General features: G+C 51.2%; 11 protein-coding genes across 11 annotated transcripts; 6 read left to right on the forward strand and 5 right to left on the reverse strand.

Annotated features, from left to right (window-relative positions):
• Positions 1-20837: 20837 nt before the first annotated feature.
• LOC128732035 (probable trafficking protein particle complex subunit 2) lies at positions 20838-21483 on the reverse strand. Its single transcript, XM_053825195.1, has 2 exons — positions 21352-21483; positions 20838-21236 (listed from the first exon to the last, which is right to left on the reverse strand). The coding sequence occupies exons 1-2, from the start codon at positions 21439-21441 to the stop codon at positions 20904-20906; spliced, it is 423 nt and encodes a 140-aa protein (XP_053681170.1). The 5' UTR covers positions 21442-21483; the 3' UTR covers positions 20838-20903.
• Positions 21484-23031: 1548 nt separating this feature from the next.
• LOC128731297 (girdin) lies at positions 23032-28585 on the reverse strand. Its single transcript, XM_053824405.1, has 8 exons — positions 28535-28585; positions 26623-27635; positions 26244-26541; positions 24395-26152; positions 24081-24319; positions 23935-24010; positions 23558-23841; positions 23032-23494 (listed from the first exon to the last, which is right to left on the reverse strand). Exons 1-8 carry the CDS (start codon positions 28583-28585, stop codon positions 23032-23034), a joined length of 4182 nt encoding a protein of 1393 aa, XP_053680380.1.
• A 434-nt stretch (positions 28586-29019) lies between these two features.
• LOC128721573 (small integral membrane protein 8) lies at positions 29020-29775 on the forward strand. The gene is made up of 3 exons (XM_053815342.1): positions 29020-29066; positions 29181-29344; positions 29416-29775. Exons 2-3 carry the CDS (start codon positions 29243-29245, stop codon positions 29569-29571), a joined length of 258 nt encoding a protein of 85 aa, XP_053671317.1. The 5' UTR covers positions 29020-29066; positions 29181-29242; the 3' UTR covers positions 29572-29775.
• On the reverse strand, positions 29618-32168 carry LOC128721572 (eukaryotic translation initiation factor 2A). The gene is made up of 2 exons (XM_053815341.1): positions 32115-32168; positions 29618-31739 (listed from the first exon to the last, which is right to left on the reverse strand). Exons 1-2 carry the CDS (start codon positions 32143-32145, stop codon positions 29902-29904), a joined length of 1869 nt encoding a protein of 622 aa, XP_053671316.1. The 5' UTR covers positions 32146-32168; the 3' UTR covers positions 29618-29901.
• Positions 32169-33022: 854 nt separating this feature from the next.
• LOC128720928 (UPF0687 protein C20orf27 homolog) lies at positions 33023-33701 on the forward strand. The gene is made up of 2 exons (XM_053814630.1): positions 33023-33073; positions 33156-33701. The coding sequence occupies exon 2, from the start codon at positions 33165-33167 to the stop codon at positions 33699-33701; it is 537 nt and encodes a 178-aa protein (XP_053670605.1). The 5' UTR covers positions 33023-33073; positions 33156-33164.
• Positions 33702-34572: 871 nt separating this feature from the next.
• Positions 34573-44798, forward strand: LOC128730932 (mediator of RNA polymerase II transcription subunit 12). The gene is made up of 11 exons (XM_053824060.1): positions 34573-36435; positions 36514-37205; positions 37289-38998; positions 39235-39315; positions 40057-40141; positions 40224-40946; positions 41012-41199; positions 41280-41562; positions 41632-43084; positions 43166-44350; positions 44451-44798. Exons 1-11 carry the CDS (start codon positions 34573-34575, stop codon positions 44609-44611), a joined length of 8424 nt encoding a protein of 2807 aa, XP_053680035.1. The 3' UTR covers positions 44612-44798.
• Positions 44799-45003: 205 nt separating this feature from the next.
• Positions 45004-45852, forward strand: LOC128720955 (uncharacterized). The gene is made up of 4 exons (XM_053814656.1): positions 45004-45171; positions 45291-45462; positions 45541-45641; positions 45711-45852. The coding sequence occupies exons 1-4, from the start codon at positions 45106-45108 to the stop codon at positions 45825-45827; spliced, it is 456 nt and encodes a 151-aa protein (XP_053670631.1). The 5' UTR covers positions 45004-45105; the 3' UTR covers positions 45828-45852.
• Positions 45853-55748: 9896 nt separating this feature from the next.
• LOC128720690 (coiled-coil domain-containing protein 1-like) lies at positions 55749-57282 on the forward strand. Its single transcript, XM_053814379.1, has 3 exons — positions 55749-55827; positions 55906-56145; positions 56246-57282. The coding sequence occupies exons 1-3, from the start codon at positions 55749-55751 to the stop codon at positions 57280-57282; spliced, it is 1356 nt and encodes a 451-aa protein (XP_053670354.1).
• A 1131-nt stretch (positions 57283-58413) lies between these two features.
• Positions 58414-60119, reverse strand: LOC128720472 (cell cycle checkpoint control protein RAD9A). Its single transcript, XM_053814142.1, has 3 exons — positions 60086-60119; positions 59789-60024; positions 58414-59718 (listed from the first exon to the last, which is right to left on the reverse strand). The coding sequence occupies exons 1-3, from the start codon at positions 60117-60119 to the stop codon at positions 58474-58476; spliced, it is 1515 nt and encodes a 504-aa protein (XP_053670117.1). The 3' UTR covers positions 58414-58473.
• A 362-nt stretch (positions 60120-60481) lies between these two features.
• Positions 60482-61600, forward strand: LOC128731476 (3-oxoacyl-[acyl-carrier-protein] reductase FabG-like). The gene is made up of 3 exons (XM_053824599.1): positions 60482-60553; positions 60609-61194; positions 61273-61600. Exons 2-3 carry the CDS (start codon positions 60642-60644, stop codon positions 61488-61490), a joined length of 771 nt encoding a protein of 256 aa, XP_053680574.1. The 5' UTR covers positions 60482-60553; positions 60609-60641; the 3' UTR covers positions 61491-61600.
• LOC128731477 (3-oxoacyl-[acyl-carrier-protein] reductase FabG-like) lies at positions 61556-62480 on the reverse strand. Its single transcript, XM_053824600.1, has one exon. It carries the CDS (start codon positions 62427-62429, stop codon positions 61662-61664), a length of 768 nt encoding a protein of 255 aa, XP_053680575.1. The 5' UTR covers positions 62430-62480; the 3' UTR covers positions 61556-61661.
• Between the last annotated feature and the right edge of the window lie 4918 nt (positions 62481-67398).

Below are 67398 nucleotides of genomic sequence, written 5' to 3' on the forward strand. Positions count from 1 at the left end.
ACACCCACCCACATACACACGTTTGCCATTTTTTTTTTCTATAGAGCGCCAACATCTCGTGCGTCCATTGTGACCCGTTGAGAGGTTTTCCGCTGGCGGGCGCACTAATAATGCTGACGTTACCTGTCCCCAGTGAAGGTCTCCTCCCACGGCTTCAGCGCCACCTTCGCATCCATTCACCTTCCCCCAATTTCCGTGCGGGTTTTCGCTTTTCATGCTCCCCCCACCAGCTCCGGAAAATCGTCCCCAAACCGTACGCACCACGGAACGGAACGGAACGGACGCGCGCGTTTCGCCTGTCACCGGTCACAATCTTACCAGAACACCCGCGCTTCTACCTGATTCCAGACCCACCACCCATCCGTTCTGGACCGTCTCCCTCCCTCCCCTACATCCTCCCCAAACCTTCCCCTTTTTCCGGGAACCACCGGGCACCGGGAACGGGTCACCGCGCGCACGAAACCGAACGATAACGATGGCGATGGTCTGAAAATGAAAACCATCATCCACGGCGTGGGAGCATACACACACACACACCCGCGGGGGTGGGTAAGGTGGCACGCGTTCCAGTTGATAACTTCCTTCGCCGGAAGCGGCTTCCTTCTTCGTATTGCTCGTCTTGGAAGCGCGCGCGCGCGGTCCCAAATCTGCCAGTAATGAAAAGCTTCCGCAAACAAAAACGAAAAACGAAACGAAATGGAAAAGATAAGAAAGGCACACAGACGCGAGGGTGTGAGGCTTTCTTGTCTACGCACACACACACACGCGTACACACGCGCGCGTGCACAGGAGCAGACACAGGAGCAGACACAGAGATACACCGCCCAAACCGATGATTCAATCGGCGGCAGGACCTGCGGATCGCGACGGTGCGCGCGCGTTTTGGAATTGCTTTCGTTTTATTTTATTATTTTTCGGGAGCGGTGCGCCCATTCAACCAAGCGCCCGTTTCAGCGCGGTTTGCTTGGACGGGAAAGGAAAGTTTTGCGTAGCGCCCCCGGGGAAAAACCACCCACCCACCCCTCCCCCCAGGACGCCCAGGGTTGAAAGATGCGATGATAACGGTGGAGGAAAGCAAAAAAGAAACGGTTCGCCCTTGGAAGTGTGTGGGGCGATTACGCAAGGAAGTGTCTTTAAACAGCAACATTTCACGACCAACCAGTCCCTTGTTCCCCTCCCCCCCCCCCACGGGGTGGTGCGGGATAATTGAAATCTTTCCGAAACACCCGCACTGTCGCGTGGGCTTGGCGGGAGGGGGGGGGGAGGGGGCGAGCGATATTTCAACCCACCCACCGATGTCGCACAACAGCGCTCGTCTCTTTTTGTTTGTTGGTTGCGGGCGCACGACACGAAATTTAATCCTATTTTAAACCGAACCCGTTTGCACACCAATCGGCCTGAGGGGGGAAGGTGGGTGGGGGTGGCGATCGGTTCCATAATCTCCACCCACGCGGGAAGCGAAAAGGGAGCCGTTTTTTTTTTTTGCTTGGTCCTTTGGCTTGGCACAGCTTTTTGAGGCTTTTGAGTGGTGGCTAAATTTAACCCGCGCTGGCTTTGAAGCCACCCCCTAGCCGCATGGATGGAAGGGGGTGCGTGGGTGGTTGGGTGGAAGGGAATACAAGGACCCCGAGCAAAGCTGAGAATTACAAAACGCGTGCGCTCGCGGGTTTCGCTTGCGATAAAATCCTCCACTCATCAAAATAAAAAAAAAGAAAAACCCCAACCAAATCAACCGTTAATAATGTAAGCCCCAGCCTCGTGCGTGTGCGCGAATCCGTGGCACCGCAGGGGAGGTGGTGGCTGCGTGGGTGGGCCGAACAGGGGACGTCCTCGGGCCGCCGAAAATTTGTCGCGCGTTGCGCGTCGTGAAAAGCCGTCTCTGGCGCCACGGTTGGCTCCGTGTGGGTGTGTCGCGTGTCGTTCACCCGTGCGTTCATCGGCCAGGAGCGGTTTTTTTTCCCATGGTGGCATATTTTCCCACCCATAGAGGCATGGGTTCCTTTCACCACCCAACCAACCAACCAGTCAGCCAGCAAGCAAGCCAGGCCCCAAAAGGGAGACCCACCGGGTGAGGTTCTAGGCCATGAATAAATAACGCACTCGACCACGGCACGAGAAAAAGCAACGTGCAATCGCCTTCGGTGGCGTGGCTTTTTTTTTCTTTCTTTTAGAGCTTTTCCCCACCCCCAACTGGCAGGGGTCACAGGAACGGGTCACTGGAGAACGATGCCGATGGGGTGATGCCTTTTGGGCCATCCTGTGCGTGTGTGTGTATTTATATGTTACATTTTATATAAATATAAATACGCTCACCGGAGGGGCTCATTTTGGGCTCGCTTCGCCTTTTTTTTTTGTTGCTTTTGTTCATAAACTCCCACCACCCGCGGCCCCATTAGGCTTTTGGGGGGAGGGGGGGGGCGAAAGATAGCGGTCCCGGCTCGTAAAACATACGAGCCCCGCCGGTTAATCGTGCGCCTGGCGGATTAGGGCAGGGCATCAGATTTTTTAGCCATTTTCGCGTCAAGGGTGTCCAATTTTAGTCCGGCTTTTAAGGTCCGCTCTAGGGTCGGGCCCGCAACCGGAACGATGGGTTTCGGGTTATGGTATTAACCTCCGGTAAAACGGTCTCCGTCTGGTCGGTGTGTAGCGGGTTTCGTTTTTGCCGCCGCAAGGACGACAAAACAAAAACAAAAATCTCCAGCACAGATCCGTTCGCATCTCGCCGCAAGGATACGGTGGGCATAATTGGTCAACGCGGGATCGTAAGGACGACGACGAGGACGACGACGACGATGACGTTAACCCGGCGGCTACGGAATTAACCCACCGAAAGGACCCGCCCACCGTGGATGGATGTGGGTGGGCAAGTAATGGCCAGCGAAGCGCGAAATTGGATAATGAAAGCGACAATGGTCATTTGCCGGTGCCGTGTTTGGGTACCGCCGTCGCGTAGTTCTGCTCTGCGAACGCTTGCTCACGGTCACGAGCGAGTGGCCACTAATAACGCCGAGATGGAAGGGGTTAAGAAAGATCGCACCGAGATGAACACATCGCTCTCCGGCCATTTCAAACCCTTTCTTTTCGTGTAATGACACACATCGAAGCGCCCGGAATGGTCTCGCGGACTCATGACGCATACACGCAAGCCGCCCGATGATGTCACCGGGCACGGAGGATGCCTTCCGTTTGCCGATGGTTCGAGTTTTCCCGGTTTCAACCCTCGGGTTGATCGATAATGCCACCCCACCCGCGGGGGTTGGACGTTCGTTCTAAGGACGACGCCACCGTCCCAACCCACACAGTCGGGCTCGGGCACGCCATCATGGGTACGCGTGTGCGCTGCGTGTGTGCGGGAAAACCCCGGGTGGCTCCGATGGCTTATCACGCAATTTCGAAGCAATTACATGTTCGGGTTTCAGCCACACGCACGCACACACACACACACGCATAAGGGCCGCGCTGGCGTGTCGAAAGGCTGCGTGACGTTTATCGGCACTATTATGCGAACCGGGGTGACCGAGATCGGTATTAAAACTCCGCTAAAACCACCCGCCGGCCACTGCTGGGCCGGCCACGGCAGACCGATCGGTGGTCAGCACTTTAAAGATAACCCTTCGGTGTGAGGAGAGCCTAGGCTTTTCCAATGCAGCGAAAGGGTTTTTTTTTGTGTGCCACGGGGAAAAACGACCAACGAAAGCTTGAGCGCTTTTTTTGTTGTTGTTGTTCTGGTGCCACCGAGAACCCAGAACCCACCGATCGCGAGCGTGCTGCACTAAATAATAAATCAATCAACCTTGAGCGCCCGCCACCGTCAAGGGTTAACGCACGCAACGTCCAACGCATCAACAGGCGGCCGCAAAGTTGCGTGCTGGAAATGTAGTTTTTTTCACTCGCTATTAGTTCGCTTTGTTTTTCTTCCCGCCCGGTGTGTTCTCTTTTCTTTACCCTCTCTCTCTCTCTCTCTCCTGTTCGCTCTCTCTCTTTCTTTCTCCTTCACCGATCCTTGGTCCCCTTTTCCGGTCCACTAATAACGATCAAGCCTATGATTTGCACTTGATTGCTCTGTGGACAGCGCCACACGACCGGCAAGCTGTTGCTCGTACCCTCTTTGTCTCTCTCTCTCTCTCTCTCTCTCACTCTCTCACTCTCTCTGTCGAGGCCATCGCTGACCAACCCCACCCACTTTCGTATGAAAAATGTTTCAATCCCAAACCGGGCGACTTTCCGTCGGGCACGAATGGGGAGCAAAAAAGGGATCCCCACCCCCAATCACCCAGACAAGAAAGGCGCAAAGGGTGGTGATGGTTTTACAGAAAACGCACACACACACACACCCTCCCACCACCCCTCCATCCCACCCAATCCTGCCCTTCGAGCGTGTTCAGTAAGCGAGGCAAAAATCCATTCGATGACACGGCCGCATAGAGCGCCCGGTCGCCAATGTCGCTTTTGATAAATGATGGCGACCATGAGCGGGCGGAAAAGCCCCCATCGTGCGCGTGGGTGCGCTGGATGGGAAATCCCAGTCGCCACCGGGCGCCCCCGCCCCGGTCCGGTGGCGTCGACACGGCGGAGTATTTTGTTAACCATATTATAAAATAACGAACGCGCCATCGAGCGCACGCCGATTGCGATCGAGAAGAAGCACACGGATTCGCTGGTGCCTTCTCGACGCGAACGGGATGCATACGGCAAACGAAACGAATAAAAGGACGAAAAGGGCACGGACATGTCATCGCAGCATCAAGAATGTGCAGACGGGCCCGTTCGCATTATTCATGAGCAGCCCTCGCGCCCGGCTTTACGGTCGGCTCTAATGGTTTAAGCTTTTTGATGTTTTCATCTTTTATGACGGTTGAGCCAATTGGCCAACCGGGCCGCCACATGTCGGTACTCCTTTTCCACGGGGTGTGTGTGTGTGTGTGTGTGTGTGTGAGTGGAAAAAGAAAGCTCCAAAAACCCGCTAAAGAAAGCGAGCCGCTAGCGTTGGCCAGTGCCAGTGCGTTGACAAACTGTTGAAATATTTATCGAACCTCGGGGGATGGGAATGACTTTCGCTTTTTTTTTTCTTCGACCAACGCCACCACCCACTACACCCACCGCACGGGTGACGGTTCGATGGGTCCTTGGTTGGTGGTTGGTTCGTGTGAAAATCATATTCAGCGGTTCTGGTGATCGCATCCTGGTTGGGTTTCCTCGGAACGACCGCGAACTCGTTACGGAGCTCAGTTACCGCGTTGGGTTTCGGTTCGGTTGACAAAGCGTGGAATTGGCCCAATCACGGTACAATTACGCGGCCACGGTACAAAAAAGCGCCAGAGCGCGAAGTAAACCGAGAGCGAGCAACAAAAAAAAGAAAAAGGAAGTCCTTGATGGAAGGACTAATTTTTCATCTTTCAAATAAAAAATTTAAAAAAATTGCCTCCCACCGAGCCGTTCTCGAAATGGCCAGATGAGCTTAACTACTTTTATTAGCTCGGGAATGGGGCGCGAGCTTTTTTCGCATTTTTTCCCGAACCTTACCGGCTCGGGCTTCAAAGCGAACCACCACCGGCGGCGACGGTGGATGCCTTTCGCGAACTTGCCGTAAAACTTTCCACTCGGACGAACGAACTGGGACACAAACAGGTGCAAATAGACTGGCGGAGTAGCGCACCGAAAATAAAAATCGATATTCCATCATCATCATCATCATCATCATCGTCATCAGCATCATCGTCATGGCTCCGAGGGCCAGAACCGCGAGATCGGACGAAAAAAAGGAAAAGAAAGAAAAAAAAAGGAACGGAGAGTTTTAATATTTTCCACCGCCCGGTACGTTATGAATTCCGGACCGTGAACCGTGAAACTTTTGCTCGCCGCCATTTCCGCCAAATGATACGAGGCAAATGTGGCAGTTTGTCACAACTGTTACGCCCGCTCGACTCGGCTGGCTCCCCCCCGTTGGTGGCCAATTCCTTTCGCGAACGTGATCTTGCGCTTTGCGAACTCGGACGCGGTTCCTGCGGAGTGGTTCTCGCTTCGGACGCGCGGACATCTCCACTCGACGGCCAAGGTTTTCTTAGCCCTCGAGCTCTCGAGCGAGGGACAAGAAGCATAGAGGCTACGCTTTTGAATGTATTTTTTTTTGTTAAAATATAGCTCACTGCACTGGTCGGTGGCTTGCCGAAACCGAGTGGAAACGTTCCGGGGGCCCACAGGCGCTCACGGGGTTTTCTTTTTTCGTTTCGAGGAAAATCCTCTCCAAGCTCGCGTCACGAGACACACTCGAATCACTTAGCGCTCGCACGGTGGAAGATGGGCGAAGAAGAGAAACAAAAAAAAACACACAGAAAAAATGAAACAAAGCAAGCAGAAGAAAAGCCAACGCGAAAAAGAAAATTGAACCCTTGAACCTCGAGCTTTCTCCTTTCGGCCTCGGAAGGACACGAATAAATGTTTATTTACTTCTTTTGTTATGCGTTGTTTCGATATACTTCTTGGATTGGTGTCGCTGGTTCTTCTGTCTTCCTACTCCGTCACACACCCACCCACCCACACACACACCCACCCACACGGCCACCCGGAAAGGGTCCTTCAATTGTACGAACCACCCAAACCGGTGGTGGCCCGCTCGGAGCCCCGAAACAAAACAAGTCAAATAAAAAAAACCGAAACCCATCTACTTTCGGACGGGGAGACTTGAGGGCTTCGCGTGCTTTCGCGTGACGTAGGGCGATGTCCATTTTCCTGAAAATGAAACCTTCCCTTGCTCCTGCTGGGAGGTGTGAGTGAGACCGGGCAACGGGGGAGTGCTGTTGGCGTTCAAGTTCAATTTTCCACCAATTCCACGACGCAATATTGTCCGATGAAAAGTGAACAAACAGTGCCAAGCGCCAAGGTACCATTCGAAGCATTATGATCGAGCGAGGGCTTGGGGGGTGGTGGGGAGGGGGTGGAAACAATACGCAAGGACGGGGGCATTTGTGGAAAAGTGTGGGGTACGATAGCTAAGTAATTTCTCGTGGCCATCGAGAGTAGAAACGGTCGACCCGGATCGGTCGGAGACCGCACGTCTCCGATTATCGGCGCTCCGGACGGAATGGATGGCGTTTCCGGATGTCGTTTCCTTCTTCGGTTTTGGGGAGCTCGACAAAGCGACACAATGGGTGGTGGAAAACCCTCGCCCCCCTCCCCCCCCCATGTGAGGGGTGGTGAAAATTTAATTATCCCTTTGTCGGTCGCGTTGCACGCTGCTGCCTATTAAGCTGACATTTTATGCCGAACCGAAACTCCCCACAGGGAAAGGGGAATGAAAGTTTTGAGGTTAGACCACTGCACAAGGGCAATTCGTGGAGGGGGGGGGGAGGAAAGGGGGGGTGAATGGGGTGGAAACACTACACAAACACACACACACAGATGCGCGCATGGACACGTGGCAGACGTGGGAAAACCGCACCCACGTTGGACGAAAATTTGAATGTACTACAAATTTGCGAAACCAATTTATGATGCGCCTGGGACGCTGTCGAGTGTGGTTGACGTTAGGGCGTGGTGAAAAAAGGAAAAGAATAACCAGTAAAAAAACGGAAGACAGCAGGGAAACCGAGGGAGACGGGAGGGGGAGTTGCAAAAGAAAAAAAAGTGCCCCAACAACGCACGACCTGCAGGAACCGAGGGTGAGTATAAAGCCAAAATATGGCACATAAAAGTGAGCCATTTTTTGGCGGGCCCCGGGCGCATCCCTTCAATTTCACCCCCGCACTGCTCCCTAAACGCTTCCGCTACGCACCTCCCACACCGCGTCTTTCGTCACCACACCGCGTGCCATCGCGTGTGGCCCCGATTGGTATTCTAAGAAAACAGAAACATTACCCGATCCCTCGCTCATAAAATGTTCAATATTGTATCCAGCCCTTTTTTCTTTTTCTTTTTTTTTGGCAAGCGCCATTTCGCCGGTGCCGGAGTGTCAGGACGAGGGGTTGCGGGGCATTAAAAGTGGTACCGATGTCGGTCGTTTGCCGGCAATAAAACGACCTTTCGGTGGTCACAATTAACGTGAACCCGCCCCCGCCGGGATGGATGCCGGGGGGAAAGGAAAACCAACGCGCACCGAAGGAACGTAGCGAAGGAAATGTAACACGCTCGAGAGAAAGAGAGAGAGAGAGAGAGCCCCGTGAGGAAAAGTGAAACAAAAAACATCACTAAAAGGCCAAAGGATCGGCCAAAGGTAGAGCGAGAGAAAAAGGCGAACGAATTTGCGGAAAAGAAAATTCGCTCGATGGAACAGAAGCACACACACACACTGTCACACAGACACACACACACAGGCATACACAAAAGCCACTCGTACGCTTCGTGTACTCGCGTTTTATCCACGCTAGAGGATGCTGTTTGCGCGAGCGAACAACAAAAAAAAAAGAAAGCCCTCCACCCCACAAAAAAAGGCACCGAAAAGAAATAGGATCAAGCGAACGCAAACGAACGAACGTGGCGCGCGCGAATCGAATTCCCAAATTTTGTGCTGCCGCGTGTGTGCGTTTCTTTTTTTTTTCTATGGTGTTTCAACCGTAACGCATTCGGTAGCATTCGGACGCTAATGCAAAGCGACAGACACGCACCACGAGGCACGAGGCACGCAAATATTGATGTGATATTGATGTAATTTCCCAGCACCGGAGAGCAACCGGCAGACGGCAGATATCGCCGTGGCCCGCCCGCCTGGGGGCCACATCTATCATCCAACCGGGGGGGTGGTTTGGGGGTGGCACAAGGGCTGTACGCAGAGGGGGACTCCATTCCGAGAACGCGCACGCACTCGCTTACGCAAAGCGCGCGCGTACGATAATGGGATGGCTCGGTGCTCGGGTATCGATTTTCCATTCGAGTGTTTTGCGAATTTGCAGCCTTGGCGGGCGCGTTTTCCAGGTCCCACTGGGAGCCCAATGGGGGGAGGTGGGTGGGAACCAGCTTTCCCGACCGCTGCGGCGTTCGCTTTCCCAGCCCGCTCGTGGGGAAAAGGTAGCGCCTTTTAATGATGGTTGAGCACTTTTCGCTTAATGTTGCCTAGCTGGGCTTACCTTTTCCCTACGCTCAGCGCGCGCGGGAAATAGCATGGTGCGAAAAGCGAGAACGAGCAACCCCGAAAAAAAAAGGTTCGAGCGAAAGTTTGCGGCCCTTTTGGCCACCCTCCCGAGGGACCGAAGGTCGGATGGTGTGTTTATGGCGAGTTGCGAAGCACGATAAGGTACGCGCTCGAAGGAAGGTTTCGTGCTTCGCAGGAAGATCGAGAGAAAAAAGGGGTGCCCAGCCCAGGTCGTTCGGCGAAACAAAACTTGCGAGACAAAAAACGAGCCCGACGAGCGGCGGGCATGAGCGTATTTGCATTCAATTTTTGGTGCGAGATGTCAAAATTAAAGCCCGATAAGACGACTCAATTACGGGCGAACAGGCTGTGAGATGCAATCTGGAAGCGGTCGCGCGAAATTGCTCACTACCCGCTACAAAAGACCAGGCGTCTCCATCGATGGGCGGAAATTGTGAACCACCAGGCGCCTCCATCGGCTGGGCTGGTGTTGGGTTGTGCGCGGAAAACTCGCAATGACCTTTACGTACACCCGGTGGCACGGTTCGTTCGTGTGATGGGATGCAGTAACGAGAAAACCAGCTCGACGGAGCGAAATGTAAAACCTAAAACGCTTGCACCGTACGAGCGACCAGGCGTCTCCATCGAGTTCACTATCGAAATCCGTTTGTGGTTCTGAAAGGGGGTTTGAAAAAACTGGACTAAATTCATACCCCAAAAAAAAGTCGAGAATTTTCTCACGCTTCCCTTTCGCTGTATCGTGCATTCGTGAAAAGCGTGCGAAACACGCGAGAGAGAGAGAGAGAGAGCGAGCGAAAGAGAACGCAATAAGGTTCCGGCCATTCTGCCTCCTAACTGGCGGGCGACTATCAAAATCCGCTTACGGACGTTTTCGCGCGTGTATGAATAATATTTGAATGTGGTGCTTCTTTTTTCCCATCCTCTCTTCGCTTTTTTTTTTTCTCTTCCACCCCCACTTCCAGGTCCTCGTGTGCGGCTGGGCGAGTGGCAGACAATCAGCACTACATGAAAATCGTCCCACGTGACAGGCAGAGAGAGAGAGACGGGCGGGAAAACCCATCGGCAGGATTTGGGAAACGCGTACGGCCAAATCCCTCGGGCTCCACCCAGCATCGGCTCGTGTGTCGGCATTTCCATCGGACGAATCTAGCGCAACAACCCAAAACCGGGATGCCTAATGCTCTTGCCGCTTCTGCCGCCAAAGAACCGCCACGCCACGCCACCAGCAAAACGGGGAGCATATTGTACATCCGCCATGCCGCGAAGTGAAATGAAGGCACAAATGAAGAGCAGCGAAGAGGATAACAACAACAACAAAAAAAAGCCACGTGAGAAACGACCCAACATGGTTCCAACACACCGTCCACGTCGTTCTCCATCTGTTCCTTGCGTTTTGTTCTGGCTTTCCATCGCACAGCGAGCTCGGTAAAATGCAACGTCCGGACCATCGAGTTGGATGGCCATGCCCCATGGTCGGGCTCATGCCATGCCAGCTCAGCAACCGGCCGACGGACGATGGATCGCGTTTCGATCGCATCAGACGGGCGCTGCTCGCTCTTACATTATTTTGTACTCGTTTCAGTTTACTTTCCACTGGCACCGCCCGCCCGTCCGCCTGCTCGCAAACCCGGTTCGCGAACATGCCCGGGTCAGCATGTAGCATGTTAGCCCCACCATTGAACGTGCGGCGTTGTGCGTGTGTTTGTGTTTTCGCTGAACCAGGCACAGAACGTTGAAGGGAGTCAAAGACGGGGCGGAAAAAAGAGAAAAAAAAGAAGCGACACGAATATATTCCCTTTGGCCGCCACACAACGGCCCTAAATACGTAAAATAGAGAATCGGGTTGGGGGGGGGATGAAAGGCGAGAAAAAAAACAGGGTGAAGAAAAAAAAAACATTCTCGCCGTATATTTATGCCCCCCCTTTCGAAGCTGGCTATCTGTCCGGCCTGTCTCGTGCGAGGACCGTATTTGCGCTCGCGAGCGTGTGTTTGTGTGGAGGGTGGAGGGTGGGAACGAGTGGACGAAGAGATCCATCCGGTCGAGTGTTATGGAAAAGGTAAACATCCCCCTCAATGCACACACACACAGACAACCCACCCTTCAAAGCACTGGGAATATTTTAATGGATATTAACACTACTCTCGTCTGTTCGTTCGCTCGCCGTGCTATGGCTGTTTGTGTGAGTTCAAAAACGCCACCCTACCACCACCCCCACCCCTTTTTCCACCCACCGGAAGGGTTGTATTTAGCGCACGGACCCCTTTCGTCCCCAGCACCACACAAAGTCCGTTCGTTCGCGTGGTGATGATTGCTGGGAAAGTTTTGGATAATTGGCGAAAAAGAGATCCTCCATCCCCGCTAAACCCCCCGAGGGGGTGGTGGCTCCACTGTCAAAATGGCACGACCACGACGGTGACGCCTGGCTGCAATCGGTTTACGGACAATAAACGGCTACAGTGCCGGAAAAGGGCGAAAGCGAGACCGTGCACCCTTTCGGTGCGTACGTCGCCGATAGCCAGGACGCGCCGTCATTTTGTTTGATGTGTTTGTAGCCCCGGAAGCGGGTGAATGGGTTGCCGTTCCCCTCTTTTTTTCTTTTTGCTTTCTTTCTCTCACCCCTTCATCTTATCTTTCCGCGCACTCACGTGCGGATATATAAATTTTCTACACTACGGCATAGTATCTCCCACGGGGTGTCAACGCACCATATCACACCTGGTGGACAAAATGGTGGACGAACGGGGAGGGGGGAGGGGGGTAGAGGAGTGGGTGGGTGGGGGAAAGTGCACAAATTTCATCTCTCGCCACCCGAGCCCCAATCAGGCGAGAGGGTTTATGCCGAACAGGCGTAGGCAAAGTGTCAAAAGCCCTTCGTGAACCTCGTGCACTTTATCTCGCCCGAAATGTAATGCAATAAAATGAGAAATGGTAAAAATGGCCGTACGTGTGAAGCTGGGTAAACCAGGCGGATGGAATTGGTTTGGCAAGCGCGAAGGGCAGCTATACGGCAGCAGTGTGCAGAGACGAATGACAGCAAGAACAACAAAAAGCCGGCCACCCTTTTTTTAGCCCTCGGATTGAAAGATCATGAACGCGGCTTGCTGGATCTTCTCTGCACTGCTTCTTTTTCATCTTTTTCGTTCACCCTTTTCGATTTCACCTCGATTGGTCGTTCAGCTTTTCGTTAAAGCAGTTTAGGGCCACCTAAGTGAATCCTTCCCCGTAATACTTACCGAGCTTTCGGTGGGCATAGGCAGCTGACGGCAGGCTTACTTCGAAGTGCGCTTTTTACTGTTGCACTTCCTTACCGGCACACACATGCACACACACTAGCGTACGCACACAGCAGAGAGTTAGGGTTTTTTCGTTTTGCGTGTCGTTCGGATTGCGCACTTATCGCAACACTTGGCGTTGGCGCTTCTCGGCGCGCTTTGTAAAAGAAACAACAACAACAGTCAAAACGGACCGAAATTTATAAACACGCGCGGCGTCCGGCAACACTGGCAACAGAGTGACATAGCGAGAGAGAGAGAGAGAACACACTCATAAACGTAAGTAGTACGCGAAAATGGCGCGCTTCCGGTGAGGCGGACACGGAGGTGGCCAAAAAAAAGCACACCAACTCACGCCCAAGGGACGGTTTTGGGTTATTCAAAAACAATTATGCCTTCAACGCTGCGGGCGGACGCTTTTTGCTGTGTGTGCTTCTTCTTTTTTTATTCCTTTCGTCGAGCGCCAAAGCACCAGTGATAATAACGATAATCGAGTGGATAATTCAACCACCCACCGCCCGGCAGGCACACACACAAACACACGCAACAAAGGCAACCTCCAAACAAACGCAAACAAATAAAGCGGATTTTAATCATGAACAGGCGCCCGCAAAGTTGGGTTCCCGCGGCTAAAAGGGGTTTCGCTGGCTCGAGTAGAAGTGACTCCTATCTCGGGCTCGGGCGTAAACCATGGGCAAGCCAGGCGTAAGGACGAACCGAGGACCAACCAGAGGGAAGCCGGCAGTGCCGTGCGATCTCAATTCATCAAAACTTTTCGTTTATCGCCTGCCGTCAGCCAACCGCAGCATCCCTGCTGGCGTAGGAGTTGGCCCTGGCCGCTCTTACAACACTTTTGCCCTCACGCATGCTCTCTCTCTCTCTCTCTCGCTCGCTGGCACTCCTTTGAATGCTTGCGGCCAGACTTCCTTCGCACACCCTTGCACGCATCCCATCATGCGGGAGGACATCAGCTAGAGAGGCCTTCACCCCATTGCGCTTATCTTCGGTATCGCATACCTGCCTTCATAAGCGCTTGGGGGGCGGTGGGTGGGTTGGTAGACGAACGTAGAAGATTCAGAAATACCCCCAATGCACACCCACACACACACACATACGTTTGCACGCACCTGCTCACAGACATCCTCCACCATCCGGTTAACTATTTATGAGCGAGAAGGGAGCAATAGTCGAGGCGTGTGCAAGGCCGCGCAAGCCAGTCTGTGTGTGTGTGCGCGAGAAACAAAAGCGTACGTAGGGCAGTGTATGTGAAAGGGTGGGAAAACTCGATGGGGGTGGAATAGGGAGCCGAGAGAGAGCGAGAGAGAGAGAGAGCAAGTGAAAAAAAGGACGTACAACAACTTTGCCATCTATTATGCATGCAGGTGTACTGGCTTCTGATGATGAAAATTTAATTCTTCCCGTCTCGTTCTGGCACCACCAGAGGGAGAGAGTGGGGCGGGGGCACACATACACACATACACACACACGCGCGCGTGCACACTTACACGGTTTCACACACACACAAAATCACACAACCACACCATCGACGGGGGCATCGCCGTTGATCGAACGAATCAAACACTTTCATCCCCTTCGAGTTCCCTTTCACCCTTCGGGCCCCTTTTTGCCTGGGGGTGATTTTGTTTCACCCGTTGCTAAAACCCACCCACTCGCCCCCCGTTGCTCCCCACGTCATCCCACGGAAGCGGGCAAATTGGAAGGAAATAGACGCGCGCGGCGTTTGGCGTTTGGAAAATTTTGGCCACAAATTCGAGCGCCCGCGCGCGCCTCCTTTCATCCTTTTTCATCCCCCCCGGCCGTTTAGCCGAACCACCTGCACCACCACACAGTAGGCCATGGGAAATGGTTTCCCGGCACGCCTGCTTCGATTCCGATGGCGCGTGTGGTGGATGGGTACCAGAAAAAAAAAAACATAACGGGAGCACAGGAAAACGGAATGTAACCGTTTCTCGTCTTTTCCACCGAACGGGGCGCGCTCGTAGCCGCAAGGATGGCACATTTTTCCCTGGCCTTCTGTGGCAGCAGCGATGGAACCGGAACGAGAACCACAAAAGCAAAGAAAAGAAACAAGTATGGAAGCATAAACCCGAAATCAAGCACGCAGGGAATGCCTCCGGGCGGTGTGCGTTTGGTCGCTCCGATGCGCAAGGGTGGGAGTGACCTCGGGTGCTCCTCGACGATGGAACCCCCCCCCCCCCCTCTCTCTCGCCACCCGAGTTTGGGTGAAAAGTTTCGCCTCGAAATAGTTCGAGTTTTGGCAGGTGGCCACCAGGCAGGTGGCTTTCCTTCAGGACTGGCCCTCCCTCCGTTTGGAGCACGGATTGTTTTTCCAAACCTCTCCACGAAACCGAAGTTCTTTTGCCACCCCCACCCACTCACCCCACGGCGGAAGTTCTTTGCGCTCTGGGCTCGAGTTCTCTTAGCCAACACGGAGTGGTTCCTTCGACGGGTGGGGGTTGATTTTTTTTGTTTTGTTTTGTTTTTCTTTTTACGTACGCACGATTCGTTCACACCAAAGCCTGCCCTACGGCGTGCCTTTTCAGTTTTTAGCGGAATGCAGGGGGATACCTTGCGTCGAGCACACACGGGGGACACGGGGACGACGCGCGATCACGGACCACCCAAAAAAAAAACGACACATACACACCCAGCGCAACCGTGCGAACCGACTGCAAAGAAAGGACTGTGGTGTGTGCGGTGAAAATTCCATGACTCGACCCGAACCACCCTCGGCGCTCGGGTTTTTGCGTCGGGTCGGCTTTTTTCCCCAACTTGGCCGATGCGATCGGAATCCGTATGTGTGTGTGTGGGGGGGGTGGGTGAGTTTTCGGCACCCGTGCGGGTGATCGGAAAATATGAGTTTTCCCGTCTCGATATACACACACACGCGCGCACGCACATCGTAGCGCACGAACCAACACCGACAAGGCGGCGTGGAAAATGGAACCGCACACACACCCCCTCCCCCACACACACACACACAGTGAAGCGCCCGAAAGACCCCAACCGAGGCCGAACCAACCACCGACGGGACACCGAATCTCAACACGGAAACGGGCACGTCATCGGGAAAACGATCGGGTTTTGCTAGCTTTTGGGGTGCGAAAGCGGTGTGGCGGTCTGGGTGGTTGGTTTGTGGGGGTGTGTGGAGGGAGAAGGGCAGACAAACACACCAGCTGGACACTACTCGAGGCCGAACGCGAACGCGACCCGACCAGCACACCTATTTTTTATTAATGAGCACGGGTACAGCCACACACACACACGCACGCACGCACGCACACTTCCATAGCCAGTCTCACTAGAATGGGTGGGGGGGAAGGAAATTGTTCTACACACACACACACACACACACACACAGGCACGCACACAGTGGGTTTGGTTCCGTGCGGAACCGAGAAGGAACCGATTGGCAGGGAAATCTTTTCTGTCCAATGTTGTCCTACTACACCCTGCTGGTCGCTTTTGGGCCGCGGGCCAGAGGGATGGCCCTTTTCCCCACCCCCCCCCCCTCCCACTCCCACTCTCTTCTCCACCAACAGACACCACCCAATTTATCACCGTTTCCTCGTGCTTTTGATTTACCGTTCCGTTTTAGCGCTCGAAACGGTAAAAGAAACCTGTCCTGATGAACCACCGTCGCTGCTGCTGCTGCTGCTGCTGCTGACGAAGACGCGGCACGGTGAGGTCCTCCCACAGCATCCCGGACCGATAAGGGATGCTGCCGGGGGTGGTGGATTAAAGTTTAATCGCGCACACAGCTGAGCTGAACTGAGGGAGTGAGAGCGTTCCTTCTTTTAAGTTTTGTGTGTGCTTTTTTTTTTGCACGCCGTGCGAAAGCCGCTCAGAAATTGCTTTCACCGGGCGCACACCTGGGCACCCACACTCGCCGTTTCCGGTGTCCGTTTCCAACCCCACCACCACCACCACCCCCACGAATGCAAATGGATTTGACAACAAAAGAAGAAGAAAAACCGTCCACACACTTACACTTTGTGCAATTTTTGGGGGCACCTTCCGGAAAAACAAATTCTCTAACGGACCGCTAAATCCGTCCGTCCGTTGTTGGCGTGAAGGGGTGGAAGGGAGTTAGGGGGGGTGTGTTCGGCTCTCCCCTCCCCCGACACTCCCTGCCACCTGGTGCCGGGAAATGCGGTTGCGGTAGAAAAAAAAACCAAAAGCGGCTAGGTTTCGAGTCACCACGCGAGCTCCGTGCTGGGGAGCGAACCGTTCCGTCCGACGGACACGTGTGCAATGCGTCCGAGCCCGCTGGTGTCGGTCACTTTTTCTATCCTTGCCACCCGCACCCCACACCGAACACCCCTAGCCAACCCGGCCACCAGTTTGTTGGGTTGTTTCAGACGCACCTTACCGAGCGTTTGTAAACCCGCTTGAACGGTTTTCCCTCGTGTTTCTGGTTCCCTGTTAACTGCAGTTGTGTTGCGTGCTTTTTTTGTTTGTCTCTCTCTCCTCTCGCGTGATGCGGCCACAACATTACGCGACCCGAGCCCATAGTGCGAAGCATCTGATAAAACAAAGGTGGATCTTTTAGCGCGAGTGTGGAATCGCGACTCGCGCGCCCATCGGCGCATGCTCGCAACGAATGGGTTTTTGTGTGTGTCCCCCCTTTTTTTGCCCACTACTCGGGAAAACGCATCGTGGTGGTGGTGGTGGTGGTCGTGGAAAATCCCACCCCCGTCGAACGATCGAAGACGGTGGTGGGGTCCAAAAATCGCGCGCCACGAGCATGTGTTCGAGTGGTGCGAGTTCAATACCACACACAAATCCACGACATCTTCGCCATTTCGGTTGCCCAGCGCCTGCTTTGACGCGTTCTTTGGCTGGCGTTTTATCTTTTCTTTTCTTTTTTCTCACTCTTCCGTTTTTCGCCTTTTTGTTATTGTTCTGCTCCGCGAGTCGAGAGCGCGACATTCCGACCCAGGGTGGGTGGCACAAGCTTTTCTTCCTTCGTGCCTCTGCCTTTCCGCGCACATTTTGTTTATTTATGTTTGGCTTCGCCTTTTGGCGCTTCTTGCGACGCATTTGCATTTCGATTATTTTTGTTTTCGCCCCCCCCCCCCCCTCCCTCCGAAATGGCCTTCCCCTTCTTGTTTTTGGCCACCAGCTTTCCCGGGGTTTTCCTCCACCACTTGGGGTTCTTTTCCACGAGTTTGTTGCCGGTTGAAGCGAGCACCAGTACGACTCACCGATTCCGGTGGATGTTTTCTTCGGTCTTTATTTCGAATCTACAAACCCCTGGCGGGCTGTTTTGTCGGCTGGCGGGGATGGCTTCATGGTTCCCCGGTACGGTTCCAAATGCCACGAGGATCTTGTTTCCCGTGCCAGGGCACGCTGGAACTGAGCTGCAAATCGATGTCTCGCTTCCACGCCCGCGGGCGGGTCAACAGCCGGGTCGTAGTTCCGAGGGCGAAAATGCGCTCCGGTAATTAAATATTCATTTTCACACGCCACGCTCACGTGCCGTTTGGCTTCAGCGATTACATCCACCGAAGGGTGTTTTTTTTTGGGCGCGGAGCCGGGAAATTAGCAACATCTTCCCGCGAGCGGTCGACGTGCGCGCTCGGTTTTTCCCCGGCTTTCGTGGGTGTAAAATTCGCGCCCACTCGCGTGGGACGATTGTTTGCTTGCTTTCTCTCGCTCTCTCTCTTATTCTCACTCCCCGACAAGGATTAGCCGGTTGTGTGTCGATCTTCAGAGGGCGCCCCAGTGTACGGGGGCCCATTCATACTAATTAAGCTCGACCAGAGGCGTCGATTCCTTGCGCGAACCCGCCATCCCAATTAGCCGTTTTCGATGGTGTTCGATTGCGGCCCCCAACCCGGCATTAGCTTGGCAGGCTTTATCGCGAAGCCCTTAGCTTGTCCGTTTTTCGTCCCGAATCTCTTTTCTTTTTTTGGTGCCTGCTGCTGCTCCTTTGGTCCAGCCGGGTTGGCCGCAGCCTCGTTGGCCGGTGGATTGGGCCATAAAAATAAATAATATATTATCCATCGTTAAATCGCATCGCCTTACGCACCGCTGGGTGTGGGGGTTGCACGCGACCCCCACCACCTTTGGCCGGCCGCCAAAAGGGGTTTGCCCGGATATAGAAAGGTGCGAAAACTCGTACTCGACCCATGGCTGGTGGGTTTTTACCCATTTCCCCTTTTCCGCCGGGTTCGGGATCGATTTCATGGTCAACCGGGCATGTAAAGCCCCGGGCTTCGGTGCGCCTCTGACGCGGTCGGTCGGTCGGTAATTAATCGATAGCAGCAACTAGTTGAGCTCGCAATACACGCTTCTCGCGGGTGAGAATCCCTTCCCCGAGCGACAGGGGCGCGTTTGGACCGAACTCCCTCCCACGCCACGCCAACCCGGAACACTGCCTTTGAACCACCCCCGTACCATTTCCTTGTAAGGGTAGCGTACCCCCGAGGAACGCTCGGGCGTCTGGAAGATCAAAGCGGCGCGCATTTGAAGCACGTGGACCATAAAAACGGCCCCCATCCGGTCGCGAACGGACGAACCCGGGCTGTTGGGTTATAAAAATTGCAGATGCAACGCGTAACCAAGCAATGTCAAGTGGTCGAACGAGGTGGCGGGGGGGGGGAGGAGTCGGTGGTGTTTTCACCCCCCCCTGGAAAAACCTCACCCCCCGGAAAGGAACTCAAAAACGGGGACTGTTTCAATGCAGAGACAAGATGCAGCAAGCCGGTGGCCTGGTGTTCGCAGAAGGACTCAATTTCGCATACCTACCCCCTTGCTCTTGGTGGGGTGGGTGGGTTGATCCGCCCTCCTCCACCCACCCACAAGCAGGGCCGCACTTCAAAAGGACTCAAAATGGGCGCCAGTATTACATTTGTCCCGCTGATTGAAGTAGCTAATTTGATTAAGGTCCTGATGGGCGGGCCTTACGGAAAACTCAACGCCTAATGGGTTGAGCATCCTTGTGGGCATTCGTTCCCCAATACCCCCCACACCCACACTTCCGGGGTGCATCACGCTTCACACCTGAGCGGTCAAATTGTGCGCCGCACCATGGAACCGTTTGATCCATCAACCGGATTGGGTTGCGCTCGTCATGCAGGCGAACCTCTGGCGTAAGGATCCGACGCATCCGCACACCCTCACAACGCCTGGTTGCGTGCCCACCGAGATACACAGGAAAATGCAGCGCCTGCTGAGGGGTGGATGCGATTTTTTCCTCAACTCGACCGCAACCGTGCAGCGGGAAAAGAAAAGCAATAACGTCTCAACCCCTGTTGCATCGTCCTGACTGTGAGGGTGGTGTAAAAGGCTGGGGGGACGAAAAATGGACCACCATCGCGGATGTTGCGTACCTGAGCACGTGAACGCCTCCCCCTTCAGGGACTTGCTCACCCTCCTCCCATCGATTCCACGGCAGGTCCTTTCGTAGGGGGCGTGGGTGTGCATCCGAATCCCACCCACCCACTCAGGGTTGGGGCGTGGGTTTTCATGCCAGAGATATGCTGCCATCGGCAGACACCGGCATGGGTTGGTCTCGGTGGCCTCTCTGTCGCTGCTGCAACGCGATGCACTGCTGGCAAGGGAGCGCTGGAGCCCCGGGAGCTGTTTCATCATAATAAAACGGAGTTTTCCTGTGCCGTGTGCGCCCGGGAGGGAGGCTACCGTCTGCCGTTCATAATCGTTTGATGATTTTAATCGTAGCATAATGAAAATTTATCAAAGCGTTAACACAGCGGGTTACCTGTTGCCCCAGACCGGAGCACGGGGCGTGTACGTACGCGAGCACCCGTTCACTGGGGCCGGCGATCCCGACGGGGAAGAATCGTGGGCGAAGGTAACCACCGCCCGGAATCGCACCCACGGGTTCAGGTGGGGCGATGGGGAGATGAAATATCGGATCGGACGCTGTTGGTCGCTTTTTTCCTCAACCGTATCCGTAACCGGATAAACCAAATTAATACGCTTCGCCGATCGGCAGCAAAGGGACACGTTCGTCGCACACGACAAGCGCGTCCTCCGGTATCCGGAAGGGTTTATTTTTATCGCCCTTTCTGTCACCAGCGCGCCTCTCTTCGATTTCTATGGCGTCCCAGGCTATGGCGATGTGTAGCCGATCGAAACCGGCAACACGAGCGTCTGCATAGCCTTGAAGAGGACCTTTGGGGCGTTTCTTTTTTGTATCGCTTCTTCGTATCGATACGTATAAGTGGCGAATGGTGCCAGTGCGGAACGGAAAGGACGGCTAATGCGTGCGTTTATGTCGCTCATATGCGAAGTACCCGGTGCATTAATTATCGGGCAACATCAAACAAATTTGTACATGAGATCGCTCGGTGGAAAGGCCAACAAGGGAGCTTTTTTTGCCACCAGCTTAACGAGCCAGCGAGGCGAACGAATGTAGCAGATATTTTCGAATGCAAAGAGCCAAGGTAATACGCACGGCAGTTATATTCCATCATTGGTTATTACTCTTAACACCCATATTCATTACCAGCTAATGTCGGATCGGAATGCTTTGCAGCGCGATTCCAACCGGCAGCTACGTCCCGAGAAACTTTTTTCCGTACAGTTGCGCTTTCTTTTCGAACGCTTGCGATTTGATCGGCGTGTTCGGCGAGTAGAACGGGTTCATCAGGTATTTGATGTACGTTTCGTACATCTCGTTGAAGAAGTTCTTGATGCCCTCATCGTTGCGGTTATCGTGCACCATCACGAAGCGCAGGTGGCTCGCCGTGACAAACCCGGACACGAACCATTGGTTGAACTTGTCGATCGATTTCAGATACGTGTTGTTCGTCTTCCACTTGTGCTCGTCGATCAGATCGAGTGCGGCGTGGGCGATGAATTGGTTCAGATGCCGGTGGTCTTCTTTCTGTGGCGGAACAAGCAACGGGACTTGAAAAAGGAAACCCCCAGCAACTTCGTCATGGTGCCACAGCGATTGCAGCAAACACAACCACTACACGTAGCCAGAATCTTTAGCTCACCTTGGCTTCCTTATTTGCTGTGACGAATTCCGTTTCGAATATCGGATTGTCATTGTGTCCAACGATGGCAAAATAATAGCTGCTGCTCATGGTCGCAAACTTTCCGACCAAAATCCAGAGAAAACACAGCCACTGTTTGTTATTATTTCATCCAATCGGCTAGATTGTTTACAGTACGATGCAAACATAGAACCCACCGACCATGGCTCCTAAACGCACCCCCTGACAGCTGGGTATGCTTCTACTTTGCGTGAGTGGAATGAACTGAATGAATGCAGCATAACGTTCATTTGCAGCATAAACTCTAATGAACATCGTTTTACAAAAACCTAACGATCAGCTTGCAAAGAGAGCATAAAATATCCCACCCAACACTTCCATATGTAGGCTACGTTCTTTCGTCGAAAGTAAATGTGAATGATTTACATAGGTATAATTCGTTTACACTTTTATTTCACTTAAAAAACTCTCACTCTACCGTTCAACTATCGCATCATTTTTGTTGGTGTTTGCTTCAGCGATGGATCTAAGTGATTAAATACAAATGCTAGTGTAACGGAATAGCTTTTTTTCTTCTTTATCCTTTCTCGCTTCACATAGGTCCTAGTTGGATATACGCTTCATATTTTATAGCTTTGCGAAAAGGAAGCATATTCTAGAGTACATAATTTTGATTTGTTCTTCTTTTCTTCATCGGTCACTTTTCGTGAAGGTTTGCTTCACAAGGACAAAAAATGAGTATCCAATACTACATTTTCTAGGCAAATGGATGACGAAATGAGCGAAAATGGATGATAGTATAAAGCAAACAAAATATACTGTTAAACGCGAAGTATGTTATCACAAGGCAAACAAAAATGTATGTTAGTGGTATTCGTTGTGGCTGTTTTTGTTGATTCGCTGCCCGCCTAAGCTAGAGGCTGAGCGAAATTCGATATAACGCGGTATATGTCTTACCTCTAGCATAAGAATATAAGAGATGAAAATAAGAGAGAAAATGAAGATAAAACAAAGGTCGATAATACTAACGTAGGTAAAAACGGAGATACTTTCATTAAGAGATTCCTTATGTTGCGAAATACAGTAACAGATTCGTTGTAAGGATCGATTATGTTAAGCACTTGTTGTTACGATCAGCTCGTATCCTCAAAGGATCTTCGCCTGAACATCGACAAGCACACGCGATGCACACGAATACAAATCTGCACACACCGGTCGCGCGCCAAAACCGGCACAAACCACAACGGGTTCGAATGAACAGCATAAACACGTGCCCCGTACGCATAAACACGTGGTGGCATTTAAATCTTATGTAAATTAAGCATTCGACTTTTTCCGCCGATCTGATTCCTTCTCTACACGTCGAACGTCCGTATGGGATATCATATTAAAGCACTTGTTAACTGGGTAAATTAGCTAACGCAGCGGGCGACGATTAAAAAACCGCGGCCAACAACGCGTAGCACGAATAAAGTACATCCGCCATGCTTGCGGATCCTATCCACATCCGTATCTCGTCAGCAAAATGCGCCATCAGTCAAAATGCATTAGGCCACGTTTCATGAGGGCCTCCTCACTACAATACTGCTCGTGCTTGCGGTTAATGCGGCAATGTTTTAACTCCTCTCCAGCATAAATGCGTTCGACGAATACTCATCTGTTCAAACATAGGATACGCGTTTAAACACACCCATACTCGTACCAGATCGCACTGTCGCGATTTTTCGGCTCTCCTTTCTTCTTGCTGTTGTTTCCATTCGAGTCCTTCTTGTTGCTATCTTCCAGCCCTGATGAAGCACCGGCAGGATTGCCACTCACCTCCGTCTGCTGGGAGCCGGGCAGCAGATTCGACGTCGTTTCGGTCTTCAACGTGGTCGTAGTGGTGGAGATACGGTTCAGAAGCACGAATGTCGGTTCTGCGGGAGAATTCGATTGGCTGGTGGTGGACGTGCCATGGTTGGGAACGTTATTTTGATCCGTCCGAGGCGGTGGAGGTGGCGTAGAAACGGATGGAGGAGGAGACGGATTCACGGCCACACCGGTCGGTGTACTAGAGCCGGAGTTGACGATCTTATCGTCAAGGTACACAGTACGGCGGGTGCCGGCCGTACCGAGATTCAGTGTATCCGTTGCCGTATCAAACCTGCGTAAAAGAACCACATTAATATTTGTTCTCGTTCTATCGAATCAGCCTCGTGAACCTTACCCCTGAAAGCTATTACGGTGGGCGGGATTGACCTCGTCCCGCCGGGAAGCCTGTAAGCTGCTGCGAATACCTCCACGTAGCAGCGTTGCATTGAGGGCCTCGTTATTCGGCTTCCTCTGAAGACTCTGTCGGAGCTGGGAACCTCGCTGCAACAGGTTAGTGTCTGAGGCAACAGACTTCGGTTCCTCGATGCTGTTATCCGACTCGTTCCCTCCCGATTCCGAGCCCATCGAAAGGCACTGGCTTTGGGTAAGCCGCTGCTCTTCTACCCAGGAACGGCGATTCTAAAGTACAAGAAAGCCAACGCAGAACAATGCCCACATTTAGTCTTAAGATTGCAAGCGAGAGATGCTATGGAGCATGCCGAATTTACTCACCCTATTCGGAACGCGATTCATCAATTCCGAACCGGCACGGCGCATTTTCTTCACCAGGCTCAAACCAAACGGTTTCCTTACAAAAATAACAACGCGTATAAAACATCAAGAAGTTGATCAAGCAACTAGAATTATAGTAAACTTACTTCTTCGGCGAACAACTGTCCAGCTTTCGATAATGCTCCATAATTTTCTCTTCAAGCTTCTCCTTCTGCCGGTTCAGATTGTTTAGTTTATCGGTGAGGCTTTTCTCCTCGTCATGGTAGTGCTGCTTGTCTTCCAGTGAGTGTGTCAACAGCTCTTGGTACTGAGCTAGAATTTGCGACACGTGGTCCATCAATGTGCGACGATCGATATCCAGGCTGGCGTTCATATTTAACAGCATCTACGAATGGCAAAAATAAACAAAAAAAGCGCTGTTAGAAAACGCCCAACGTAAGTGTAGCAATTCACACCATACCTCGCATCTTTGGTTTATTTTGGTGTACTCAATCTCCAGAATGCTGATCTGTTCTTTTTTGTTCGTCAGCTCCCCGGATAGCTCGGTAGTGCGTAGCTTCAGCAGGCTGTTCTCCGTTCGGTACGCACGGTATTGCCCGTGGCAGTTTTTGTATTCTTGCTTCAACCGCTCACTGGACGCGAACAAACCGCGGAAATCGTCTTTCAGCTTCGAGTGCTCCGCTCGCAGATTGTTCAGATTCGTCAATCCATCCTTTAGCGAATGCAGCTCGGCTTCCAGTTCCTCGATCTTACGTTCCAAAACAACTGTGCGCTCCCGGTGGTCTCGATTGTCCGTCTTCAAATCGCGAATCGTGTTCTTTAGAGACTCCTTCTCGCCGTTCAAGGCGTCATAATCGCTGCTAAGCTGCTCGTGCAAACTTCGCAGTGCAACCAGGTCGTGTTGCTGCGACTCGTACTGTTGCCGCTTTGCTTCGACCTGCTTCACGAGCATATCCTTCTCGACGGCGAGCTGTGAATTGGCCACCTGCAGTGCGAGGTGCTGCGTGTTTAGCGATGAAATTTGCGAACCCAGCGTGGCCACTTTCACCTTCTGGAGGGCGTTTTCTTCCTGTAACGATTCCTGCACCGCCAGAAGGGAAGAATGTTCCTGCTTCAATTGCTCCAACTTTAGCTCCACCTCAGAGGGACCAGTCGTAATTTCCACCGTCGTTTCTTCGCAGTTTGAGAATTCGATGCTTTTCTCCACCGTGTATATCTCCTGCCGATGGCAGAGGACACAAATATCGGCTGATTTGGTACCACCAACGGATCCCTGATCTTTGCCCGCCACGTTTAGCACGATCTCGCGCACGGTTTTAAAGGATTCTGGATTCTTGCACAGCTTCTCGACGAACACTTCCACGTTCATGTCGTTGCGCTCGAGTTCGCTATCGTTCAAACCGAGCCTCTCCAAATTTTGCTTCACCTTCTTCGTCGCCATCGTTCCATCGTACAGATCTTTCTGCAGGGTCGCGATCGTATCGTTATGCATCTTCTGTTGGGACAACAGTTCCTGGTTTTCCTTTTCCAGCTCTTGTAGCTTCGCCACCACACCCGACCCTTCCTCTACCTGCTTCATTAGCTGATCGATTTCCTTCGCCTTCGTCTCCAGCTGCCCACCCACGGTGTCCAGATCGTGCTCGCACTTCTCTAACACCTCTTTGTACTTGATCAGCTCTTTACTCAGGTTTCCGTTATCTCGTTCGACCGTGGCGCACTTGCCTCGCAGATCATACAGTTCTTTGCGTACATCCTCGAGCTCCTTGACCCGTTCGTTCAGCTGAGCGCTCTCCTTGCTCTTACTGTCGATCGAACGCTCCAGGTCGATCGTTCGGCGTTGGATGCTCTCGAACAGGTTCTGTATTCGCTGCTTGTCCTTGGTAAGAGCTTCGATTTGTTTCTCTAAATCGATCTGCCGCATGCGATCGAGCTCACGATCATGCGTTTGTCGGTCGATCATTTGCTGCTTCGAATCGATCGCGTCCTGGAGCTTCTTGTTTTCTTCGAGGGCATTTTTGAACACGTTTTCTAATTCACCGTTCTGTTGCACGAGTCTGTTGCAATTTTCCTGTGTCTGATCTAGACGTAACGACAGTTTCTTCTTGTCCTTCTCAAGCTCAAGAATCTTGTTGGAGTTTTCGTGGAACGATGACTCTTTCAAACTATCCAGCGCGGCAAGTAATCGACGGTTTTCCAGCTCCAACTTCAACGCGCGAGTCTAAAAAATAAAGTCAACGAAGCATTAAAACATGAACGTAAGAAAGGATATTTTTCCATTTCTTTTAATTAATGCCGGTACACTTCATTACCTGAGCATTCGTGGTAAGTTGCTCCGAAAGACTGTTATCGTTGGACGGAAGATCGTCCGTGTCCGTGTCGGATTGAGTTTGGTTCGCGGCATTCGCATCCGGACCCGCCATCAGGTTCTTTGTCGCCAGTTGTAGTTGGACGTTCTCTTCTAGCAGCTCTTGCAGTTTGCTTTTGTCTACGTCCCGCTCCAGCGTCATATCATTCATCATCTGCTTGAATTTGATGATTTCTGCCTCGAGAGTCATCACCTGATCGCTACGTTTTCTCGATCGTGCCAGCTGTTCTTCGAGCATTTCCCTAAAAACATACCAAAAACAATTTAATTATTCGAGTAGAATCCCCGGGTATCCACCACCAGCTTGGATGAGTGCTGCTTACTTCGTTTCTAGCAACATTCGATTATCTTCCCGCAGTTCTTCCACACGCGTCTTGTAGAACTCGGCATCTGACAATTTTTCACGCAATTTTTGTACTTCCATCTCTAGCCGATCGGCTCGTTCCGATCGCTCACGCAGGACATCCACCTCGTCCCGATAGGCCGCAGCTCGACGGGACTCCGAGTACCAGTCCTGGCTTTCCGTGCGCAGCTTCTCGTACTGGTTGCATTTATGATCCAACTCTTCCTTCACCTCCATGAGCAGCTCCGACTTTTCCTCCAGCTCCTGGCGCAGTTTCCGCAGCTTCGACTTGTAGTCGGCCAGCTCGACCGCGAGATGGTTGTTCTCGGACGTGGTCGACGGAGTGTTGGCCGTGCTCGTGGACGCAGACGATGCATTGTGCAGGCTGCTCTTCGAGCTGGAACTATTCACGAGGGCCTGCTGTTCGCTATCGGTGATAAACGAGGACATCCACTTCCCATGGTACTGGTCCCGCTCCTTCGCCAACCGAACGACGTGCTTGCACATTAGCTCCGGCGACAGCTGCTCGAGGGATTCTTGAGTGAGCACCAACGTCTGGCTGTCCGTGACCTGTTTGATCACCTCCACGATCGCATGCTGCGTGTTCACGTCCAGTTCTTTGATGCGAGCGATGAAAATTTCTTTGTTCGGGCACTGGACAGCCGCGCCGAGCAGCAGCGTTATGAGCAGCTTCATCTGCTCCAAGCCGGCACGCGTTTCCGGCGAGTGCCCCAACACGGAGCAATCCGGAAGCGTGAGAATAGTCTGGCCCAACTCTTCATCGTAGAGGTTGCGCAAGTTCTTCACGATCGCATCGAAGTTTCGCGTCCGAGCCGACGTCAGCGATGTCAGCGCTTCCGTGTTGCCGCGTATCTTCGCCGGATGATGCTGTGGCTCCGGGTCGATCTGCAGGTACACGCTGTGCAGTATCGTGCCATCGAGCAGTGACACGTATCCGGCGATTATTTCATGGCGCGGTAAACACGACTCAATCTACACGAAACCGAAAGCAAAACAGAAACGTTAACAACCTGCCGAAAAGTGCGAATGCGTAGGTGAGCCGTTGCCTCGATTCAGCCGTTGCGAAAGGAAGCTCGCATTTATAATTCTGACGAAAACGTCCATCTCTTGGATGGGGTCCGTCGATGGTCTCATCGACCTAGAAGCGCGATAAACCACAAAATATATTTAACATCATTGTGTTGCGTTTTTTTTTTGCCTTTTTTGCTTGCTTCTCCATTTCCTCTCTTTATTTCGGCATAAGTGCAGTTGTTGGGAAAAGGGTCAAATACCAATCGAAGCAGAGATCGGGTGGCTCGAATCGCACCCCTAAAGAGGGTCCATTCTCCACACACACGCGAAGCATGGTATGCTGTGAAGTGGTTTTGAAAAGCTAGACATTGCCCAGCTGGTGCTGGAGATTCGATTCCCTAGCACAGTTTCCTCCGCCACAACTTCTCGTTCGAATCGTGTGGCTCTATTTTTAATACAGAAAACAGCACGAAAACTACGCGAGGAATGGAGTTGCGAAAAGAAAACAACATTCGTCGGTGGGCGGCCCAAGGGGTGGCATTATGCATTCGGGAGCACCAAGTATCGACACGTTTTGGCCGTGAACGAGCTTTATTGAGGCAATGCAAGCCGAAGGCAGGCAATCATCTAACTCTCCCAAACGGTCTTTCTGGTCCGAAAGGGTATGCAAAATAGGAAATTTAATTTGTCTCACGTATTGTGGAGAGCATTCCCGTGCGAAACGAAGGGATGGAGACGGCTGGCTGTTCGGTCAGCAGCCTGCTGTCTCGATCATGCTCGTCGGGAGTGGGGAAGGCTTGCGGAGTGGCACGCAAAGGTAATGCGCCTACAGCACCCAGCATTCGAGGCGTTTTACTTACCCACGAAACTAGCGCTCCATTTACAAATTCTTCAATCTCGCTGGACGACATTTTGCTCCTCGGTCAGCAAACGCGCACAACACAACGCACATATACAAAACACGATCCGAAACGAAAAACATTCAACACGACTCAGCACAAAAAAACACCCTCTGCACTACATTTAGCACTTCCCTGTTTCAATTGGTATCACGCAGCCTGCAAGGGTAACCATATTTCGCGTGACACGGGGAAAACTGATTGCAAGGGATCAAATGTGCAACATTTTCCGTGCAGCTTGCGTTTTTGTTGTTTTTCCTTTTACTTGTACCCTCTTGCAGCTGCGTTTTTCTTCACGCTGGACGGTGGCTTCTTTTGTCTCTCGCGTCCATCCAACACCTTTCGCTTTCGGGCCACTTGTCAAGGGAGCGCGACCTGTCAAACCAACCATTGCCATCTCTTTCGCTCCCAATGTTGTGACAGCGAACGTCAACTAAGTGGCGCAACAACACCAAACACGAAAACACGGAAAATCAGCATAATCCTCGCACGGGTGAGAAAAATTAGCTTTAAACGGCTGCTTCCATGTACATTTCTAGTTGTTAAGGAATCTAAACACAAACGGCGTATTGTATAAAATTATGGATTCTTCTAATTATTGCTGCAGTTCCCTTTGCGCTGTAAACTTGTTTGGAAATGCTGATTGAGTAATCACGTCGCCACAACAGAATGACCGACAAACCAAAAGAATCTGCGCCCGGTGACGGAATTCGTTCCATGCGATCAACGAACGTATTCCGGGCGATAAATTTCGAACTGTATGCCAAACCTGTAAGTAGTGAAGTTGCCTGAAAACCCACCAAAACCAAACACTCTTATTTACCACTTGCCTTTCTCGCTAGAATGTCGTAGTTATGAGCATTGGAGTCGTTTGTCTCGGCATCACATTTGGATACATCGCCTATATGCGGTCGAAATACGAGGGTTTGGGATATTATACGGCAGTACAAGAGGATGGCAAAGAAGTGTTCGTTAAGCGCAAATCAAAATGGGAATAAATCAGGAGGCGCATTAGGCATGCTGAATTAACTAGTGATCGGGTAATTTTTGCTTTTTTTTGTCGAAAAGTTAGATTTATTTCGCTCAAAAGAAATAATCTCCCCTGCGAACTGTGCCTTGATGTTAACAATGGAAAATTCTATCAAAAATTCTTCTACACGTAGAAGTTCGAAGTAGGTGTAGAAGTCAATCCCTTTTTGTTATCACCCGCCATTGATCGGTGACATAGGCATCGGGAAACAGTACTAGAAAATAAAAGAAGAGAGTTTTTGCATGGAACGTGATTTCACTGTGCGATTTCAACCATTTCACAAAATGCACGGTGCGTTTTAGGCAACCTTCAAAGATTGCAGTTCCTGAATTAACTGGTTTTCCGAGTTCATCTTTACAATCTGTGTCTGTAGAAGCTTCTCACCACGTTCGTTCTTTTCTTTGAGTACTTTAATCTCTTTTAGTTTCTTTTGAATTGTCTTGATTTTTTTATCCTTGACAGGATCACCGGTGGCTGGTGCTTTCTGATCGTCATTATTCGAAGGGGTGGATGGTCCGCTCGTTTTATCAGCGATGCCATTGGCTACATCACCAACGGTGGCAATATTTTTCCCTTTTTTCTTTGTGCCCTGCAATTTGGGTTCAGACTGCGATGCGGGCTCGGTTTTAGTTGCCTCATCAGTGCTAGCGGCAGCTGCCTTGTTAGCTTTTTTGCTTCTCTTGCTATTCTTGATCTGGACCGAAGATTGATAACCAGGAGGAAGTCCCGGAATTGGTGGTCGTTTATCGACCGTTTCGCCACTGGCTGTCACAGCAACGTTATTGCGAGCACCGGGCGGAATGTACTTCTGTTTGCTGGCCACCGGTGTTGTGGACACAATGCCTGCAATTTTTTCGTCCGAAATGGGCGTTTCCTTGAACGTACCTGTCGGGTACTTTTGCCACAGCACCTCAAGCAACTCGCCGTTCCAGTTATACTCGCCTAGCAAAGCGCCAGAATAGTGCCATACCTTGAAACCGTTCGACATGCGAAGACGCGGTGCCGTTGTGGCCGTCATAAACGTGATTCCATTCGGGTTCCACTCGAGCAGCGTTGTGTCCGGAGCTTTGAAGTTAGCCAATTTCTTACGCCGCACCAAATCCCACGTTTCGATGTATCCCGGCAAATTGCCGAATCCTCCAAAAAGGACTAAGTTTCCGAAACCATTATAGTAGATCGAATTCCGATTGCCTGGCTCGAAGTCATACACCACGTCACACTTCAAATTGAACAGCGTGGCCCTAGCCGGCATGTATCCGTAGACAATACAAAATTCCGTCGATTTAGGGCTCCAGGCTACATCATGTATGGGTCCCTCGGCCTTCAGCTGGATGGCACACGAATCGCCCTTTGGAGTCATGTAATGCAGCGCTTGCTTGCCGTAGTAAGACTCTCCCGTCTTGTCGACCTCGGTGCTAGTCAGCAGGATTAATCCGTTTCCCTTGCGGTTCCACATCATGTCTACTTTGTCAGCTTGGAAGAAACTTTTCGATGCGACTGGCTGGGTCATTTCCAGGTTGGGATACTTGAACAACCGGCACATTGACGGTGCTCCCTTCGTGCCTGGAATGTAGACACTGATATGCGGCGGTGACGGGCCGGGCGCCACCGATAGCCCTCCATTTCGAAGGCCACCGAAACGCTTCGCCACCTGCTTGAACCCGGGCCCGGTTGTGCCGTGATCGTAGAAAAGCGCCTCTCCGCCGACCAACAGAGCGGAAATGCTTTCGTCACAGCTCCAGTGCATGTGCCAGTCCTGATGTCGCTTCTGGATGATGGAGAACACCTCCTCGCCTGTTTCCGCCCGATAGATAAACAGGTTCGGCTTCTCCTTGGGCGTCTCCTGCGGGTTCTCCGTGTACACTTCCCACGTCATGAGGAAGTTACCGAGCGGGGAAAACCGCAAGTAGCATGCCTTGGGCCGTGGCAACGAAGCGATCGTTTGCCAATCGGCCGAAGCACGGCACAGCTGCACCGTCGAACCATTGGCCCAGGCCAGAAACCGTCCATCAGGGCTGTAAACAATAGCGCGACAAGATTTGCTTTGGTCGGGAGTAAATCTTGTGTCCGGAAGAAATGTGAGCTGTTGTTTTTGCTGTTCGGGCGTCCACACTTCGACTCCTTTGGCGGATCGCACTGCAATGGAGAAAACAGAAACACGCCCAACAGTTAATTCGTGTCAGTTACAGGAGCACATATTGGAGCATTAGACTGATTACAGGCTAATAAAGGATGCGTAAGTTACATCCCACCCAGTAAGAAATCGAAGATTTATCCGCCATAGCAGGGTCGTAGATCGGTGACGTCAACAAAAAAAAGTGTGCTACGATCACATCTGACATACCGCAGCATGTTCCTTAGTCATGGTGCCCGGTAGAAAGAACATGCCACTTTTTTTACTTATTTATGGCGTTAATTTCATTCATTCTTGAAATACTTCGACTGTGAGAAAACCATGCCACGTTGTATGGTGCTTTTCCATAGAAAAACGTCCATATCGAGTTTACTTACACGCTAATGTAGGAGTTTTTCCGCTCGCCATTGTTCGCGTAGCCCTTTGGTGACGATTTCGATTTTGACTTCTTCTTCTTATTTCTTTTACATGTGGAGCTCGATGGCACGTTCAAACCATAACAAAGCGCTGTCAACATGTTTTTTTGAATTTGAGCAGCAAGCACGTTGTACGTTGAAATTTAAAAAAAATTAATCATAAAGCAATGAAACATACTAGCATTTACAGCAATAATCCAAAATTCAAATATTCATTTACATATTTTGGGTGATAAAAACCTTACGCTATTAAAATTACACATACATTTGTTCATGTATCTTGCACATCCTGGTCAAGAAATGTCAATATGAGACGCGATAGTGCATCTCAGTGTGGCTTAAGGCATATATAAACGTTTGAACATTATCAATTTAAAAAAAAAGGATTCAGACAAGATATTGTATCAATGGTATCAGTATTTCATCAACTAATCAATTAGATATCATTATCTCAATCTGTCTGTCTGTTAATGTTTTATGCATGTTGAAGTATCAGAAAAGGCAAACACTGAAGAATATCACAACAATGTTATTAGCCGAAACCAATTGATAATATCATTTTGATCGTTCAGTTTTAAATAAACATATGAAAAGAGAAAATGTCCGGAAAATTGTGTACATTCGTCCGTTGTATAAGGATTTTCAGTGAAGCATATTTTGCTCTTAGCTCTTTTATCTATTGACAAGTTTTTTTTATTGTAGTCAACAACGAACGTTCGGCAGGTCTGCTAACAGAACCCGCCAATGCGTCGGCGAAGACGGTGAGATGCGATTGCGTGTTCTTAAAATAACCAGGTACAACACGTTACAAGACAAGAGCTCCGATAAAGAGGTCAACAGGAGCACACGGAACGTGGAAACAGTGTGATCTTAAATTGAGTATTTCCTTCAACTTAACTGCAGCATACAGCAGCTAGAAGGTACGATAACGGATAGCATAAATTTGGTATTCTGCTAGTGTTGTCACGTGCCGCCATGCTAACACTGGTATCATGCTTACAGGCTAAAACGATGGGAGACTCTCCACATCACGTTCACTTCGACCAGACGGTGATAAATGATGGACTGCACGATAACAGCATTATCTACCAAGTTGCACCGGACGGAACGTCCCTCACTGTTCACCTTGGATTTTTGCAGATAAATCACCGCTATCGCATAGAGCTAAATGTACCGGCATATGCCATGAAAGATGCAGGTTTCGTTGTTGCTGGCAATAGTGCATTTATCGCGCAGGACATCGCGGTGCCCAATGTGAACTGCAAACTGCTGGATTTTTCCTCCTCCACAGTGGAAGTGAAAGGCGTGGAACATTTTGCGGTGACGCTCGAGTTCTATGCTTACAAAGAGAAGCTTCTCAAGGAGCATTTGCGTTTATGTGGAAAAGAAGAGTCCGATCGTAAGCTGGAATTGGTTCTAGTCGCCCGTGTCTTAGGTAAAGGGAAAGGAACACCCATGCTTCGCAACGGAATACACTGCATAGGTGTGGAGAAAGATGATGAGGAATCGGAGATGTCCGATTGGCAGGGGTTTTCTAAAGATAAATAGATAGCATTCAATCTTTTTACCGATTGTGTATTTTCGACCATTGAAAGCGTAATAAATTTCGTGTTCTTCAAAACAAATGGCTCGCTCTTAATTTTGTTTTACGCATGTAGTAACAACGCCTGTTGAATATATCGGGAAAATTCACGCCGCGCGAAGTGGTTTAAAAAAAGAGTAAAATAACAACAAGGGGCTTGACCTTGTTTATGTTGGATGAGCGGGGGTTTGTTTACAAAAGGCACTCACCTTGTGGGCGCTTTTCATCTCATTTCAGCTAACAGCACGCAAAACGAATAGATGCTATTAAATGAATTAATGTACGATGTTACTAATATTTTTCTCATAAGAATGATGCTCTCTCACATCGAGAGGCTTAATATAAGCATTATCACGTGGCTTAGCAAGCTTAAATTTCATTTTCTTTTCGTCAACACAATAAACACATCAGGGTAACTCACATTTGCCAAAACAAAAAATAAACGGTACATTCGATGACCGTACGTGAGCGTCTGGTCCGTGAGTGGCTAGCTGTCATTTTCCGGCAGCCATATTTTGTTTTCCTGCACAGCCTATAAGTTGGCTTTTAATTTATCATTTTTTTTGCGTGCAATCGGTGCTTTTCGTCGAAATGTGGTGATTTGTTGTGAGGTATTACTTTCCGTTGGTGCATAGCCGCTAAAAGTGCTCCTCGAACAATGCTGCAAAGGCGAGCAAGTGCAAATTGATCGCTCTGTGTGATGCTAGCATGGAATGCTAGTGTCTCCTACACCCTGCGGCATATCGTTCAATCAGTGGAATATTTAGCGCCTTGATCCATCCCTAACTACCTCGTTTACTTGGTGCATTGCCCAGAAACAACAGCGAACGCTTTGGAATGAACATGCGACCGCTGAAGCGGCCCCGTCTGGGGCCACCGGATGTATATCCGCAAGAGGCAAAACAACGGGAAGACGAGCTTACGTCGACGCACGTCAAACATGGTTTCGCGACGGAGCACAAATTGTCCGAAGAATTTGGTACGGCCCGTAACTGCAACGTTTCGGCGAGCAAAGTTGGAGCATACTTCAACGCGATTCTTGCAAAGAAGGAAGAGCTGATGACTTTGCCAGATTCTGGTCGAAAGAAGCAGCAGATTAATCCGAAGGACAACTTCTGGCCGGTGACTGCCCGCAACAAGGCAACATTGGATACCTGGTTCAAGGATTTGGCCGGTACGAAACCTCTGAGCAGTTTGGCAAAGAAAGCTCCCTCGTTCAACAAAAAGGAAGAGATTTTTGCGATGCTGTGCGAGAACCAGGTCACGATGCAGCGAGCTGCTTGGTTCATCAAGCTCAGCTCGGCCTATACCGTTGCAGTATCGGAGGCGAAGATAAAAAAGCGTCAAATGCCCGACCCAGCCACCGAGTGGACCGGCACGATGATCAAGTTTATGAAGGATCTGATCCCGAAGCTGCACGAACATTACCACCAAGGCCCACTGCAGGAAAAACCGTCCTCCGGTGGGTCAGGAAGTTCTAGCAGTATGAGCAGTGGGAACAGTGCTATCGGTCTAAACACTAGCTCTGGGGGATCAAATCCTTCGACGATTCCACCGCCTCTTTCCAGTCCGGCGGGGAGTATGCACAGCCCAGCTGGTGGTAATCCGGTTGCAGGATCTTTGCATGCGCAGCAGCAACAACAACAACAGCAGTTGCAGCCACCGATTTCGCCTCAAGAAGAGCAGCGGATAGCACAGCGGCAATGGAATTACAGTACGCAGCTGTGCAAGTACATGTACGAAGAAGGCCTATTGGACAAGCAGGAGTTTCTCAACTGGATCATCGATTTGCTGGAGAAAATGAAATCCTCCCCAAACGCGGACGACGGCTTGCTGCGCATCTATCTTCCGCTGGCCATGCAGTATCTGTATGATTTTGTACAATCCGAGCGATTCTGTCGCCGTTTAGCCTACGCCGTATCGAAGAAGTTAGCCCAATTGATCAACCAAATGGTAGAGAGTCACAACATCAACTTAAACTCATCGGAACCGGATGCAAATGCAAAATCTGCAACTGATACTGCCGAAGGAAAGGACAAACAGTACGAAAAGCCACCGAAAGAAGGAGTGGCTGGGGCAGGCACTGCACCACAGTGTGTAGAAGTGAAATCTCCTAAGGCGAATCCGTACGAAATGATTTTCACCGAGTACTTGCAATGTTCACACCACCGGGACGTTGTGCTGCAACTGTCCTCCATTCTGCAGGTCATCACTCTGGAGTGTCCCACGGCACTGGTATGGTGTGGTGTTGGGGAAACGCGATCCTCGTCCGCGCTGTCTGGAAGCCCGCTTGACCATCTGCCGGTGGCACCGTCAGGGCTTCCGATGCCGGAACGATACGGAAAGTCAAATGAAGACATACGTCGGCAGCTTTTTGAGGCTGAGGAAAGCATCAAGGTCCGATCACGACACGCTGAATCGCGCTGGTGCATCGACAAGTGGCAGACAGCGGCTGGAAACGCCAGTCTGAAGATACTGGCTACACTGGATGCGCTGGATGGACATAGCTTCAATCGGATGGATACGAACAACTCGCTCGATTCGTTGTATTCGAAGATATTTCAGCCGTTCCAGGTTCAATCGCTTAAACCGACAGAGAACACACCCGGAGCTGGTGTGAATGGTCAGGGGACAAGTGCAACTTCTGGAATTGCAGTTGCTTCTGATGGAAAGGATGCAGCAACTAAGCAGTTTGAATATGTATGTTGTTTAATGTGATGTGAACGATCGACATTGCTAGATCTTTAATTTCTCCTTTTCTCTTCCACATCATTGCAGAATGTTGAACAAGATTCGTCGATCGTGAAAATCTTGTGCGAGTGGGCCGTCTCGTGGCAGCGCTGGGGAGAACATAGGGCAATGGTCGTGGCCTGGTTGCTAGATAAACGACAAAACGAGGTGCTGACCGCACTCGAAAACGACAGCTACAGCAACAATCTCAACAGTTCTGACGACAAAGACTCGGTGCTGTCCGGCAGTGGGTTAAACGGTGGACAACCCGTCTTTCAGCATATCTTGATGAACTTCCTCGACCACGATGCACCGGTACTGGAGGAAAGCGGAGCGTCACAGAATAAATCGCAGTTCACGAATCTCGTGCATCTGTTCAGCGAACTTATCCGGCACGAGGTATTTTCACACGACGCGTACATGTGTTGTTTGATATCGCGGGGCGACCTGCTCACTGGAGCGGGTGGAATGCTTTCGCTCGATAGTCACGGGATTTGCAACGCTGGCTTGGGTACGGGACCGATTTCCAACAAACCGGCGACCGGCTCTTCACCGAACAATGCCAGTGGAATGGATGACGATATGCTGCAGACGGACTTCAAGGCCAAACTTGAGGATCTCGACGACTCGAATGTGGACGATGATTTGGATAAGCTTCTGCAGCACATTAAGGAAGATCAGCAGAATTCCATGGACGCCCCGGATAGCCCCAAGGATCCGGAGCATGCGGCACCGTCTGTGTAAGTAGTAACTTTCGTTTATTCTCGCCAAGATGGCGTCCCGAAATGTTAGTGTCGTTTTCAATGTATGATTTTCCCGCTAGGACCGGATTGGGTAAAGCTGAATCGTCTAGCCGACATTTTCTGTACACCGAACATTTTCCGCTCTGTCAGGACGATCCGATCTCGCAGCACGATTGCAACCAGCGATACATCCTGTTGTATGGTGTTGGCAAAGAGCGTGACGAGAAGAAACACGCTGTCAAGAAAATGTCCAAAGAGATCTGCAAGCTCTTCTCGAAGAAATTCAGCATTGACGTGGCCGAGGGTGGCAAGGTTAAGAAGCATTCGCGCAGCGAATTCAATTTCGAATCCACCTCGAACAAATGCCAAGCGATGTCGTACTTCGATCAACACGTCGTCACTTGGCAATGTGCGGTGCAGGTCCAGGAAATGCTGAACGCGTTTGCGGTTGGTAACAGCAATTACCTGCCGGTGCAGGAGCACGTGGCGTTCCTGTTCGATCTGATGGAATCGGCGTTCAACATCTACGGGCTGATCGATACATGTATACAGATCTTACGTGAACTGCCCGACGTGGAGCTGCAGCTGATTGGAAAGAGCTCGGTGGCGCTCGTTCGAAGCTACACGACCTCGCTAAGCCTGTATGTGGTGGGTGTGTTGCGGCGTTACCATAGCTGCTTGCTGCTCTCTCCGGAACAAACGACGGCCGTCTTCGAGGGACTCTGCCGCATCGTGAAGCACGTAAGCAACCCAAGCGATTGCAGCTCGGCCGAACGGTGCATCCTGGCCTACTTGTACGATCTGTATTCAGTTTGTGCGTCGCTGAAATCACGGTCCCAGCAGGACCCATTTCACAATGCCTATCCGAAGATCAAACAGGCTCTTTACACACCGCTACAGCCGAGCCCGTCGGCACACACGTACAACCCGCAGTTTATGATCGATATCATCACGAACCCTCGCCGAGGAGGAAAAATCGAAAGCGCCTGGGTCCGGCAGCTGAACGAATCCGCCTCGAATCGATACAGCTTCGTGTGCAACGCCGTCGTGGCGGTTACGCGCGACATTGACAATGACTGCTTGAATGATATTGCGGCCATGTGCGCTGAGCTGACGGCATGCTGCAATTCACTCAGCACCGAATGGCTAGGAGTGCTAATTGCCCTTTGTGGATCGAAACGAGATGCAGGGTATTACGTGGACGTGCTCACCCAGATAGATGTGCAGAACACCAACATTCACAATGCACTGTCCGTGTTCATGAGCATCCTGGTTGCGCGGCATTGCTTTTCGCTGGAACACTTCGTGGCGCACGTTGCGTTGCCTTCGCTCGTGCAGGCCTGCAAGGGACGCGGTGAAATAACGCCAGAAATCGAGGCGGCCCGGCAGGGCGCAAGGGTATCGTGTCACTTGTTGCTGCGGCTGTTTAAAACCAACGAGTGCCCACAACCGGGTCTGTACTCGGTCAGTACATCTCCCAATCCGATCACCGTTGGGAACGGACACAACATTAAGCTGAGCTGCGACCGTCATCTCCTAGCTGCGGCGCACAAAAACATTGGCATAGCACCTGTGCTGGCGGTACTGAAGGGGATTCTCTTCGTCGGAGAGGAAACAGCACCCAAGGTGTCGTCGATTTTCGGTACTGGTAAGCGCAGTGGATTGAACACCCCGGTGCATCCTGACAGCACACCGAAGAGTATGGCCGGATCCGGCGACCTGAGCCATATTTTGGGAACGAGCGATCTGTCCATCCTGGGCAACCCGGACGAAGCGATGCTGGATGTCTCGTAAGTACCGATCGACTGCGGTCGAACGTTAATACTGGCAAATTTCTCACACGAAATGTCTGCGCCCTCGTCAGATTGATTTTGAATTAGATTTCAACGTTTTACTACATTCATTACAATTGGCATCAGTTAGAACGCGGTTTGTGTTTGTTTAAGTTCTTTCCCATGATGGGCGATTTGATTTTTTCAATATTTCAAAACATATTCTCTCTTATTTTTCTTGGTTCCTGATTTAGGATGATCGAACTGGGGGAACTCTCTCCAACCACCTCCGCTCGATTATACTCTAGCAGGTGTGCGAATGGTTTGCCGTTTGAGTTCGTTTGTTTGATTTACTACTATTATTATTGAATGTGTACTATTCTATATCCTGTTTGTGTATGTCTCCTATTACACGTCGCATCGCTTACGGTATCAGTTACTCATTTATTCTTTGCTTCGGCCAGCGAAAGCGCAGATTGACTTGCACTTGAGCCAAGCTCTCCACAGCTGCACACCGCTTAGTCGTTAGGACTTTCCTTTTTTCACCAACATTCTTTGTGTGTGGCAATGGTCGCATCGAATGCACATCTTCATCGGTGGTTTGTTTGCTAGTCATGGCTGACGATGCTCGTATGCTAGAATACGCATTGCTCTCAACATCATTATCATCCTGGGCATAATTCTCTTTGTTGGGTGTTTAAAATACTTCAAATCCGTACTGCCTGTGTGAATTTTGCATTTGGGGTGGACCATTCATTCTTACAGACAGGATAACTGATTAAGGATAACACACTATACGCACTCATCGCCCTCGGAATAGCACCTAGTTTGAAGTGTTACGGATCAAACATACAACCCTCAATCTGTGTTAGCATATCGTGTTTCTATTGCGGATGTTGAACCCCTCCATTGGGTCCTGAAATATGCATTACCATTTGTTTTCACATTATGTTTTTGGTTGATTTACGTGTGTTGTTCCTTCATGCTCCTATGTTATGTTCACACGCGCTAGTGAATGTAGGTATACTTCATCGCTCGGTTATTGATGTTTTGCTTTTGTAACTCTTTTTCCGTAGACAACAAAACTCCCACCTGAATCAGGAAAATGCGACCAGTCTTTCTGACTTCGCCCAGCACGTGCTTCGGCAAATCTGTTCACAGGTAAATATCTTCATTTTAACCCTGCGGAAACATCGAAATATTAACCTGCCAATGGGGGGATCATTTTCGTTTGCCATTACAGGAATGGGTTCTCGAACGGTGCCTTCAAAATGCGGAAGCACTCTGCCAGCAGGGAATGCTCATCGACAATCTCCTGACGGCTAAGCAAGCACAGCGACTGTTGCATATGATCTGCTATCCCGAGCATGAATCCAACCAGATCGCAGAGCTGGACCAGAAAGCGATCATTGTGCGTATATTGGAAAACTTGGAGCAGTGGTCGCTGCGCATTTCCTGGCTCGATCTGCAGCTTATGTTCAAGCAAATCTACTTCAACACGCCGGAAATGTCGAACTGGCTGGACACGGTGGCGAGGGCAGCCATCGATGTGTTCCGTGTGAATGAGTTCACGTTGTCCAGCCCGGACGGAAAGCAGGAGAAAGTGAAACCGTCCACCTGGTTAGTGGCTCCCTTGGTTTCGAAGCTACCTAGCGCAGTACAAGGCAGAATCTTGAAAGTTTCTGGCCAGGTGCTGGAAAGCACGAGCATGTTCAGCAAGCACAAGGATGGCAATGGTGGAAACAACAACAGTAATAACAACAGCCACAGTCACGGCGCCAACAGCAACAGTTCGGTCAGCTCGAATGGGAGTACCTTTGGTAGCAAGCAGTCGGCTCAGTTGAACCATCAACCGTTCCTGGGGTTGGTACTGACCTGTCTCAAGGGTCAGGACGAGCAGAAGGAAGGTCTACTTCAGTCGCTCTATTCGCAGTTGTCACAATTCTTGCAGAATCGTGATCAAAGCGTAAGTATGGTGCCGCATTTGGGACGCGGGACGATGGTTGATGGTTGTTTCGTTTTCTCTTTCAGCTCGAAACCATCGGAGGCATTGAAGATCCTTGCGGGTTTGAGAAAATGCTGGACGCCTTGCAGTTACGCTATTCCTTGGTCGGAGGGCTGTTTGATGCGATTATGAAAAATGCTACCTCCACCACGGATTGGGCGATTCTGTTTGCTCAGCTCATCAGCCAGGGTGTGATTGACTTGAGCAACAATTCGTAAGTGGAACCTCGCGTGAAATTGAACTGGTGGGGTTGCTATTTGGTTTGCTTACATCGTATGGTTTTCCTTCCTTTAGGGAACTTTTTACCACAACACTCGACATGCTGGCCACGCTGATACATTCGACGCTGGTCAGCGACAGCCAAACCGAGCGTGACGAGAACAAGAAGCTGTACACCAACCTGATGAAAAAGCTCCGCAAAGAGTTGGGCGATAAAAATGGCCCATCCATCAAGTACGTCCGCCAGTTGCTTCCTTTGGCGAAGCAAACGTGTGAGGTGCTCACATGTGATTCGGCCGGTTCATCCACGGACGCCAAGGGCAACAAGATTGCAATTGATAGCATCGAAAAGAAGAATGTACGTGCTGTGCGCCGGTGAGAATTTGAACAATGACATTAATTGCTTTTCTCCGCTCAACGTTCACAGGGTCTCCGGTTGGGAGATAAGCAACGCGTAAGCGTTTGGGATCTTCTGGAGGGTCACAAAAATCCTGCCCCACTATCGTGGGCTTGGTTTGGAGCGGTCAAAATCGAACGCAAACCGTTGGCTTATGAAGAAACGCACCGCTTGTTGAAGTACCACACGCACAGCTTGTTCAAACCGAGCAGCTACTACTACGAACCGCTTCCTTTGCCTCCCGAGGAGGTAGATCCGCTTCCGGATAAGCTCAAGGATGATATGAAAGCCGACACGCCCTCCTCCGATCAGTCTCCGGCGCCCAGCACGGGCTCGAAAAAGGGCAAAACGACGCGCAAACGCAAACCGAAAGCAACGCCCGCCAATCAAGTACAACAGAGTCAACCGCAGCAACCGATCATGCCCGCAATGGTACCTCAGGCTGCTGCTGGCCCTCAGCAAATGCAGCAGATGCAACAACAGCAGCAACAGCAACAACAAGTGCAACAACAACAACAACAAATGCAACAGCAGCAATCCTTGCAACAGCAGCAGCACTTGCAACAACAGCAACAGCTGCATTTGCAACAACAACAGCAACAACACCTTCAACAACAGCAACAGCTTCAGCAACAACTGCAACAACAGCAGCAACAACAGCAACTGCAACAACAGCAACAAAACCAACTAATGATGCAGCAGCAACAGCAACAGCAACCAAACATTCCCCAGCAACAGCAGCAAGCGTTGCAGCAGCAACAGCATCAGCAGCAGCTTAGCTCACAACAACAGCAGCAACAGCAGCAGCAGGTGGGCATGACGCCCCAGCAAACACTGCAGCAGATACAGAACAGCAGCATGGGTGGCATGCAAATGGGAGGTCCGATGAATCCGATGAATCAGCAGCACATGCAGCAACAGTACGGTCAAACGGCGAACCCTGGGCAGATGGTTGGACAGCCAAACATTGGTGGAATGCAGGCTGGAATGGTGGGAGGACTGGGTGCGAGTATGAGTGGCGGTATGATGAATCAACAGCAACAGCAGCAACCTCAGCAACAACAGCAACCACAAGCACAGCAGGCTCAGCAGGTACAACAAGCTCAACAACAACAGCAACAACAGCAGCAGCAACAGCAAAACAACCCAAACATGGGCTTCGTTGGCAACGTAAATTCGATGGCTCAGTTGGCCCAGCAGCAGGGCGGCAATCAACAGTGGGGTGGCTATGGTTCAATGCAGCAGCAACAGCAGCAGCAACAACAACAGCAGCAGCAACAGCAGCAGCAGCAGCAACAACAACAGCAGCAATCATCGCAACAACAACCACAGCAACAGCAACAAACACCACAACAAGCCCAACAAAATGCTCAACAACAAGGTCCCCAGCAAGGACCTCAACAAGGCCCGCAGACACAGCAGCAACTGCAGCAGCAGCAGCAACAGCAGCAGATGTTCTATTCCGGAATGGGCCAGGCAACAAGTAAGTGTGTAGAATTGGAGCAAAGTGCGGCTTTCGGATTTATTTTGGTAATTATTAACGCGCAATTTATCTTCTTTGCAGTGAACCGTTTCGATCGGCCCCAGCTGAACACAAATTCCAAGCAGGCCCTATCGAATATGCTACGATCGAAGCTTCCGATCAACGCTGGGCATCCGGGCAGCTTCATGCAGCTGCAGCAACAACAGCAACAGCAGCAGCAACCGCAGCGTAACCCTCAGCAACAGTTCATGCGTGGTCCGCTTCGGGCTGGCATACCAGGCAATCCTATCGTCGCCGGGCAGGGTGGCATGGGCCCGATGAATCCAGCCATGGCAGCTGGTAACGCCGGAATCGGAGCAACGAGTGGAGGTGCGGTAATGGGCGCACAAGCCATGGCTGCCGGTGGCATGATGGGAAGCCAACAAGGTGGCCAAAACCAGCAGGCTACCGGTGGTATCATGAATCAGAATGCCGCCGCCATGATGGGCACGGCCGGTGGCTCGATCATGGGCCAGTCTGGTGGCAGCATGATTCAGACGAATATGATGAATCCGCAACAAAACCCTGCCATGGTCGGACAGGGCATGGGTAGCGGCGGTGGCATAGGAGCAGGCGGTGCTATGGCAGGCAACAGCGGATTGGGTGGCAGTGCGGGTGGTATGGGAGGTGGCGGAGGTGGTATGGTAACGTCTGGTGGGATGGCTACTGGTGGAATGGGCAGCACTGGCATCGGGAACGCGGCACCAATGGGTGGCGGTCAAGGTGGAATGGGCGGAAACAGCGGCATGCCAAACGCAAGCGGCATGGGAAATTCGTCCATGGGCAACCCCGGCATGGGAATGCAGAATATGCAGCAATCAGCCAACATGCAGAGCGGCATGTTCCAGGGACAGAACGTACCCTACCAGAACGTCAATCAGAACTATCCAAACTACAGCAACCAGGGCATGGGCCAGCAGGGAGGTCAGAGTGGCGGTATGATGAGTAATTTCAATCAAATGACCCAGCAACAGCGCACTACACAGGCAGAGTTCCTGGCACAACAGCGCGCCGCTATGGCCGCGGGCCGTGGCCAGTATGGCCAGCATGCTCCCAATGTAACGATGGGCAGCATGGGTGTCAATCAGGGCGCCGTTCCACCGTACCCGAGACAGGGAGGCAAACCGGGAGTGGGAGGAAACATTGCCCAGAACCAGCAACAGTTCCAACAGCAGCAGCAACGGTTGCGCTTGATGATGCAGCAACAGCAGCAACAACAGCAATCAGGTAGCGCTTTCACATCGAATGCGAATTTTCACCTAGCGCGCACGTAACGTACGGCGTTATCTAAACTGTCGGTTTGTTTTCTTTCCCATTGTGCTTGTAGGAATGGGCCAGGGAGGCAACGCACAAGGCATGATGCAGAATCAGGGCCAAGGCATGAGTACGCAGCAAACGCCGAATCTGGTGGCTCAGCTGCAGCGCCAGATGCCAAACCAGAACAACATGATGGGCCAGCAGTACCCACACCAGCCTCCTCAGTATTAAGAGAGCAGAACAAAGGAGGATGGCATACCTGCTACGCACGCCACGGGCTCGTGTTTTGGTCAACGGTCGATCCCCCAAAAACAACCTTACAGCACCTTTATGCTAGTAGTACATATTTATTACCACTGTGACTTGTGCAAGAGCATATATTTCTTAGTATGGTAATAGGACTCGCAATAAAATGAATATCACAAAATATGGATCGATAATTTTATGTCAGAACTTCGAAAGTCTATAAAAAGAAAGCGTTTTATGAGTAAGCATGTTAATGTTCGCTCAAATCTTCTTGAACGGCTCGTTCGAATTCCTTGAATCCGGTTTGTTTTGACAGCGTTCTAGCACCCGTGACAGCTGAGAACAAAAGGCTCGCCGTCAAAATAAAGACAGTGTTTGTAAACAATTGATCGTTGTACGGAGTAGAACATCTGTTTTCTGGTTCGGTGAAACGGCCAGTTCACACGAGCACCTGCGGGGTATTTCCCAGCACGATCGAAATGGAGTCAAGATCAGCCAACATTGTTGCTGGCGAGGCGTCCGAAACGGACGATGACGAGACTGAGGTAATTCCTAGATTCCATTCCCTCCACGGAGAGTGAAAGTGCACCGGCAGCGACCGGGTAACCAAGGTGGCCACACTGTAGGCTCTCCCCCTCCCTTCACACATAATTCCATTCGGCAGGTAATATCGATCGAAAAAGGAATTCCCCATTTATCATCGCCCGGTTCGGGTGGCGAGCTGCCACGGATGCCGTTACCGTATACGTTTGCGAGGGAAGCGGTAGAATCATCGTCACCAGCAATGGTGGGGCCGGATGGGGAACCCCAAGGTTCGCACGTGAGGCGCGCGATGAGTAAGAGCAACATAATTGAACCATTGCTTCCATTAATAGCACGTGTATTAATGCTTCGTTCGCTTTGTTTCTCCCCAGACGAACGGTGCATTTCGCTGTTGAACGAGTTCATCCACAACACGGTGGTATCCGTCTCGAAGCAGCTCAACGAAACGGATAACTTTCTGATGAAATCCCAGGTAATGGACCACGTGCTACGGCATGCCTGCTCAGGCTGGTAACGTTAGGTGGCTTGTATCTGCTTTTAGATGGTGCTTCAAAACACGACCACGTCGGTGAAGAAAATGAACGACAACACGCATCAAATGCATACCAAACTGCAAGACATTCTCACTTTTAACTTTGTACCGAATATCAACATCTAAATTAACGCTCGCGCGCCCACTGTAGGCGCCAAATGAAAACGGTCTCTTGAATGGCTTTCGGAAGCATGCGAAAGAAAGTAAACCGAACACGGGACGCCACCGAGCCCCAAGCGAGAAATAGGAGCGCTGCGGTTGTGGGTTGCACATTTCGGGGAGTTGCACAAAAAAAAAAGACGCTCACACCCCGGGCCGTTCGGAAAATACAAATTACGCTGCGTGCAATCAGCGAGCGCACTCCGCGCGCGTGTGATTCGTGAGCTGCAGAAAAAAAAGAAATCCAACCGACAGAGAAATTGACCATGCATCACGCCCCGCTCATTGAAGCAGGTCAGCGAACAGGTGGAAGCGCATGATGATGTTTTCTTGCGAGGAATTCACTGGCTGGTTATTTGTTTTTTTCTCTATCATTTCCATGCGCTCGCTTGTTCGCTCGGTCCTGCGGGTGGATGGGTGTGTTTCGCGCCAGAGAAGATCGCTGCCCTTCCCACCCGATCGGCCCTGGCACGACTAAAGCGAACCGTGGGGTGGAACACACCCGCTTGACACTTGGTATGCTTTCCACACGGCACCACCCGCCGTACAATTAGGGTGAAAATAGACACTGCCCGCGACAAGATTTCCACGCCAGCAGGTCTGTGTGCACGGGCGCGTACCGGACTATTCGCGAACTCACGTACCTCCGGGCGGGACTAATGCATGAATTCCGATCGCACTCGGATCGAGAGAGTCAACGAACGGACGGCTTGCCGGTTTTGCGGTACAGCGACCATCGCGTGGATGATATTCGGAACGTCGGAAGTGTTGTTTTCGGAGCTTCCCACCGACGAGCGGGTATGGGCAGGTGCGGAGGGCCTCAATCACTATAATCGGTGCGCAATGCTGTCGAAAGTGGGTGGCGCGGGTCCGGTGAAGTGAAACACAATTTATGACTTTCTAATGAAACTTCCTGTCCGGCCGCATCGAAATCGGAGTTGGATTAGCTTCTTCTTTTATGTTTTTTTGCTTGCTTCGGTTGTGCTTGTTGTGCGTGTGTATGGTTTTTGCTGCTGCTTCTTCATCCTCGTTGCATTCATTACTGCAACTTCCACTGATAATATATTCCCCAACGTAGCGCGTGGCATTGGTGCATTGTGCTACCATTTTTTTTTGAATGCCACGTGGTGCTCCATCAATAATGCATCCTTGCCCGATTGGACAATTTCTACGTTTCATTGGCTTTCCCCCGAGCGGCTTACATCACATTTGCGTAACCACACCGGTCCGATAGAACAATCCCTAAAGGAAATCCCTTGCGTTTCATCTAGCATAGGACCGCGAGATGCATCGACTGCAGCAATCGCCCCGTTGGATAATAGTTTTCGGTGGCTTGCATAAATTCATCCCTCGCGAGGGAACAACCAACGGGGGGTGTCGAAAGTCGTACAGGCGTGCACGGGCACGCGCCCAACCTGTGCCTGCCCTTCGCGCAGATCACGACACGCGTGGAAAGTGAAACTTTTCACACATTACTTTCTGTCTGCCCGGTCGTCGGTGCAAACAACCTTCCAGCGTAAGGCCAGTAATGATCGCTTCACTCGGCTCGGTGCCTCGATCCCGAAACCGGAACTTGGTTTGTTGGAGCTGAGTGTGTGTGTGCGGGTGCTTTTTTGTGTATTTTCAGCTTGATCGCTTCACGCGAACACTCCACGATTCTCTCGGATGGAAAGGAAAAGAAAACTCGAAATAAACACGCTACGAGCGGCCTACATCGGTTGGGTGCGGCGTGAACGGGACCGGATGACCTGGAAGCGCACTCTCCTTGGCCAGGAGTCGACCACATTGTGCAAGACGTCGAGTTCTCGCGCCTGGATCCAGGTTTTTTTACGGGTGCTCCTTTACATTTCTTCCATTGGAGTGCCGCAGGAACCTGAAAGGTCACACAAGGACGAACCCCGGGGGAGTCAAACGTGGATTCGGTGTCGATGCCGATCGCGAAGCATGCCTGATTGTGACGAACCAGTGACAAATTCACAGCTTGTGTGCCGTAAAACATCCGTGACCGGTCGAGCGGTAGTGTTGGTGGGCTTTTCGAATGTAAATATGCAACACTTTCTCTGTGGCCATGGGCCGATGGGCGGGAAGATGGCAACTGATTGGCCCAAAACCCCACCCTGGGGTCGTCCAACCGAAGGAAAACGAAAACGTTTTCACGTCACCGGTCTGTGGGTTGAGCCGCAATACTTTCCAGCGAGCTTTTCCGCCCATCGAGGGTGGCAAACGGATTCCGCCCTGCCACGGTGACCTTCCTGGTGGGCCCCACATGATCATGGGGTGCCTTCGAATTAATTAGAAAAAAATCCCCAGTCCCTTTTCCAAGCGAGGGCAGTGAAATTGAGATGTTGAAAACAAAAACGCTAATGAAAGAAACCGCGCGCATCCACCCCGGATTCCGGTCGCCCGCGCCAACCCGAGGTTGAGAGGACGATCGTGAGCCAACCGTGCCCGTTGGGGAGAAAATTTAATTATTCACCCGAACCGAAGTGTGTTAATGCTATCTCGCAGCCAGCCACCGGCACCGGGTGGTGGATCCGGTTGCGAACCTTGCGGTCGGCATTTGATAAGCGGCCCGGGGTGAAATTAAGCCACCACTTATCACGGCCGGCCTGACGTAGTTGAATAATCGCCACCGATTATCCCGCCCGCCCTGCCAGGATACGGGGTTAGCCGGCCGCGACGCCCTGGGGATTAACCTAGTGGCCAGGGCGCGTACCAGAAGCTAGCGGAACGCGCCGGTGAGCGTAATGGCGGCCCAGGAAAACCAGTGACCTCGAGCCTCGACGAGGCGACGTGTCCGGGGCGGATGCGGGTCGGGCAAAAAGCTAACGGCATCCGGACTCTCGGAATCGAATTATGGTAATGAGCTGCTTGTTTTGCGGATGGAGCCCGGGCTCGGTAGGAGGGGGTGCGGAAGCGAAAAAGAAAAACGAAACATACATCGATCGGTTCGATACGTCATTTGCGACGGAGATCACGCGAAGGATATTTGATCACCCACGGTTGGGATGGGCAAACACACGCATACGGTTCGCTTGTATACGCGACTGAGACGCGAGATGCGTCATTTTTAAGTCCTTGTGCGTGTCGCCTGAATTCGAAACCGATGGATTCACGCATTCCACACGCAGGGAGGCACCATTTTAACGGTAATTGGAGGTGGAAGGAATTAAAGCTACGAAACAATTGCGCCACGAGCTGCTATCGAACGGATCCAGCACGATAAGGCTCCGGACAATCGTCTAGTAGAGGCGCAGCGTGGCTGAAATCTGTTACGCCCGCTGGCCGGTTGGTGGTGAGTCGCGTTAGGCGGATGCATTTTTCTGCACTAATTGCTGCGACGACAGGTGAACCGATACCTGGAGGGTGAGAGAGAACGCAAGAGAGCGAGAGCAAGAGAGAGAGCGACATAAATCGGGCGCGAGCCGTGTTGATTTTCCGTCTGCTGCTCGAGGGGTGTTTTTTTCCTCTTTCCCATGTCTATTAGCAACCTTCCGCCGCCCCACCCACAAGCAGCATGGTCGCGCCGGATGGGTTGGCAGCTAAAATTTGGAGTTGGACCAACGGGCGAGAGATGGCTGGCTGGCTGCCAGGCGAGAGATGGAACAGTTAGGCGAAATGTGGCGCTAAATGATTCAACTAACAGTAATCGATGGACGAACGGTGGCACTCTTATGAAAATCGTTAAGGATCAACTTATGGCAATTTCGGGAGAACCCATACGTTACCTTCAACAAACCGCCCGTAATGGGGCCGAGTGGATGCGGAAGCGTTTTGGCATGCAAACACAAATGCACGAGGAGCATTTTGAATGGTTTCGAGCCGTCGATGGCCGTTAGGATTTCCGTTTCCTCCCATTACTCGGCCAAATACGGTTGACGAGCGGCTTGCTGTATAATTTTCTGATAATGTGAAAACAGCCCAACAACACTCAGCCACAAGCTCCGATATCTCCATGGTAACCATAGGGTGATAGGGCTCCGGGAACAAAATGGCTCACTTTTCCATGCCGCCATTGTTATGTCAATGATCAGCCTGTCAGAAAGCTTTCGTTGTGGGTGCTTTTGAGTGATCGTATATAGGAGGCTGTGGCCGAATTTTCACACCTTCTCGAGTGACCATTTGCAGGGCACTTTGCTTAATTTCCACCGCACGCTCGTAGGGCGATCGCGCCGGCGCGTGGACACTTCTGAGTGATCTTATCTAAGCACTCGTCCCCGTCAGAGGGAACCATCAAATGGGGGCAACAAAAGGGCTGCGCACCCCTGCAGAGGGCTGTGCGGTTGAGCGAGGGGGGGGGGGGGAGTGCCAGCTTTTAAAGAAATTACCTGCGCAAGCGAGCGCTAGCCGGGAGCGCTTGAGAGGAAGCGCTTATTAAGAAATCTCCAGCGGGCGGAAAAGCTCGGCCACGGTGCGGACGGAAAAGCGGAAAACGGGCACCAACCGCCTAGGCATGCGTGCCTCCGATGGGTGGGAAAACCTGGGAGGATAGTGGGTGCCCACGAAAAGGGGGGGGGGAAGATGTGCCAGTTCCTGCGCTCGGGTTGCGTATGTGTGCGCCCCTCCGGCGGGCCTGCTCGGGCGTGCGTGTGTGCGCGCTGATAATAACGAGAGCGACCCCAACGGCAGCGAGATGGGGGGAAAAAAATAGTTAGAAGGAGCATCCGCAACGCGGGAAGGGCGGTTGGCCCCTTCGGGCAAAGGGGTTGAACGGCAAAGGAAAAAGAAACGGCTTGAAAGAGAGCACACCCGGGCGTGAAACAGAGAGAGTGAGAGAGAGAGAGCGGGAAAAAGAAAAGGGCCCGTGGGGTGGTGGGTGGCAAACATGGAACGAGAAGAACGCAAACGAAGGAAACAACGAAAGATGCCAACGCAAGAAACTGCCAGAGAAAGAGCGCTTCGAACGAACGAACGAACGAACGAACGGCACATTGGATACATATTTGTAACACTTTTCTCCGTGGACTCACTCTCTTTCTCTCTCTCTCTCACACACACACTCTGGCTTTTTTCCGTTCATGTTTTCTCTCGCTCGCACACGCGCGTTTTCTCGCGGCTCAAAAGCTCCAATGAGCCCCCTCCCCATCACTACCTCCACCCCATTTCCACCCCATCAACCCCTAACGCACCGAAAAGTAGGGGGGCAACATCGTTTCGGCATCGCTGCACAGTGCGAGCGAAGACGCTTGTCTTGGCCACCGCCACCACCTCTCTTCTCCCCTTTTTTCCATCCCCCATCTCCCTCTCCCCCCTCCACCCCCTCCGTGTACCTTTCCACCGCGGGTGGGGGATCGCGTGAAAGCGCGATCTCCCTGTACGATCCCCCCACGGGAAAGAAAGCACGCAGGGGGGGAAGCGAGTGCGGTCTCTCCGCGAGGATCGGCTCTCGGGGCTCCGGAGACGGAAAGGTTTCATTAAGAGTTTGAGAAGTAGAAACAGTTCAGTCAGTATCGAGGTGTACACGGTGGAAGAAAGTAGTGTGTCTCTACGCCCAGTTTGCCGTCCACATTTGGTTGTGTAGTGTTGTAGCAGCAGCTCGCAACGGACCACTTTTTGCCTTGGCTCGGCGTCCGTGTTTTTTTTGTTTCGCCATTTTCCCCCCCTTGGCTAGTTAGTTTCGCTTCCTCCCCCCAAAAAAGTACCTTTTTCCCTCCCGAAGTGAGTAGAAACGGTTGCGAATCCCTGCGTGCTGGAACTGCTGCTGCTGTTGTCGCTGTTGCGGATGTTGCTGGTGTTGCTGGTGTTGCTGATGCTGTCGTGTGTTGTACAATAATGGAACCGAGGGAAGAGACAAAAAGAACCCAACTCCCGAGGTGTTGCTGGATAACGCCCGGATTCGCTGACTCAGTGCTAATTTGGCCCCACAGAAAAGCTCCGATGGAAACGCTGCTGGAACCGCACGTTACCAAGACCGGTGAAAAGTGTCACCACACACTGCTCGTGGGTACAAATCGCTCTAATTCAGAACCGTCAGAAACGGTTTGCCGACAACAAACCTTGACCGGTTGGCTCACGACAGGATTTGCAGGCCAGAATGGCCAAATGGATCGAAAGTGCAAAAAAAAAAAACGACCGGTGTCCGGTTTGCCCGTGGCTCACTAAAAAAAAGGAAAAGAAAACCCATCCACCCAGCACCCGTCTGATGGCACGAAAGAGAGTGACGGGCATTGGGGATCCATTTTCTTTTATGACCTGCTTTCCGGAACCCGTCCACCCGATCGGGCAGATAATTTTGGGGCTGTCGGACGTTTCGATGTGTTGAAAGTTCGATGCGGTGCCCGTTTGCCGGGTTTTTATTTTTTTTTTGTTGTTGCGAGCCATTGATCAGCTTATTGATTACTTCCTTTGCTTGGCGCCTTGGAAGTGACCCGAGGCGGAGAAGAGCTCTGGGTGCCGAAACCGAGGCTCCACCGAGGGGTTGCCAGAGCTTTTCTCGAATGCAAATTCAGGCCTCCCAGAGTGGGGCAAAGAGAGTGTCGGCCGGCCGCGGTTGGGCCGCGTTTGGCGGCTCGCGTATATCGAACAGATAACGGTTCCAAATTGAGGAAAGAATCAATATTAATTATTATGCCGCTTTTGACCTAGAAATGCCTCTATCCGCCTCCCGGGGGCGGAAACGCGTCGATCGGGTTTTGGGCCGGGTTTGGCCTCGTGAGTAGACCCACACGAAGGGGAGATTGCTATGGATTCGCCAGATTTCCTCGATCGTTTGCATCCGGGTATTTTGGTTGGGGCACGATTTATTCCGTGCCCGATTGCCAGATTTTTTTTATTCGGATGGAGTTGAGATTTCGCGGTCATCGATGGCCACCGATTTTGTAGAGCACCCTTCGTAAATGAGAGCCAAGCGTGCCGTTGCAGGTAGTTTTGAGATGCTTTTTGGTACGGAAATCCTTTTTCTCCACTGCATCGATCGATCGTCAAACGATCGGTAATCGTAATGGCTTGCTTTTAGGGCGCGCTTTTCTCGAACAATGAGTCACTAATTTGAGCAACGCATTAGACCCAATCAACCCTTTTATCTGTCGCAGCGTCGGAGATCGGTTAATCCGTTTAAACCATCCGTTACCCGATCGACTTGTTGCGAAGCAATCAACAGTTCGTTGATCATCCCTGGCGGCCGGACACGGGCGTGTTTCGTGTTCCGAAACCGACGGACACATTCCGGGCGGCCCATAGTGCCTCCCCAGCCCCCATCTTCTTCTTTTGCTCCTCCGACGGGCGTAGGATGTGAGGGCAAAAAAGGAAACTTTCTCTTTTCTTTTATCACTTTCATTTCGATTCGACAGGGCGAGCCTTTTGAATGAGCTCATCCCATTTTCGAAAGAGAAACCGCGCCTGCGTACGTGTGCGCCTTACATACACACACGCGCGCACACACACCCACACACACAAATGCTGACCGAGCTCGACCGGATGCTAGGTAGCTGGCTTCTTGGTCCACGGCTTGAGCCGGTAAAAAGTGAAAATTCCGAAACAAGGAGTGCCCCGGTGCGCAGCATCACCGCGGGTTCGTCGCTTGCTCGGCTGTTGAAGTCTTTTGCTCGCGCGCAACCTCGCAGGCAGAACTTTCTGAAAGCTACGCCGCTGCGTGGGGCTTTTTTTACGACGTAAAGCTCTTTACGGGACTAACCGAGGGTGCCATCACTGATAGAGGCAATTAATTTCGCATAACTTAGCTTAAGTTTAGTTTTTGTTGCTCATCCGTCCGCTGGTTTCAAGGGAGAATAGCAAGGAAAGCCCCTCGCGGTAGAAAACTCGTGGAAACTGGAGCAAACGCTCGACTGACGAACGTTTCCTCCCCCCCCCCCTCTCTCTCTCTCTCTCTCTCTCTCTCCCCGGGGGAGGTCCAGTTGACCATCCGGACTTTCCGGACTAATCACAGGCAATTGAAGCGATTAGCATACTTTCCTCGATCCGGCCCCGCCAATTAGGTGGTTTTGTGAGCCGCGCTAGGCAAATTTAAATATGTTGATGAGTCCCCCTTCCTCCCCCCCCCACCCCCTCTTCACTCCTTCGTAGCATCCAGCCACAAACACACAAAGTAGGCCATACCCAACGGGGTGCGCTCTCGGGTGAGCTTCACCCCGTTGCGCATTGAAGATCGGCGCTTTTTTCCGATCGATCGGAGTGGGCCGGTTTCTATCTTCGCATTCATCTCCAATTTTCGGATTCCCTTTTGGGTGGGTTTGTTGTTGTTGTTGTTGCTGCTGTTATTGATGAGTTGTTTATCCGTTCACGCGATCGCGCAGTTCAAGATCGTCATGGTATGAGCCCTTCTCCGCTCGTGTTTGTGCGTGTGCGCGCGTGTGTGTGTGTGTGTGACTGCGTGATAAAGAAAATACGAAGAAGCGATGGAGGGATGCGAGCAAAGAGAAACGCGCTACACGGGATGCGGGAGGCGGCGAAAGTTGCTCGAAATTGATCGCCGGATCGACGGAAGACCGGTTAGATTAGGCCGCACCGTGATGAGGTCCGGTTGGCCGGCTATTTTGGTGTTTTATTTCGAGGCTTCGAATGCATTTGACCACACGGATGGGTCGGAACGGGGCGGGGGAGGAGGAGGAGAAGAGAGAAAGTTGATTGAACCATAATCAAGGTAACCTGTTTGAACTTTCCATTTCTTCAAATGTTCTTCGCCTTCGAGCTGGTCGATGGTCGAGATGGTCGAAGCTCGCTGACCGTTTTTAGGAGGTTTTTTGGGAGATTTGAGTTGAACAAACTCCACGCGACCCAATCGACCGCCATTAATCGGGCATTGCTGTGGCCCGAAAACCGATCCAGCAGAAGCGTTGCAAGATGCTGTGGGTAAGCCAAAAGAAAAAAAAGAAAACCCCGAGCAAGAGCATGAAGTTTTCGGTCGGGGTTGATCGTTGGGGGTTTTTTTTCGCCCAAACGGCACCATTCCAGTACCATTCGCTAATGCATTCGAATGGCAGATAACACGACCCGAACCAGGTTGGGCCCGTGGAGGCTGTAAAATTCGAAAGACCCACTGATCAACGGCGATCCTAAAACGGCATTCCAATCACCACCCCGCAAGGAGCTTTTATTTCTTTATTTTTGTGAGAAAAAGCCGGAGAAAGGAACACTGCGCCGGTTGCGGTTGTAAAGGGATAAACTCATCGCCGAATCGGGGAACGCTGGGCGAAGGTGATTCATAAATTGCGAACAGATCACCAAAGAGACCACCCCACGCAAAAACCAATCCTTGCACCAATCTCGCTCTCGCGCAGGAATTCCAAACAACGATGGTCATCGCCACGTTGCGCAGCCATATTGGGTGGGGCGTTGGGTTGGGGGTGGATTCGCACGATCACCACGATGCCGAGACCTTGTGACACTGGTCGCGTGGTGTGGAAAAGAAAGTTCACTTTCAGCACGCTATCTTCGCACCTGCGAGTGGAAAGCAGAAAATGGCTGCCGTTGTGGTCGTTGACCGCGAGCCAGTCTCGCGATCACTCGCACACACACGCACGATCCGATGGTCAAGGAGAAGGGCACACCTTCCCTCACTGAAGCAGGGGGTGAATGATGAATGAATAATTAGCATACGAGCTCGCGAGAGCCTGAGCGCTCACCCAGAAACACCATTGCGCGGGTTTCCACGCAGAAAGAAAGTTTGCGGATCGGCATTTTTCGAATCGAGTTCAGCACGTTCACGCAAGAGGAAGCATTCCAGCAGCAGCAAGAGTAGCAACAGTAACAGCAGTAGCAGCAGAAGCATAGTACGCAGGGGCAATAACGGCAATCACGGGCTGGTATAATTGATCGAGTGCGGTACCGATCAAACGGTGCAGCTGGAACTGCTAACTGGCCTAATTAATGTGTGCGTTGTTCCGCCTTTTGTCTGTTTCGTTTCGCAGCAAACAGAATAGAAAAACAAAAATGAAAGTCACATTCCTGTTGGAGCTATTACTAATTCTGATCATTATCGCCTTCGCCGCCTCCAAACCGGTCAATGATGGTAGGTGTTTGATGCTTTTCGGTGATGATGATGGGACGAGATGTGTGGGAGTAACGAATTTTCTCCGCGCTTTTCCAGAGGGACGAAACGCACACAAGGGCACGCTCATTTCCCGGCAGGGCACGGATGATCTAGCCGTGGCCGCAGCACCCCTCGACGGAGCCGTACCTGCGGCCCCCGTTGTCCCGGCCGGTGGTGACGATGATGATGACGACGATGACGATTCGGATGAGTTCGATCTAGGCGATGACGACGAGTCGGCCGAGGACGATGACGACGATGCGGATGATGACGATGACGACGAGGAGGACATCATTGGTAAGTGCATCGGGCATCAGGCATGGTTTTTTTTGGGTATCGTCAAGCGGCATTTCCTAATCCGATTCGTTGTTTGCTTCGTTTGCCGTAAAATCTGCAGGATCGGTCGAGGATGAAATCGACGATGATGATGACGATGATGATGATGATGATGATGAAGTAGCGGCCCCGGTTGCGCCGGCTGCCATCGCCGATCAGCAGAAACAGACGGCCAATCAGGTCGCTCCGGCCGCCGCTGCCGCTGCTGAAGAGGACGATGATGATGATGATGATGATGATGAGGAGGACGATGCGCTGTCTTTTTTTGGTGATGACCTCCTAGGGGCCTTCGATGACGACGACGATGATGACGACGACGACGATGATGATGATGATGATGATGAGGACACTGCCGCCGCCGCTGTCGTCCAGCCGGCCGTACAGGCCGCTGCCGCTGCCGCCGCCCAACCGGCTGCTGCCGCCTCCGAACCGGTGGCCGCCCCCGCCGTCCCGGCCGTCGCCAAGAAGACCAAGAAGAAGGTGAGCCCACAGAACACGCAGGCACTGCTGGACCTGGCCGACGCGGCCGCCGCCCAGAACGAGGTGGACAGCCCGGTGAAGAAGCCGGCCGGTGAGCTGGACGTGAACAGTGAGGTGAACAAGATCGCCGAATCGCTGGCCGGGCAGGGTGCGGCCGATGGTGCCACCGGTGCGACCGAGGCCGCCGTCGAGGAGGACGAGGAGGAGGAGGAGTACGACGAGGGCTCGCCAGAAAAGGTACAAAATCAAAACACGAATAACAATAAAGTTGACGTTGTTGCGAACGCTCCAGCTCAGCCCGTAACCGTGACGAAACCGGAGAAGAAACCGGCGACCGGCGGCGACGACGACGACTACCTGTCCGCCCTGGTCGGCGACGATGACGACGACGATGACGATGACGATGACGACGATAGCGAGGAAGCGCCCGTCGCTGCCGTCGCTGGAGCCGCCGCCACCACCGGCCAGAAGGAGGACCAGCAGCCGGCGAGCGGGGCCGCCGGGGCGGAGGCGGACGAGGACGCGGAGGACGATGACGACGACGATGACGACGAGGACGACAGCGACGAGCTGATCGACGAGAGCGCCGTGGAGGACATTGCCGAGTCGGACGTGTGAGCGGTCCGTGTGGGCCGGTTTCCACGCCGATTCCTTTCGTCCTACCGCTACACGCCACTCACACACACACACACGCATACATTTACACACACACACAAACTCAGCCAATCAAGCCAAGAAAGCCAAGGAAGCCAAGGACGACCACACTCTGACACACGCGCGCACGAACACACAACACATGCAGGCACAAGGATCCGCGAAGGATGATGGCGGATTAGGTGAAGAGACTAGGGAAAAGCTTACGAGGGTCTGAGAAACAGGAGGGGAGAAAACGAGCGAGCGAGAGAGAGTGAGCGAGATCAGGCAGGGATGATAGTGGAAACACGTGGGCTGAAACACGTGGGCTGAAACACGTGGGCTGAAACACGTGGCCAAGGTCATGGAACAGGATAGGAACCAAACCCACCGGTGTTCGGCATACGTAACCGCCCTGTCGTCCTGTACGGCGCGGTCCACCACCATCACCAGCGTCAACCCGCTTCGGTCCTACCTCCTCCCCGGAGGCATCCCCTCCCGCCCGGACGCTCATCCTTTCCCACCGGGTCGCTTGCACCACCATCACGCGGAGACGCGGCCGGGAACAGATAACAAAACAAACGAAACAAACTCCGACACGTTACTGTCCGCGAAACCTCGTTCAAGGAGGCGCATTGAGAAGAGACGGAGACGGAGAGTACGGAACACGCGAACATCTGCACTCCTGCATGGCGGCCGCACTGCGCGATCGCGATGCCTATGCTGCGGGCATACAATTAGGCCCAAAACGAAGCGCCAACAGCAGCCAACTTCCAGGTTCCAATCGGCAGCCAAACAGAATGCAAGCGACCGCAGCGTGGCAGCCGCAGCAGGAGCAGCACTCGGCGGACGGGAAGCAAAACTGACTAGGAGTTTTAAGATAATTTATTTATTTATTTAAATTATTTATTTATTTAATTTATTCGTACGACGTGTACAATGACAACAGACTTCCTACTGCTACTGCAACTTTTTTTTTGCGTAACAAGACAGTGATAGCCGCGACGTCGCTCAAACGGGAACAAATTACAAGAGACAATAAAGAGAGAACTACCGACGAGATTGTAAAGAAAAAAAAAAGCCGTACCACGGATTCGCTTTATTCCCATTCCGAAACATCTGGGAGCCTCTGGTTTGCCGAGAGCACTAACACGTTAAGCTAACGGCCTGCGTCGCTCACCAATCATCTTCGGTGTCGGAGTTGGGGGCAAATATTTGGCTGCAGCCGGGTTGCATGGCCGGATGAAACGTCGGTTCGAAACACCGGCGAAAGATGTGCCGCAACTTTGCCTGTTTGCGCTGCCGTTCCTCAATCACGTCCGGTGACTCGGGGATAGTGTCGCCTGTTTGCGGGGGCTGGTTTAGTTCGCTCGGGGGACTCGCAGGTTGAGGACGCTTCCGCGAAAGCATTGATGCATCGCCCGTTTGCGATCGTCGACGGCTGTTTACTGTCACGGAATCTACCGACAGCGACGGTAACGAGTCAAGTCGATTAACGCTGGGATTGCGGATGTTTAACCCCGACAGGAAAGGATTTGGTTCAACATTATGCTCGACGAACATGACTTCCGATTCGGGTTCGATGTTTGAAGGCGCTATGCACGGTTGTCGTAGATCGTGCACGGAATCTGCTTCCCTTTGGCGTTCGACACGCACGGATCGAGCTGCACCGAGGTCGGATTCGTTCTCTATGGCTCGTAAGCTTCTGTTTGTGGCATCACGAGAGGGTTTCCGCAAGCGAGGCTGTCCATGCGTTTGGGACGTTTCCATGTTAGCGTTACACGTGATGTCGTCGGTAAGGCACGTGTTGATTCCTTCGCTGTCCATCACAATGGAACGATGGGACGTATTAAGCTCGGCTTGCTTTCTGCGGTGCGCTCGTCGTCCGCTCAATTGTGCTGAAGGTTGCATCGTCCCCATTATGAACTTCATGTGTACCGTTTCTCCTTTGGTCATTTGTAGCATTATCGGCGAACCGGGGGCGGAAAAGTTCATTTGAATATTCAACCTGCACAAGGCCGCCAACATCGTTATTGCTTTGAATTCCTTAAAGCAGAACGTTAGGTTAGCGTTGCTCGACAGTTGATACAGTTGGAAGGCAGATGGGTTAATCGCAAGTGTTGATCGCAACGTCGAACGATCGGATTCCTCGTTATCGACGTAGTTGGACACGATCGTGTTGTCCTCCTTCAGATCGAACGTGATTTCATCCACGGAGGTGTACAGGTGCATTAGAATGTTGGTGAACACCTTATGGTTTCCCACGATCTCACTAGGCATCGTGTCCGGTAGGTTAAGCGAGTTTACGTGTTCGCTCTCGAGCAGGTATATTTTGTGCGTTTTTAACACGTCGGATTTACATCGAAATTGAAATATGATCTTGGACTGGGTAATGTCGAGCCAAATTTTGCAAGTTTGAATCTACGACAAAACAAGAATAACTCAACTAAGACTGCAAATAATACTTGTGTCGGCTTGTGCGTGCACTTACCGTTGCAAGGTTTTTGAATATCTTCAGAATTGGCTTCACCGATATCTTGCAGCAGTTCTCGTCGGGCGTATCTTGAGCACCTTGCTGGAAACTAATGAAGAAATCGGACTTGAACTGTGCAATCGCGTACGCGGTGTTAGTCGGGTTGATCGTCTTCAAATCAAGCCCACTCGGGGTGGCCTCGAAGAACAATTCAGTGCCTATTTTTGAGAAGCAGTTCACCGTGCGGGCCAGAACTGAAACGAGACCAGGTGGTTACGGGATGGATTGTGTGGTATTAAATCACATATAGCATACTTTTCACGTTGGCACCCGGGAGAATGAAATTCATCGTAAGATGATTGTATACACACGAGCAAAACGTAAATATTCATGAAACCGAATCGCGTTGTACATTCGTTTTCTAAACAAAAACAAACCTGGATCCGCCTGACAGCTACGAAAGCCGGCAAACGCAACGATAATGGAATGTTTACAGTGCCTGGTTCAAATGGTGTTGTAAAAGCGTGGGGTTTTTTGATTTTATTTTGAAAATGCATAAAAGAAATTGAATGAATAGTAAGTGATTGTTTTGTGAAAAAATCAAATAATAACTTACTGGAGATCGCAGTTCTTGTACATGAGTAAAAACATATCACGAGCTGAAGCATGCTTGAGCTCATCAATCGGTAATAGGATATCATACCAGCATGACAGCAATTGTTCCATCAACATTTCGATAACCAGTCACCGATTGTGCCTTCCGATTAAGTATCAATTGTAAAGGTAAAAGACAATTATCACTGTGCAAACAGCCCACTTCAGTTTCTTATCTCCGTAGGTTCATACCACACGCACTCGGATACTAAGTACGATGGATTTCACCGGTAAAGTGGTTCTCATCACCGGAGCATCATCTGGCATCGGCGAAGGAACCGCGATCTACTTCGCTAAGTTCGGAGCTTCGCTCGCCCTTACCGGACGCAACGAGGCCAACCTGAAGAAGGTCGGCGAATCGTGCGAAAGCACGTCGAAGAACAAGCCCCTGCTTATCGTCGCCGATGTGACCAAGGAGGAGGATAACAAGCGCGTGCTCGACGAAATCGTTGCCAAGTACGGCAAACTGGACGTGCTGGTCAACAATGCTGGCATCTTGGCCAATGGTTCGATCGAAAACACGAACCTGCAGCAGTTCGATGAGATGATGAACACCAACGTGCGTGGCGTGTACCACTTGACCATGCTCGCCGTGCCGCTGCTGATAAAGACGAAGGGCAATATCGTGAATCTGTCGAGTGTTGCCGGGAACCGGTCGTTCCCGGGAATTTTGGCATACAGCATGTCCAAGGCGGCCATCGATCAGTTCACGCGTTGTACCGCGCTCGAGCTAGCTCCGAAGCAGGTTCGGGTGAATGCCGTAAATCCTGGTAAGATCATCCCCATTCTGCGTGGTAAAGCGACATGGTAGGAATAGGTTCTAGTAATTTCCTTCCACCCTCTCGTAGGTGTTATCATTACGGACATCCACAAGCGTGGTGGCATGGATGAAGAATCGTATGCGGCATTTCTGAAGAAATGCGAACAAACGCACGCCCTCGGACGCCCGGGAGTAGCGGAGGAGGTCGCTTCGACGATTGCTTTTCTCGCATCGGACGGTGCGAGCTTCATCACCGGTGTGACTATCAACGTGGACGGAGGTAGACACGCGATGTGTCCGCGATAAACTGTTGCCGTTTCGGATGCCCTGGAAGGACCGTCAGACGGACTTGCGCAATGGGTAATTGGATTAAATCAAGAGCATTTTATTCGAAGCGTATCGAAGTAAAATAAGCTTTCTACTGTAACAAGAATGAGAATGCGTTTTTCGTTTTCGTCTTACACCTACGTTTTGGCACTAGCGTGGGCACATGGCGTGACGGCCTCCGTCCACTGGCAAGCTGGCTCCGGTTACAAAAGACGACGTGTCGCTGGCCAGAAACACGATGGCATCGGCCACCTCGGACGCCTGTCCCGGCCGGCCCATGGCGTGGGTGTTTCTCGAGTGCTCCAGAAACTTGGCGTACGTCTGCTCGTCCATGCCGCCTCGCTTGTGCAGGTTGGTAACCGTCACCCCTGGGTTGACGCAGTTCACACGCACTCCTTTGGCGGCTAGCTCGAGGGCGACGCAGCGCGTAAACTGATCGACCGCCATCTTCGAGATGTTGTACGCCAGCACACCCGGGAACGAGCGGATCCCGTTGACACTGGACACATTCACCACGTTGCCCTTCGATTGTACGAGATGTGGTACGGCCAGCATCGTGAGGTGGTACACCGACCGGATGTTGGTGTTCATTACCCGATCGAACTGTTCCAGGCTGGTCGTTTCGATGGTTCCCGTCTCGATGATACCCGCATTGTTCACCAGCACGTCCAGTTTGCCGTACTTCTCGATGGTGGCCTTCAGCACGCGCTCCGTATCGGCCTCCTTGGTAATATCTCCAGCGACCACGAACGGGGAGCCAGCCGATCCGGTGCACTGTTTAGCGACATCGTTCAGGTTGTCTACTTTGCGTCCGGTTAGCGCAAGCGATGCACCGAGCTGCGAGAACTTAAGCGCGGTCGCCGCACCGATGCCACTGCTCGCACCGGTGATGAGGACCACTTTGCCGGCCAGATTCATTGGACACAATTAACAAAGCTTGATTGTTATGTAAACGGGTCTGTTGTCGCGCCGCGTAAAACGATGCCGTGCGTAGTTGAGATGCGCTTGCCTAGTAACCGGATTAAACCTCCACCGCAAGCAACAGCTGGTTCGGCGCGATAACAAAGTATGCGATGGAGGCGCGTTTACACGTGTCGCTAAATAAACCTCCCTGTTTTGCCGGTTCGCGTGCTTGGTAGCATGAGCTATTTTTATGTGGATAAGGTCATTCAATGTCAAAGGTCAATTCGAAGAGGTGTATGCATACGAATTTCGATTGAGCATTGCAATATTTATTCCAAATTTTTAATTAGTCAAAAGCATTGGAAAAAAATTGTTCTGCAGCTTGCGTTTTGCGACATTTGTATGAGCTAAATTTAACTACGCAAGAAAACTTTATTGGCTAATGTACACCGTAACACATATATATTCTGTCCTTCGTTTAGCAAAAAGGAAGAAAGAAACCTTTTCGAGTCATATCCGGTGCTTTAAAAAATGCCAGAACCATAACCAGCTTCCGGCTACGCGGGGTTGTAAATTGTGGCTTTCGGGAAAATAATTACTATCAAAAATGTCATTTGCCACGTGCTTAAAGGCGCAAAAAAGAAATGGGACTCTCATTACTCACCCTGCCTCGGAACGCGGAAGCAAATTTGCTTTGCGCAATTCATTTCGTTTTGACGATTTTCAACTGTTTAACTGCGTTTTGATGGCCATTTTTGTTGTTGCGATTTAACGTTCGTGTGCCGGTAGATAAAGCAGAGCCAATTCGAAAGAAAGAAAAGCAAGTACTCATGCAAACGTGCTGGTGCGCATTGTTTTAGGAAAACCCAGCAAAGAAATGGAGAAACTTTTTATTTTTATTTTTGCGGAGATACATTCCGGAGAAAATGCCCTCCATGCAGTGGTGGCATTGGAGGCTGTTTTATAGCGGTTCGTTAAGTTATGAATTGGAAGGGCGAGGGCACACGATGAACTCATCATTTGTTTGAGCGTTTTTATTTATTTAATTTTTTTTCCCTCAAATCATCCATTCCATTGCAGTCTCATCAAGCGCAGTGGCAAGTAAGGATCAGCAAGAAAAACACTGCTCGCCGGGTGTAAAGCTCCTTTTCTTTGTGTTTTCCTTTTCGGGCTTGCAGAAACGCGTGTCGAAAACGCTACTGGGGTGGAAAAGCAGAGAGTCCCACAAATGGAGACGCTCGGGAATAACTTTTCACTTAAATTCGACCCCCGAACCGACCTCTTCCCTTCTCCATTTAGGCCCTTCGGCGCATCCTCACCGGCGGAGACACGCAGAAAGCAAAGCTGAAACAATTTCAAATCCCAAAGGATTTCGGACGGCGTCGTGCAACCATCCGGTCAGTTCTGCCAGTCACTAGAGCTGCGGCATGATTTGCACGAATTCGCAAAGTTTTCCCGCCCATGGTCCTCCCACCGTGTACCATCGTTGGGGAAAGTTTTTTACATCATACCTTCTTGCGGAAAAAGATGTGAAGGTGCTGAGCCTTCGGATTAGGGTTTTGTTAAAAAAGGGCTTCGATTGAGACTGTAGACTAATATTTGGAGTATATAAAACGGCTTGTTTGACCTTGTTCCGATGATTGCGAGAGGCGCAAAGAGCGGCAATTTTCGATCGGCTAATGGAAGGGCACGACTTGTGACATTCTTTTTTTTATTGAAATTTTTTCTTCCCGTAGTGCCAAGGTGCTCCTTGCACCGTTTAGTCCGTTTAAACGTGCTCAATTATCGAATTACGCTTTTCATCCCGGTTGGATGTGTCTTACCACGGGCACGCTTTGGCAGTAAAATTGGAAAGTTTTACAAACATTCGCAGTGACGATAACATAATTAACCGTCTGCCGGGTGCTTGAACATTCCACCCACCGGACATCGTAAGCGATCTGCTGTAAAAGGGTTAAACTCGTTGACTGGTCTTTTTAAGGGGTATTTTAAAGGATGTACTTCACGTAGCTTCCAAAAGCACCCTTCGCAGTACGAGAGAAAAAGACAGGGAAAGATGGAGAGAGAGAGCGAGTTAAGCAGAAAGAAAGCGAAAGAAAGGCCACTGGAGGTGGACGAAAAAACTTTACTGATAAAAAATATTGATTATGACCTGCCGCTGGGTAAAGTTTCGCCATAAATACGGGACCCAATTACCGTCATCGTAGCTTTCATCGTTGCGCTTCGGATGGGAAATGTGCTTTGCAGACGTCCCCGCTGGGTAAGGTTGATTTTTATTCGCTTCGCTTCCCCGCTGCTAAAGTGTTTTGGACATTTCCGCAGTTCTCGGGCGAGACGGAGAGAAACTAATTCGTTTCGCCTCGAACCGGCCCCCGAGTGTTGGAGCCGTTTGAACGCGCCGATCAATCGCAGAACGGCGACGTTGTACATTTATTTACCAGCACGGTGGGCTAAATTTATTTGTTCTGGAAGCCTTTTCTCTTCGGAAGTTGCGGCACGCGAACTTCCCCCGCTTGCAAATACATGCAACCAGTTCTAGAGGATGTATATCCGAACTGAATTAGCGCGATCTAACTTGGTCATTAATTAAAACTGCGCGAAACGATTCGCGTGAGATGTGCTGTTGTGTGTTTTATAATACCTTATAGATGGCCCCGTAACAGTCGAGTGCGAGGGAGCGTGTTTTGAAGTTTTGATATGATTAATTGGGAATGTTCATAAACATGGTACCTACTTACCTATTTCCCGTGCCACGCTGTCTGTTTTCCTTGGGAATGGCACTCCTGGGGCTCATTTCCACCGCAGGCACTCGATCACTCATCTACGATCACTCACGGGAATGTGACTTCCAGTCAACGTGTTGCATGAGCACCTATGCAGCTTCCAGGCTACAGAGTCCTACACAACTTTCGCAGTTGTGTGTGCTTTTTTTTACATTCCCAACGGGATGTTTAAAAAGACAAAATGTTTCCCTAGTAGTGGACTATATTTCCAACGGTACTCTCGTTAACATGTTTATATAAAACCCTTTCCCTAATTGAATGTGTACGTTGGTGATGTTTTTTTTCTTCGTCTCGAAATAGAAACCACAACGAGTGGCGACTCCCAGGTCGCTTAGATAATCACAGATTTGACACGTTTCGGACGCTATTTTAGGCTGACTGGCATGGGTCAGAGGGTACCCCAGTTTCACTTACTGGTGGCGGTCAAACACACTAGCGCCCACTCGCTTCCATCTGGCTCAGCGAATATGCTAACCGCATTAGAACCAACGCCACGGTTTCACAGCTCGATCCTATCGAATGACACCACCAGGGTCTAATTTAGCAACATTCACCGGAAACGTAGCCTACCCAACGTGAGACGTGACCGATAACTATATTTCCCACCCACACCGAGCAGGATAGAACACGGGTGTAATATTTCACGCGTCATCAATTTCATTCCATATTTTGGGAGAATTATTCCGGTTTCTATTTGGCCCGATGAGGTTTGCGGGATGAGGAATATTTGAGGGGTACAAAAATTAACCTTCCATCGTACGCGTCGGAATTTTCGCTTCACATTGGTTGGGCTATGGGAATGGAGCGTTTTCTATCGCAGTTGGGGGTGACTGCGGCCGGGTATCGACCGCCGGACGTCGGGTATATTGTAAAAATTAACCGCCAATGGTGCCGGTTTTGGCCAATATTTGCTATTCATCAACAATGGCCGGAAGAAGCCACGCAGGAAGCCCGCACCGGGGGTGAGGTTGATTTTCGAGGAAAGATAAATCATTTTCGCAATATGGTAAACGCACAAGCGACGCCCACGGCGGCTTGGGATGGAAGCTTACTGTAAAATTAGTACACAACCTGCGGCGCAAGGCGCTAAATTGGATAACAACACTTTGCGAAGCGTTTACTGTTTGTTCATTTCGTGTAAAGGAAAAATTGAATTTATACCATCGAGTGGGAGAGTTTCCGGAGGAGCTTCTGTGTTAGCTGCGGCCGTAACACCCCAACAGTTAGCTAAAAAAGTTCGATCCACCCCATCAAGTTCGTCAGCAGGGGTCAGCCGGCAATAAATTAGCCCATCATGCGTCTCGGATGAAAATTTAATCGCCCTTGTACGAGCGTTCGCCCCATTTCACATCATTTTCCCACGAGACACAGGGATGTACAGAAGAGAAGGGCGAAAAAGAAATGGAGCAAAAAGAAAAAAAAAACAAAAAACAAAAAAACACACACACAAAAGGTTTCCAGCCTATGCATCCACCCCACTTGGGGCCTGAAAATGTGGTTCCCGTGCCCATTGAAACTTCCAGAATCATACAAAATTAAGTAGGCCATGAGATTCACGTGCGTGGATGGGAAAAACAAAACAACACGGGCAAAGACAAACATTACTGGCGGCCATTTTAGAAAGCGGTATTCATCCCCGCAACCGTTACGTGCCGTTTCGCTTGGTGCAATATTAATGCGCCCCTCATCGGGCGTTATTTATCATCGCATTTATAGAATTTCAATCACCACAACCGCAACGTCGAATCCCGAAAGCATCGGGATGCGAGATAAATCAGCACAAAATTATAGCTGCCCATTTGGGCTGACGAATGGAAGCCTTTAAACCATGCCGGCCAGAACCAAAACGCCAGCCAGATGTGACGGGAAACGCTCCCTCTTGCATCGGACGGAGAGAAATGACACGGTATTCTGGCACGTTCGTGCGATGAGAGCGCAAGGATAGGGAACATGGGATAAGGAATGAAAAAAAATTGCATCACCCACACCCCCAGCCGGGAGGCAGATGCGCTCAAAACGCCGACAGTGGCGTGGAAAATCAAGATCGATGAAGATGAAGTGGTTGCGAAGGACAAACCCATTAATCCTGCGCCAGAAATGAATCCGTCGCGTGATAACACTGCTCTTTTTCTCCTGCCTTTTTTTTTTGTTATCAAGCCTCATCTCCCTGTACCCGTTCCCCGGGAGGTTGTTTCCACCCA

The sequence above is a fragment of the Anopheles nili genome, chromosome 2 (genome assembly GCF_943737925.1).
Source record: "Anopheles nili chromosome 2, idAnoNiliSN_F5_01, whole genome shotgun sequence".
Taxonomy (NCBI): Eukaryota; Metazoa; Arthropoda; class Insecta; order Diptera; family Culicidae; genus Anopheles; species Anopheles nili.

Excerpts from the sequence above, each read along its gene's own strand:
- LOC128721573 (XM_053815342.1), top strand. The coding sequence starts at position 29,243 with ATGACCGACAAACCAAAAGAATCTGCGCCCGGTGACGGAATTCGTTCC. Across the intron at positions 29,345-29,415 it reads TCGAACTGTATGCCAAACCT|AATGTCGTAGTTATGAGCAT; the intron begins GTAAGTAGTGAA and ends CTTTCTCGCTAG.
- LOC128720690 (XM_053814379.1), top strand. The coding sequence starts at position 55,749 with ATGAAAGTCACATTCCTGTTGGAGCTATTACTAATTCTGATCATTATC. Across the intron at positions 55,828-55,905 it reads CTCCAAACCGGTCAATGATG|AGGGACGAAACGCACACAAG; the intron begins GTAGGTGTTTGA and ends GCGCTTTTCCAG. Across the intron at positions 56,146-56,245 it reads CGACGAGGAGGACATCATTG|GATCGGTCGAGGATGAAATC; the intron begins GTAAGTGCATCG and ends TAAAATCTGCAG.
- LOC128720472 (XM_053814142.1), bottom strand. The coding sequence starts at position 60,119 with ATGAATTTCATTCTCCCGGGTGCCAACGTGAAAA. Across the intron at positions 60,025-60,085 it reads CCCGGGTGCCAACGTGAAAA|TTCTGGCCCGCACGGTGAAC; the intron begins GTATGCTATATG and ends GTCTCGTTTCAG. Across the intron at positions 59,719-59,788 it reads TATTCAAAAACCTTGCAACG|ATTCAAACTTGCAAAATTTG; the intron begins GTAAGTGCACGC and ends GTTTTGTCGTAG.
- LOC128721572 (XM_053815341.1), bottom strand. The coding sequence starts at position 32,145 with ATGGCGAGCGGAAAAACTCCTACATTAGCGT. Across the intron at positions 31,740-32,114 it reads AAAAACTCCTACATTAGCGT|TGCGATCCGCCAAAGGAGTC; the intron begins GTAAGTAAACTC and ends TCTCCATTGCAG.
- LOC128732035 (XM_053825195.1), bottom strand. The coding sequence starts at position 21,441 with ATGAGCAGCAGCTATTATTTTGCCATCGTTGGACACAATGACAATCCG. Across the intron at positions 21,237-21,351 it reads CAGCAAATAAGGAAGCCAAG|AAAGAAGACCACCGGCATCT; the intron begins GTGAGCTAAAGA and ends GTTCCGCCACAG.
- LOC128731297 (XM_053824405.1), bottom strand. The coding sequence starts at position 28,585 with ATGTCGTCCAGCGAGATTGAAGAATTTGTAAATGGAGCGCTAGTTTCG. Across the intron at positions 26,153-26,243 it reads AACTTACCACGAATGCTCAG|ACTCGCGCGTTGAAGTTGGA; the intron begins GTAATGAAGTGT and ends TTTATTTTTTAG. Across the intron at positions 24,011-24,080 it reads GACAGTTGTTCGCCGAAGAA|GAAACCGTTTGGTTTGAGCC; the intron begins GTAAGTTTACTA and ends TATTTTTGTAAG.
- LOC128720928 (XM_053814630.1), top strand. The coding sequence starts at position 33,165 with ATGGGAGACTCTCCACATCACGTTCACTTCGACCAGACGGTGATAAAT.
- LOC128730932 (XM_053824060.1), top strand. The coding sequence starts at position 34,573 with ATGAACATGCGACCGCTGAAGCGGCCCCGTCTGGGGCCACCGGATGTA. Across the intron at positions 36,436-36,513 it reads CAACTAAGCAGTTTGAATAT|AATGTTGAACAAGATTCGTC; the intron begins GTATGTTGTTTA and ends ACATCATTGCAG. Across the intron at positions 41,563-41,631 it reads ATAGCATCGAAAAGAAGAAT|GGTCTCCGGTTGGGAGATAA; the intron begins GTACGTGCTGTG and ends CAACGTTCACAG.
- LOC128731477 (XM_053824600.1), bottom strand. The coding sequence starts at position 62,429 with ATGAATCTGGCCGGCAAAGTGGTCCTCATCACCGGTGCGAGCAGTGGC.
- LOC128720955 (XM_053814656.1), top strand. The coding sequence starts at position 45,106 with ATGGAGTCAAGATCAGCCAACATTGTTGCTGGCGAGGCGTCCGAAACG. Across the intron at positions 45,172-45,290 it reads CGGACGATGACGAGACTGAG|GTAATATCGATCGAAAAAGG; the intron begins GTAATTCCTAGA and ends TCCATTCGGCAG. Across the intron at positions 45,463-45,540 it reads GCACGTGAGGCGCGCGATGA|ACGAACGGTGCATTTCGCTG; the intron begins GTAAGAGCAACA and ends GTTTCTCCCCAG.
- LOC128731476 (XM_053824599.1), top strand. The coding sequence starts at position 60,642 with ATGGATTTCACCGGTAAAGTGGTTCTCATCACCGGAGCATCATCTGGC. Across the intron at positions 61,195-61,272 it reads GGTGAATGCCGTAAATCCTG|GTGTTATCATTACGGACATC; the intron begins GTAAGATCATCC and ends ACCCTCTCGTAG.